The sequence below is a fragment of the Arvicanthis niloticus genome, chromosome 4 (genome assembly GCF_011762505.2).
Source record: "Arvicanthis niloticus isolate mArvNil1 chromosome 4, mArvNil1.pat.X, whole genome shotgun sequence".
NCBI classification, from domain to species: domain Eukaryota; kingdom Metazoa; phylum Chordata; class Mammalia; order Rodentia; family Muridae; genus Arvicanthis; species Arvicanthis niloticus.
Genome location: NC_047661.1, coordinates 101,320,230 through 101,392,318, shown reverse-complemented (window position 1 = coordinate 101,392,318; position 72,089 = coordinate 101,320,230).

The following is a 72,089-nucleotide window of genomic DNA, read 5'->3' as shown; positions in this document are numbered from 1 at the left end:
ACAGACTCACCCTTGATACACACATTTAATCTCAATGAAGTTAAATTTAGTTTGTAAAGGCAATCAGCCATTTTTAAAAGCAGTGTCTAATTGAGTGGCAGACAAAATGATAAATCAGAGAAAGATTGGGCAGAATGAATCAGAGATAGGATACACCCAACTCTCATGAGAGCAGAGAAGAAAGAGAGGCAATTTAAGAGAGCAGCGTAAAGGGTGGAGAAAAGGAGGCAGTTTTACTGGGACAGTTTTCCAGAGAGAGGTTGCAGGTGAAGACAGTAGAGCTAGAGAATGAGAACAAGCCAGAAGTTTGGAACAGATTGCGAGAATTAGTTTGAGGCCAAGCAGAACAATTTAATCAGATGCTGAGAGAGGCTAGTTTGAATCAGTCAGCTTGGAGAGGAGTTTAGGTCAGAACAGGTGAGTTGAACCAAACAGCAGAGTTCAAAAACAAGTAAAAAGGGTGTGCTTATTCAACAATAAGCCTCCAAGATGACAATTACATCAGGCAAATAAAAGTTACATTTACAAGAATGACCTGTAGCCATGTCTGTGGGGCATTTTTTGCTTGCTAACTGATGTGTGGGGGCTCAGCCTACCATAAGAGGGCACCCCTCTTCTGAAGGGCACCCCTCTTCTGAGCAGGTGCATCTAAAGGTGGGATGGAAGTAAGCCAGTAACCATTGTTCCTCCATGTCCTTACTTCAGTTTCTTAATCCAGGCTCTTGCCTGAGCACCTGCTCTGGGTTCCTTTGATGCTAAACTATAACCTATAAGATATAATAAATCCTTTCTTCCATTTTGTTGCTTTTGGTCGGTGTTTTACCACAACAACGAGAGCAAACTAGAATACCATGTATACAAATGTATACAAATTTGTCAAAACCTGATAAACTATATACTTGGAAACATGTTCATTTGAATATATGTATATATATATATATATATATATATATATATATATATTCATTTGAATTTATGTACATATAAATTCATAATTTCATATATATATATGTATATATATTTCATATATATATATGTATATATATATACATAAATTTAGTGAGACTAGTTAGCTTCAGTATTGCCTTTATAGGACCATACCCACAGACTGGAGGTGGCCTGGGGACACTGCAGTGAACAGTCTAACAACTTAGTCCAGGGGCTTTATAAGGAGTCTGGAAATTAACTTGAAAACATAGGGCCCTTTTTGCCTGCTTCAGTCATTACTGTAAATTACAGTCAAAGCTATAAGGATTTGCAGCTGTCACTTTTCTTCTAGTTTCCCAGGCTACATCCCAATTTCTTTACTACAGAACCCTAAAGAGAATCCTGGGGAAATAAATTTGGTATTAACCAAGTTGATAAGGTACAAACCACGTCAGTAACTGAATGACTTTAATTCTTTGTGAGAGAACCCAAGCCCAACAATTCCATGCATCAGAGTTAGAAAAAGATGCCTGTAGTAATTCGTTGCAATCACTTTCGACTAGGTATTTTCTGCTTCCTAGTGTTTACCACCTGGCTATTATTATGAACATCTTGTAAACATATAATTACATGCCATGCCAGGTTTCTATCCAGCTGTGCACTTTCTCCAGCAGGAAGGAGGTCTTTCATAGTATGGCTGCTGTTATTATTGAACTGTTTCTCAGGTTTGCCACCTAGGACCAGAAATATTAAAAAGAAAAGGGCACACTTCTGATCATTATTCTTCTGGTGCTGTGAAATGGATTTGTAGTCATAAATGATTTTTTCTACCAAGTTTAGATACTAGATGTGACTTTTCTTAGGCAGCTGATGAGGAACTCCGGCATATGCATGAGCTGCTGCAAGGAAAACATCCATTCTTACCCTGATAGCCTAATGTGTCCATAGTTTCCAAACTGTTTCCCAAGTTCTATCTGCTTCCTTTGATATTAACAGTAATAATGTCTTGGTTTGTAAATATATGTATGTGTGTGTATATATAACACGTATATATTGTTTTCATTATCCTATTATTGGCTAATCATCAAACTCTTTCACTATTCATCTATTTCATTTGAGACTAAACCTTCACAAGGTATTGGAAGAACGTGAGCTGAGAGGGTGGGAGGGGGATGGTAAACAGAGCCACTGTCATTTTTCTCCCATGAGTTGTACATTTTGCTCTCCATGCAAGACTCCAAGAACCACTCCATGTCCCAGCAAAATTCACCAAGTTTATATTGTCTGCCCTTTTGAAGTCACTTGCCACAGCTTCTAGGAAGCTCAACTTTCCCTTCCCATCACACCAGTCTTCTTCAATGATGCTGAAACAATCTCAGCATGACAATTTATATCTACACTGTAATCCAAGGTGATTTACTCCACTGCACTATCCTGCCTGTACTTTTTAAAAGGCTTTCATATTAGAAGGCACTAGGCAGTCATACTAAGGAGAAAGGCAGCCAACAGTCCTACCCAGCTATGACACCTATGGCATGATAACACTGTGGACTCTGTAGTGGTACACATATTTTGGTGGTAATCAACAACTCTCTAGTTGGACATGAGACCCATTCAACTGGAAGGATAGAAGGCCTGTTACTGGAAACCTAGCTAACTGTTCAGCTTTAGTGAAATCACGGTTATTGGATGAGAATCTACAACTAATTTAGTAAACCAGCATAATCTGAAACAACAATCTGCGAACATTTATTTGTCCTTATACTTAGAGATAAGAATAGTCCTCATCTTTCATCAAGGAAACTACTACTCTTTTTGCAACAGACAAAGACCACCAAAAACCAACCAACCAAACAAACACACACACACACAAAAACCCCACAACTGTTAAAAAATGCAGAGCTTTGGAGCTCAGTCCGAGTAGATAAATCTACAAAACACTCCTGCAGCTAAGGCTCAGGGAACATAGTCAGAGTATCAGGAAGTTCTCTGTGAGAGTGTGTCTTCTAGAAACCTTAGAAGCTACACCTGCAAAGTCATACCAACTTGATTCCCAGAATGTGAGCTGAACAAGGATGACACCACCAAACATGCCAAACTGGATGAGGAAAAACCTCAACCATACACAAAGAACTACAGGCAACAGAGTCAAACTGGGGGCAGAAGGGTGATCCTCCCCAGGGAAGAGCACATCAGTTGGTTGTCCAGTGCGAAAGTTTATCTCTGAAAACATATATAAATAACATTATATGGCCTCAACTGATTATATCTAGGAACATATTAGTAGGTAAAAATATATATATGGGCACAATAATAATTAGTGAAGAGAGGGGACCCAGGATTTGAAGCCAAGTGGGAAATGTTCGTAAGAAGGAAAGGAAAGGGAGAAACGTTATAATATTGCAATCTCAAAAATAAAGAACAACAACAAAAATAAATGATGCTGGCACATCCTCATTCCATATATGACTTTCCAACCAGAAAATGTTGTATCCTAATGTAATTGTATTAATCCATTGTTCTGCCTTTGTTTCATGGGTGCCAGTTCTCCTAAGTAATTTGTTAATGAAGCTTCACTTGTTTTATAATCTGTATAACTTCTGGCAGGTCATCTAATTCATGGTCAGTTGTAATGTTGGGAGGGTGAACCCATATCTAAAATTCTATGCTGGATTTACAGCTTAGCTACTTACTGTATGATCTTGGGCTCACTGTTTAAAATTTCTCTCTGCATCAGTGCCTTCATCTGGAAAACACTGATAACCGCATTAGCTCTTGAAGGGCAGGAGGAAGATTAAACAGCAAAACTACTGGCATGAGTATTAGAATAGTCCCTGAAACACTGCCGGGTGCCAAGGAAATGCTGACTGTTATTATTGGCACTAAGGAAGTACTTGTTCCCTGGGAATGGAGAAACACATACACTAGAATAAACAAAATACTTAACAAAAGTACAGACAATAAGCCACTACTTCTGTCAAAATATATGTTCTCTCAAGTTTCTCCACATATCACGCTTCCCTGTCAAATGTCCTATCCTGAAAACTCTTCAAGCTGTGCTTTCCCCACTGACTGTTTTCATCTGCATAGATGAGCATATGTGAGGAAAACCAATCACACTGACTGAGCTCTGCTTAAATCCAAGGACACCGAGTGTGTCCTCAGAACTGTGTGTCCAAGTCCATGACAGCCATCTTGCTTTCAGAATCCTTGGACAGGTAATTCACACCTTCTTATGTTCTTCTCCTTTCACTCTTTCTTCTCCATAAGTGTCATATAGTCATTGTGCATAGTGATGGGTTTAATAGAGAGATTTTGTTCCTAGAAGATACTTTGGCCCCTCAACCCATAAAACATTCCCTTTTGCCCCTCTCTCCCGTCTTTCCTGGCAATCTCACTGATATACACATATATGTCACAACTCTCTTTCAAATGACATACTTCATTTTTATGAAGAAGTAAAACTCCATTATATATGTACCACATTCAATTTATCAATTTCTCTGGTGATAGACCTATAGGCTGATATATAACCTATCTAATTTGAACAGTAAGCATGAGTTTTCAGGCGTCTCTATAATACCCTGGATTACAATCTCTGGGTATATTTCCAAGATAGTTATAACCTGTTTGTGTGGTGATTCTATTTTTAGCTTTTTAGAGGAACCTCCATATTGGTACCCAGAGTAGCTGGACTTGCTTGCATTCCCACCAGCAGTGTATAAGAGTTCTCTCTGTTATAGCTACCAGCATTTGTTGCTATAAGATAACTTGTGGGTGTCAGTTCTCTACTTCCACCATGTAGGTCCTGAGGACTAAACTCAAGCTATCAGGGTTCTTATCAACCACCTTTTACCTCTGAGCCATCTCACAGGCCTGTAGACCACCACTTTAAATGTCTGCCTTAGTGGTTGTGCATTGCATCAATTTGTGCTTAACTTGGAAGATCTTTCTATCAGCATGGGTCTGAGAATGATGTCTTTTTTAGGTATAAATATCTTGGTTGGCTGTTATTTACTTTCTGGTTTTAAAGTATATTATACACAACATGCACACACACACACACACACACACACACACACACACACCTCTACTCACCCCAGAAAGGGAATCCACAGAAAGTAAAATAATGATTGTATCAAAGTCCAATATGATAAACCTGTGAGTTTGTACTAACAGAAATAGGAGTGATCGGTTGCAGGGGCAGAGACAATTCCAAAAAAGCAGTTGCATTGCCTAAAAAGTAGCTCTCCATAGGTAACAACACACAAAAGCTGTGACCCCCAACAGCGTGCAGGTACCTTTTTCAGCCTGAACCTAGCCTGAACTTCTCTTCTCTGCAGCTCCTTGGTCATCTCATTCCTCGACAGTTGTTGGCTTACTTTGACTTTGAGAATCTGTGAAGTTTCTACTTTTCCTGTGATGGCCTTTTGTCCACATTCTGAGACTAGTGAGCTTCCCCACCCTCTCTAGAGCAAATATTTCAGTTTGGAGACAGCTGCTATATAATACATCTGAAGGTAATTCTTCCTCACTATATCTTCTACATATTCTCTCTTCTACTTTATCTAGAATATTAATAGATCTTTATTCTGTTGTTTTATTTCTTAAGTTATTTAGTCCCAACCTTTCTCTCCCCATCCTCCCAGGCCCCAGATTTCCCAGCAAAAATCTCAGCATCCTGAATTTCTCATCCATGTTTCTGATTTTTTTTAATCCAGGGTTTGAATTGATAATGATGCTTTGTTCATTTACCAGTTTGTATCCTCTATGAAGTCATTGGTTAATCAAGCTCTTTGTTTTTGATCTAGCATTTCAAATACTTTACTACACTTGGATTTGGGCATAATCTTCTGGGGGAGTCATCTTGTGTTTCCTGTGTTTCTGACGTCTGACGTACACATTGCTGGACTGGTCAAGCAGGGACAGCATTTACTTGAGGAGTTTCCTTGCTCTCTCCATATTCCAAGAGCTGCTGCTGACATGATTAAGATTCCACCCCATAGAATGGTAAGACTCTCACTCAGACTGAAGAACAAAAGAACTGGCTAGTGTTCTAAATGAGGGACATCTCCCTAGCATACTGAGGAGCCATGGCAGGGTAGGAGTGGAGGGTAAATTAGTCATTAAGATCTGTACTGGAGGACTAGTCTCAGAGCAGTCATGTCCTGTTCTGCTGAGAATATTCTGCCAGAGAGAGGAGACTGGAAATTCAATGTTCTGCTGAACCCAGCTTAAAGCTTTCTGTAGCATGAGCTGGTAAGATGACTAACTGGCAAAGATGCTTGCCACCAAGCCTGACAATCTGAGTTTAATCCATAGAACACACATGGTAGAAGAGAACTGATTCCTGTGAGCGTGCACGCACACACACACCACAAACATATACACACATACACAATACACACACAAAATATAGATTTTTTAAAAGGAAGAAAGAAAGGGAGAGAGAGATAGAAACAGAGAAAGACAGAAAGACAGAGAGGAGGGAGGGAAGAATGAAGAGGAAGGGCAAAAGGAAGAAACAAAGAAAGAAAAATATAAAGTTCTCATTCCGTTTTTTCACATTTATGGTTGTTAGGGTTTTTTAATTAATTTTTATTGGATATTTTATTTACACTTCAGATATTATTCATTTTCCCTATATCCCCCCACCCAGAAATCCCGTATCCCATCTCCCCTCCTCCTGCTTCTATAACGATGTGCCCCCACCTACTCACTCCCACCTCCCCACCCATGAATTCCCCCACACTAGGGCAGCCAGCCTTCTCGTGACGAAGGACCTCCTCGCCCATCTATGCCTGACAAGGCCATCCTCCCCTACATATACAGCAGGAGCCATGGGTCCCTCCCTATGTGCTCCCAGGCTGGTGGTTTAGACCCTGGGAGCTCTGGTTGGTTGGTATTGTTGCTTTCCCCATGGAGCCGCAAACCCTTTTAGCTCCTTCAGTCTTCTCTTTCACTCCTCCATTGGGAACCCCATGATCAGCTCAATGGTTAGCTGTGAGCATCCACCTCTGTATATGTCAGGCTCTGGCAGACCTCTAAGGAGACAGCTGTATTCCTACTGGCAATAAATCATGTAGCAAAAAGGTAGCGGCAGAGGCCCTGGAGGCTGCTGAATGAAAACTCAGAATGATAAAGAAAAAATGTCAAGCCAATAATTTAGGTCTCGAGGCAATAAGTCCAGAGGCCAAGGAGAGTGCTGGCCCAGGACTTAAAGTTATAAGCCCAATTTTCATCAGGTGAATTTTGTTCCTGGCCACTGTGTTAAGATCTCTGCTCACTGGACCTTCCCAGCCCTGGCATCCTGCCACTTCTATTTCTCAGCGAGCTGACTTTTAGCCCACCTCACAAGACATCACTCATTCAGGGACTGGGGCAGGGTGACCCAATTTCCTTCAAGTGTGATTGTTGCTTATTTTCAAGCCTAAGAATAGGTCATTCTCACAATAGACCCTCAGTCAAGGTTTCGCCTGTCAAAAATCCTCTAAGACAACAGTTCTCAACATGTAGGTTGTGACCTATTTGGGGGTGGGGGATGTTCACATATCAGACATCCTGCATATCACATATTTATACTATGATTCATAACAGTAGCAAAATTATGGTTGTAAAATAGCAATAAAATAGTTTTAGGGTTGGAGGGTCATTACAACATGAGGAACTATATTAAAGGGTCGCAGCATTAGGAAAATAGAGAACAAGGTCTCTAAGACATAGAGATGATATAATAGGATTACCTCCTGTACCAACTTACAACATAAAACAAGTTACTGATACATCTAATCCCCGAATCAGGTCTTGGGCAAACTGTGAGGTTTTCCTGTGACTAATGTTGACTTCCAGTCTCTTCTCACTAGGCATATGTGGCTCCCCACTAGAGTTGAAGTAGGAGCCAGGATCACTTTCTTGCTTGTATTGTGCAGCCCCCCTTATCTTTCTGTTGTCGCTTCATCTCTTTTGTGGTTCCTATGCCTTTCCTCACTTTATTTCATTGGACTAAATGCCATTCTTTTCCTTACAGATTCCTCTCATTCACAGGACCCCAGCACCTCATCATCACCATCATTATTATCATTATCCCTTACAAACCAAAAGTTTTCCCAAATCTCCATCAAGTACGTTTATCACATTCAGTTTTCTAAAGACCACAAGTTCACGATATTGTGTGCATGCTTTGTGTAACATTTTGACAATCCTCACATCATCTCAAGCTTTTTCTTATGATGTTCTGATGGTCTATGATCTGCTGTCTTTAATCCCACTATTACAATTGCTCCAAGGATGACGTGGACCATGCATAGAGAAGATGGCAAACTAAATAAATAATGTCTATGCTCTTACTATTCCACTGCCTGGTATATTTCTATAACCCCTTTTAAGTTTCCCATTTCCTGAGAAAACCAGTGTTGAAATCATGCCAATTAATCTCTTTATAATGGCCTCTAAGTGTCAGAGTGAAGGAAGCACAGAAGCACACCCCTCACTTGAAATCAACAGCCAGAGATGATTTCATTTAGTGAGTAAGCCATGTTGAAAGCTTGGCACCTTGAGCCAATTAGACACATTGTGAATGCAGAGGAAACATTCATGGAAAAAAATCAAAAGTGCTATTTCAATGAATTCATGAATAATAAAAAAGCAAAACAACCTTATTGCTTGTGTAAAAAGACAGTTTTAATGGTGTGTGGAGACCAATCCAGTCACAATAGTTCCTTAAACTAGAATCTAATCCATATGAAGATAAACTCTTTTTGATTTATAAAGACTTGGAAATAGGAAGAAGCTGTACAAGAAAGAGATTTAAGTTTAACAGAGATTGGTTCATGATACTAAAGACAGAAACCATCATAGTTATAGCATCATATTACAAGATAAAGCAATGAGTGGTTCCCAGAGGATGGGCCTATAATTGATGAAGGTCACTAATAAACACCAGAGTGTCTTTTTCTTTTTAATTCTATTTTTATTTTATTTTATTTTATTTTATTTTATTTTATTTTATTTTATTTTATTTTATGTGTGCTTTGCCTGAGGTATGTATGTGTACCAATTGCAGGTCTGGTATCCAGGGAGGCCAGAAGGGGTATCATATTCCCTGGATCTACTGTTGTAGATGCATGTGAACCACTGTGTATGTGCTGAGAATTAGACCTGGATTTTCTAGGTGATGAACAAGGACTCTTCTGAGCCATTTCTGCAGTCCCAAAATTTTAACACAGCTAAAAAAGCCTTCTCTTTTGTTGACATCTAGGATCTTCATAGCCGTAGAGGAGAAATTGCTGTCTGGATTCAAAGCTTCAAAGAATATACTGAGTCTCATTTAAAAGACTAATGAAGATGATGAGTTAAAGTCAAATTCAATGCTTATTTACTACCCCCCTAAAAAAACTGTAGCACACTTAATAATATTCTATCTTTTCTGCATATGCTTTATAAAAAGAGAAACAAAACCTAGTGTGTTGGTTAGCTTTGTCAACTTTATACAAACTAACATCATTAGAGAAGAAGGAATCTCAGCTGATGATTTCTCACAATCAGATTAGACTCTGACCATGTATGTGGGACATTTTGTTTATTAATGATTGATATAGGAGTGTCTTGCCTTCAGGGATTGGTGGAATCTTTGGGCAGGTGGTTCTTTATTGTTTAACACAACATGCTGAGCAAGCAATATAAATCAAGTCAATAAGCAGTATTTCTCCACAGTCTTTGCTTCAGTTCCTGACTCTAGGTTTCTCATTGATTTTGTACTATAACCTATAGCCAACCTTTTCCTCTCCAAGTTATTTTGGCCATGGTGTTTATCACACCAACTGAAAACTAACCAGAATACCTGTATTATGTTACATCCTCTTACAGCATGTTTAACTGAATAGTTTTAACACACTCTTCAGATTGACTACTTTAGAAAAGTATTATTATTTTTAAAGAAAAAGATTCTTTAAAAATAATAATGTCCATTGTCAATTAACCTTGGCCCATGAGAGCTGTGATGGAGGTGTGTAATGAGAGTAATGCTGGACACATGCTTGCTAACACAACATCAATTCTGTAGACAGTAGAGTGAGTTTAACTTCTGGTCAAAGTGGACTGAAACTTTCTGGAAAGGATTCTTCATTCTATGTTCTTCTGAAGGTATACATGTAGCTAGCTCATGAAGTTCATACCTGTAATCCTATTACTTAGGGGGCAGCCTAAGCTTCACCCTTCCTCGAAAACATTCAAAGGAAGTCAGCATTCTATATTAATAGGAGTTTGCAGGAAGTCTATTGTTTGTTGACGGCTTTGAGAAACTTAAGAATTCACAAGAAAGAGTGATCATAGATATTGTGTAAGTAGAAAACTACAATAGAGAAGCAGAGTAAGTGAGTATTTGGTGGGGGTTAAGTGAGATAGAGTGAAACCTTGTGAAGATTCTGTGACTTTTCATGAAGTGGTAACAAAGGATTTGAATATAGCACAAATTTTGTGAATAAAGAAGCAAATGCGGTCCCTTGCTTAACTATTATTCTAAAAGTCCCAAAGACTTGTGGAATGGAAAATTAGTGTTAACTTCGATTGAAAGCTACCATCTGCATGAGCACCAAAAAAGAGACACAGCATTGAAGAGACTTACTTGAGTTCTGAATGGAGTTATCTCCTGTGGGCTATGGTTTCAGATCTTAATGTCCCCCATTTGTCACAAGGCTGTGTTGCTCCTGGGAAGTGACAGAATCTTTAGGATGTGGGTGCTAGATGGAGAAATTTATCATTGTTGGTTTGCCCTTTGGAGGAGTCATTGAGATCTTCAGTTCCCACCCATTCTTTCTTTCTGATTCCCAGCCACCAAATCTGTCTCTGTCTTGATGTTCTGCCTCCCCATGATAACCCTCTTCTGAAAACAAAACGTCTCTGAGAGACCTTGAACTGAAGTCATATGCCACAAGAAATGTTTTCTTCCCGTTTTAAGTCACTTACCTTAGGTATTTTATCAGAATGACTGAATTCTGACTAATACAGTAAACATGAAATCATAGCATACACAAAAGTAATTATTCATCAAAGAAAAGTCAATCACCCTGGCCCGATACCGGTGGCTGGAGCAGTCTCCCAGCCGATCTGCTCCACCCTGGAAACTGAGTCCGGAAGCACCCTAGGGAAGTCACAGACTGCAGAGCTGCAGAGGTACCCAAGAGAGGTCAAGGACCACAGAGCTGCAGGCATCCTAGAGAGGACACGGCCCACAGAACTGCAGAGCAGGGGACACCATATCCTGAAGCATCCTAGAGGAGCAAGTACATTCAGAGCAGCAAACACCTAGCTGGTCTACTACCATGGAGACACCATATCCTGAAATATCCTAGAGGAGTCACTGTACTCAAAGCAGCTGGAGCTCAGGATCATAGAGTCATCCGGACCCCAAGGAGTTCTGACACAACCAAGATAACTGGAAAGGCAGACTCTAGTCAGAACCAGTGAGTGCAAGTAGCACTACAGCCAACCAAATGGTGAAAGGCAAGCATAAGAATGTAAACAACAGAAACCAAAGTTACTTGGCACCAGAACACAGTTCCCCAACCATAGCAAGTCCTGAACACCACATCACACCGGAAAAGCAGGACTCAGAATTAAAATCACTTCTCATGATGATGATAGAGGACTTTAAAAAGGACATAAACAACACTCTCAAAAAATTTGAGGAGAATGCAAGTAAACAGGTAGAAGCCCTTAAAGAAATGCAAGAAAACACAACCAAATAGGTGAAGGAATTACACAAAACCATCCAGGATCTAAAAATGGAAGTAGAAACATTCAAGAAATCACAAAGGGAGACTACCCTGGAGGTAGAAAACCTAGGAAAGTAATCAGGAGTCATAGATGCAAACATCACAAACAGAATACAAGAGATAGAAGAGAGAATTTCATGCGCGGAAGATACCATGGAAAACATAGACACAGTGGTAAAAAAAATGTGAAATGTAAATAGCTCCTAACACAAAACATCCAGGAAATCCAGGACACAATGAGAAGACCAAACCTAAGGATAATAGGTACAGATGAAGGTGAAGACTCCCAACTTAAAGGGCCAGTAAATATCTTCAACAAAATTACAGAGGAAAACTTCCCTAATCTAAAGAAAGAGATGTCCTTAAATATACAAGAAGCCTACAGAACCCCAAATAGACTAGACCAAAAAAGAAACACCTCCCCTCACATAATAATCAAAACATCAAATAAACAAGACAAAGAGAAGATACTAAAAGCAGTAAGGGAAAAAGGCGAAGTAACATATAAAGGCAGACCTATAAGAATTACACCAGATTTCTCACCAGAGACTATAAAAGCCAGAAGATCCTGGACTGATATCATACAGGCCATAAGAGAACACAAATGCCAGCCCAGACTACTATACCCAGCAAAACTCTCAATCAATATTGATGGAGAAACCAAAATATTCCATGACAAATGCAAATTTACACAATATCTTACCACAAATCCAGCACTTCAAAGGATAATTGGTGGAAAACTCCAACACAAGGAGGGAAACTACAACCTAGAAAAAGCAAGAAAATAATCTTTCAACAACCCTAAAAGAAGGTAGCTATACGAACATAAATCCACTGCCATTAACAAAAATAACAGGAAACAACATTCATTTTTCCTTAATATCTCTTAATATCAATGGACTCAATTCTCCAATAAAAAGACATAAACTATCAGATTGGATACATAAATAGGACCCAACATTTTGCTGCATACAGGAAATGCACCTTTGTGAAAAAGACACTACCTCAGAGTAAAAGGTTGGAAAACAATCTTCCAAGCAAATGGCCCCAAGAAACAAGATGGAGTAGTGATTCTAATATCAAATAAAATCATTTTTCAACCAAAAGTAATCAAAAAAGATAAAGAAGGACACTTCATGGTCATCAAAGGAAAAATGTACCAAGAGGAACTTGCAATTCTGAACATCTATGCTCTAAATGCAAGGGCACCCACATTCATAAAAGAAACTTTACTAAAGCTTAAAACATACATTGCACCCTACACAATAATAGTGGGAAATTTCAACACCCCACTCTCAGCTATGAACAGATCATGGAAACAGAAACTAAACCGAGACACAATGAAACTACCAGAAGTTATGAACCAATTGGACTTAACTGACATCTATAGAACATTTCATCCTAAAACAAAAGAATATACCTTCTTCTCAGCACCTCATGGTACCTTCTCCAAAATAGACCATATAATTGGTCACAAAACAGGCCTCAACAGATACAAAAAGACTGAAATAATCCCTTGTACCTTATCAGACCACCATGGATTAAGACTTGTCTTTGACATGGACAAAAACAACAGAAAGCCCACATACACGTGGAAACTGAACAATGCTCTACTCAATGATAACTTGGTCAAGGAAGAAATAAAGAAAGAAATTAAAGACTTTTTAGAATTAAATGAAAATGAGGATACATCATATCAAAATTTGTGGGACTCCATGAAAGCAGTACTAAGAGGAAAAATCATAGCTCTAAGTGCCCACAAAAGAAAATGGAAAGAGCATACATTAATAACTTAACAGCACACCTGAAAGCATTAGAACAAAAAGAAGCTAATATACCCAAGAGGAATAGACAGCAGGAAATAATCCAACTTAGGGCTGAAATCAACCAAGTCTAAACAGAAAGAACTATACAAAATATCAACAAAACCAGGAGCTGGTTCTTTGAGAATATCAACAAGATAGACAAACCCTTAGCCAGACTAACCAAAGGGCACAGAGACAGTACTCAAATTAATAAAATCAGAACTGAAAGGGGAGACATAACAACAGAAACAGAGGAAACTAAAAAAAAAAATCATCAGATCCTACTACAAAGGCCTATACTCAACAAAATTGGAAAATCTGGATAAAATGGACAATTTTCTAGATAGATACCAAGTACCAAAGTTAAATGAGGAGCAGATAAACCATCTAAACAGTCGCATAACCCCTAAAGAAATAGAAGCATTCATTAAAAATCTCCCTACCAAAAAAAGTCTGGGGCCAGATGGTTTTAGTGCAGAATTCTATCAGACCTTCCAGAAAGACCTAATACCAATTTTCTTCAAACTATTCCACAGAATAGAAACAGAAGGAACAATACCCAATTTGTTCTATGAAGCTACAATTACACTCATACCTAAGCCTCACAAAGACCTAGGAAAGAAAGAGAACTACAGACCAATCTCTCTTATGAATATTGATGCAAAAATACTCCATAAAATTCTCGCAAACTGAATCCAAGAATACATCAAAGCAATCATCCATCATGATCAAGTAGGCTTTATCCCAGGAATGCAGGGATGGTTCAATATTCGGAAATCCATCAATGTAATCCACTACATAAATAAACTCAAAGAAAAAAAACACATGATCATCTCACTAGATGCTGAGAAAGCATTTGACAAAAATCAACATCCCTTTATGTTAAAAGTCTTGGAAAGATTAGGAATTCAAGACCCATATCTAAACATAGTAAAAGCAATATACAGCAAGCCAGTAGCCAACGTCAAACTAAATGGAGAGAAACTTGAAGCAATCCCACTAAGATCAGGGACTAGACAAGGCTGCCCACTCTCACCCTACCTATTCAATATAGTACTGGATGTCCTAGCTAGAGCGATTAGACAATAAAAGGAAGTCAAAGGGATACAAATAGGAAAGGAAGAAGTAAAAATTTCACTATTTGCAGATGATATGATAGTATACTTAAGTGACCATAAAACTTCCACCAGAGAACTCCTAAACCTGATAAACAACTTCAGTAAAGTGGCTGGATATAAAATCAACTCAAACAAATCAGTTGCCTTCCTATACTCGAAAGATAAACAGGCTGAGAAAGAAATTAGGGAAATGACACCCTTCACAATAGTTACAAATAATATAAAATATCTTGGAGTGAATCTAACCAAGCAAGTGAAAGATCTCTATGACTAGAACTTCAAGTCTCTGAAGAAAGAAATAGAAGAAAATCTCAGAAGATGGAAAGATCTCCCATGCTCCTAGATTGGCAGGATTAATTTAGTAAAAATGGCCATCTTGTCAAAAGCAATCTGTAGATTCAATGCAATCCCCATCAAAATTCCAAATCAATTCTTCATAGAGATAGAAAGAGCAATTTGCAAATTTATTTGGAACAACAAAAACCCAGGATAGCAAGAACTATTCTCAACAACAAAAGAACTTCTGGGGGAATCACCATCCCTGACCTCAAACTATACTACAGAGCAATAGTAATAAAAACTGCATGGTATTGGTACAGAGACAGGCAGGAAGATCAATGGAATAGAATTGAAGATCCAGAAATGAGACCACATACCTATGGTCACTTGATCCTTTGACAAAGGAGCTAAAACCATCCAGCGGAAAAAGGACAGCATTTTCAGCAAATGATGCTGGTTCAACTGGAGGTCTACATGCTGATGTAGAAGGATACAAATCAATCCATTCATATCTCCTTGTACAAAGCTCAAATCTAAGTGGATAAAAGACCTTCACTTAAAACCAGATACACTGAAACTAATAGAAGAGAAGGTGGGGAAGACCCTTGAATACCTAGGCACAGGGGGAAAGTTCCTGAACAGAACACCAATGGCTTGTGCTCTAAGATCAAGAATTGACAAATGGAACCTCATCAAATTGCAAAGCTTCTGTAAGGCAAAGGACATTGTCAATAAGACAAATCGGCAACCAACAGATTGGGAAAAGATCCTAACCAATCCTACAACTGATAGAAGGCTAATATCCAAGATATACAAAGAACTCAAGAAATTATACTCCAGACAACCATATAACCCTATTTTAAAAATGGGGTACACAGCTAAACAAAGAATTCTCAACAGAGGAAACTCGAATGGCTGAGAAGCACCTTAAGAAATGCTCAACATCCTTAGTCATCAGGGAAATGCAAATCAAAACAACCCTGAGATACCACCTTACACCAGTCAGAAAGGCTAAGATCAAAAACTCAGGTGATAGTAGATGCTGGCAGGGATGCGGAGAAAGAGGAACACTCCTCCATTGTTGGTGGGATTGCAAGCTGGTACAACCACTCTGGAAATCAGTCTGGCAGTTTCTCTGAAAACTGGACATAGCATTACCTGAGAATCCAGCTATACCACTCCTGGGCATATACCCAGAAGATGTTCCAACATATAATAAGGACATATGCTCCACTATGTTCATAGCAGCCTTATTTATAATAGACAGAAGCTGGAAAGAACCAAGATGTCCCTCAACAGAAGAATGGATAGAAAAAATGTGGTACATCTACACAATGGAGTATTACTCAGCTATTAAAAATAATGAATTCGAGAAATTTTTAGGTAAATGGATGGATCTAGAAATTATCATCCTGAGTGAGTTAACCCAATCACAAAAGAACACACATGGTATTTACTCACTGTTAAGCAGATGTTAGCCCAAAAGCTTGGAATAGCGAAGACTCAACCCGCAGACCACATGAAGCTCATGAAGAAGAAAGACCAAGAGGGGATGCCTCAGTTCTACTTAGAACGAGTAACAAAAATACTCAAGGGAGCAAATATAGAAACAAAACATGGGACAGAAACTGAAGGAGGGGCCATCAGGAGACCATTCTACCTGGGTATTCATCCCATATAAGCTAGACACTGATGTGGATAGCTGGAAGTGCATGCTATCAAGAATATGATATAGCTGTCTACTTAGAGGTCTGCCAAAGGCTAACACATTCAGAGGACGATGCTCACAGCTAACCACTGATATGATCAAGGGTCTCCCAATGGAGAACTTAGAGAGAAGACTGAAAGAGCAGAAAGGGTTTGTGACCCCAGGAGGAAAGCAACAATACAAAACAACCAGAGCCCCCCAGGGTCTAAACCACCAGCCTGGGAGCACATAAGGAGGGACCCAGGACTCCAGCAGTATATGTAGGAGCGGATGGCCTTGTCGGGCATAGGTGGGAGAGGAGTTTCTTGGTCCCACAAAAAACGAACACAGAGTGGGGAAGGGGGAATGTGAGGGTGAGGGAGGCAGTAGTGTGGGGGGGTGTAGGTGCAGGCACTGCCTTATAGAAGCATGAGGAGGGGTTATGGGAAAGGAGGTTTCTGGGTGGTGGGAGGAAGTGGGGTAAGGGGATAAAATCTGAAAGGTAAATATAATACCCAATTTAAAAAAGAGAGAGATGAAAAAAGGGGGAAAAGGAGAAAAAAGAGCAAAAAAGGAAAAAAAAGAAAAAAAGAAAATAGGAGATTTAATAACACAAAGGGAAGGATTTAGAAATTTAGGAGGCAGTTTATGTTAATGGAAACAGCATCATAGAAACTGGAAAACCACACCCTCATAGAAGCACAAGGAGGGGGGATGGGATAAGGGGATAAATTTTGAAATGTAAATATTACAACCAATTTTAAAAAGGGGAAAAAAAAGAAAAGTTGTTAGAACCAACATCTTTAAAAAAATGTCAGCCCTCTAGGAAAAAAATTCTCTTTCTTGATACTAAAACTTGTTCTGAGAATTGTATATTGCAGAATACACAGCCTTGGTGTATCTACTCATCAAGCATACTGAGCAGACCTGCCCAAACCTCCAATGTCCTGGAATTTCATCTGGATGCAGCGAAGACACAGCGTCAGAGGCTTATCAACTTACTCTTCCCCCCACCCCTCTTCTAATATCTCAACACCCATAATCAGCTTGAAGAAGTTAAAGAAGAGTCAGCGCCCCTATTCCCTGGGCTTGGGGACTAAGGTGGTTAATATTGGTCTGTCTTTCTAGGGAAAAGTAGTGGTTTTGTTGGAACAGGGAGGATTAGCTAAGATTTATTGCATAGCCATAACCTATTGGTAGAAATCTGTATAATTAGTATCAAGATGAAGTTATAATTTCTTAAATGGTACGAAATTTACTTTGATTTCAAATTAAAAAAAAAGAAAAGTCAATCAATGTAACATATATCTTTGTTGTCTTCTACTGTGAAATATCCAAGCTACTTCAATCATCAGAATGAGGATCTCTAATCTGTCAGTAGCTACCAGCATCAGGCAACACTCTGCCAATAACAGCAAAAAAAAAAAAACAAAAAAACAAAAACAAAAACAAAAAAAAAACATAACTTATTACAGACTTAGAACATCATTAAAATTTTCTGACAAAGAAAATTTCAAAATTAGAATATAAACATTTTAAGAAGGTGTACTTAGTAAGTTGCTGTACATATACTGAGTACTTAATTGTGTAAAAGTACTTTTTATATAATTGTATATTATTTTCTACATTTATTTACTCTCACATATTACATTCTGACTGCAGTTTTCCCTCTATTCTCTCTTCTCATCCCTTCACCCACTCAGCCCATCCCCAGACCCACCTCTCCTCTATGTCCCTTCAGAAAAGAACAGGCTTCCCAAGGATATCAACCAAACATAATAACAAGTTACAATAAACCTATGAACCTCCCCTCATATTGAGACTGGAAGAGACAACTCAGTAGGAGGACAACGGTCTGAAAAAGCACGCAAATTGATCAGAGACACCCCCCAACACACTCCCACTGTTAAAGTCCCACAAGAATATGAAGTTACACAGATGAAATACATGTGCAGAGGGCCTAGGTCAGACCCATGTAGGCTCCCTGATTGTCGATTCAGTCTATATGACCCCCATGAGACCAGGTTAGTTGATTTGGTTGCTCTTCTTGTGGTGTCCTTGACCATTCTAGCTCCTAAAATCCGTTCTCCCCTCTTCAGTGAGCCCTGCCTAATGTTTGGCTGGGGGGGGGGGGGTCTTTTGCATCTGTTTCCATCAGCTGCTGGATGAACCCTCTCTGATAACAACTGAGCTAGGCACCAATCTATGAATGTAGCAGAATATCATATTATTACATATCATTTCGTTGATTTATTGACTTATTTTTCATTTGCGTTTGGTTCTGGACTATCCAGCCTGCCGGCCCTAGCCCTTCAGGCATTGTCAGGAGTGGGCTCCCTCTAGTGGCATGGATCTCAAGCTAGACCAGTCAATCATCGGTTGGCCTCTGTCACAATTTCTGTGCCACCTTTACTCCTGCACATTTTGCAAGCAAGATAAATTGAAGGTAGAAGGTTTTATGACTGGGTTGGTATCCTAATCCCTCCACTGGAAGTCTTTCTCGGATACTGAAGATGGTCGACTTTGTCTCTGCATTCCCTCATTACTAAACACCTTAGCCAGGGTCACCTTCCTAGATTCCTAGGAGTTTCCATTGCACTAGTTTTCTACCTCACCTCCCAATATCCCCAGTTCCAGCTCCCAGAACTCTTTCCTTCATTCTCCTCCCACCTTATCCCTCCTTGTCTCATTCCCACCAGCCCCCAGCCCACCTTCCATATCTATTCCATTTCCCCTTCCCAGAGACAGTCATGCATTCCTCCTTGAATTATTTTTAGAAGCAACAGGAAAGTGAAAATTCTACAGATAGCTTTGTTGCGATGGCAGCTTTATTATGGCGGCCTCTAAGCAAACCCACAGAACCTAGGATATATTTCTGCACTTACATGTAGGAATCAGTGCCTCCGGCCACACAAGTGGAAAGGGAAGATGTACAAAACTTTATGTAATTTGAAGACTTGGTGCTCCTAAAAGAAAGTGCTATTGATAGGCAGACATGGTCAGAAGGACAGGGGGTGGAAAAAAGGGAAGGAGGGAGGAAGGAAAAGAGTGAGAGACAAAGATAGAGAGTCTTGAGGGCATTGCCCACTGAAGAACACTTAGGAGGCCTGCTGTGCAAATAAGAAAACACAGAGCAGGAGTTGGACCTACTAAGAGAGAGATGTGTGGATAAAGTACTAAAAAGACACAAAAAATCAACTGCCAACCTAACCTTTAGAATTGTTATTAAAACTCAGACATCATCAACTCTTCCCCACATTTTCGTTCATGTTCATTCTGTAAGCTTACAGTGAGAACAAGAGGGGAGGAACATGAATAAAAGTAAATACATGAATAGAAACAGGATAACTAGAACTCAGTGATAGTTCTAATGTTCACTGAAGCACAGATATAGTATGAAATTGAATTGCTAATATAAAAGGTATGCTATAAAACCCCAAAGATACAGGGGACAAGATAAAAACAGCATAAGAAAAAGGGGGTTTGATGTTGCTATTTCAATTTGTTTCCTTTCATTGAAAATTTCTTTGTTTCCAGTGAAACTCCCTTAGAGAGCTAATTTTTCATTTCCAAGTGATTATCAAATGGAAGTGGCTACTGGGTAAAGGATGGGGTGTGTGTCTCCCATTCAACCTTACGAATCCACTGGTGCAGACACACCTTAAGGTCCTGCAATGTTACCAATATATGCACCTTCTCTGTTAAGTCTGGTGCCCTCCATCTCTGGATCGTACACTCTTACTATCTTCTGCAGAGTTTCCTGAGCTCTGGATGGAGACATCCCACTTAGGTCAGAATGTTCCAAGATCTATCTTTTTGGGGCATATTGTCTGACTATGGATCTCTGTACTTGTCCCCAGCTCCTGAAAGAGGAAGCTTCTCTTATGATGGCTGAGGAGGGCATAGATCTATGTGTGGCAAAATGTTATAAGTCATTTTATTGCTACTTATCTTCAGCAGAAGAGTAGTGTTCAGATTTTTCCCGTGTATCGGAGTATCTAGTCTCAGGTTCTTGGCCACCCAACAAGCGTTAGATACGGATTCCATCTCATGGAGTGGTCCTTAAACCAGATATTGGTTGGTTGCTCCCACAAGCTTTGTGCCACTATTGCATAGTGTATCTTGTAAACTGGTCACTTGTATATTGAAGCATTTGTAGCTGGGCTTATATTTACTTTTCTCTTTGGTACATGCAGAGTACCTACCAATACCATGAAGCCTATAGAAGTGAAGAATCTGGGTGAGCATCAGTTCAAATTTTCTGCATTCAATGAATTACACACTATAGTGAGTTTTGCTTTTCTTTAAAATCCTGTTATGTTATATGATTATGTTTTTATTTTAACCCCAGCTATGGAATATGGGGCTGCTTCAATTTATCTACAGCCATTAACTATGATTTTCTAGTCCTCTCATGAGGCATGCTTTTTGCTAGGTGCAGATAGTTTAATTCTGGGGACTCTAGAGAGGGTATGAATTTGAAAGCCCCAAGAGGGCCTGTAGCAGCTACTGATCCCCAGATGTTGCTGCCCACACTGCTGCTGGATCATTGGGTTTACTATTGCTAGTTTAATGGACTACTAGACTGCTGGATATTCTGACAATGAAGGTGGGACTTGCCTCAAGAAACCTGGAAAACCTAATCAGCAGGAAGCAATCTAAAGAGGTCTATGCCCCCTTTCCCTTCTAAAGTTCTTTCTTTCCTACTTACTGTTGGGGGGATGGAAGGGATCAAGATGGAATAAAGGTTGGAAGGGAAGTAGAACTATAAGAACACGATAAAATAGTAAAAACCAGAAAACAAACAAAGCCCTGCCAACAGTGTAGGTGTTGTCTTCAGCAACGGGGCTTTATCATCAGTTTGTAGAGTCACCAATATCTTTGGCAGTAGCCTGGGCTGTTTGGGGTTCCCGTGGGACCCCTTTGCCCAACAAGTCAATTAGATGTAACCCATTCCCAATACTGTAAGCTAAACTTGATAACAAGAGATTTTTCCACCATTATTTGACAATTTCATTTAGATTACCGCTATGTATCTATATGTGACAGGAAGCTTCTACTGTATCTGGTTTCCATACAATCCCTCAATTTTCCCTTAGTCTTAGCTGTGCCTTACTGTATTTTCTCCTCCCTCCCCTTCCCCATTTGATATTCCCATTCCGGTCCTCCCTCCTCATCCATCCACATCTTTTTATTCTATTTCTAGGGAAGTCTACCTCTGCCTCCTAGTCCTTTACTCTCAAACTTACCTCAATTTATATGGTTTGTAGATTGTGTATCAGTGACTTAATGGCTAACAGTCACTTAACAGTCCTGAGTCAGAGATATCTCACTCAGGATAATTTTTTCTAATTCTATCCATTTACCTGCAAATTTCATTATTTTATTTTTTAATGGTTGAGTAATATTTTATTGTTAAATGTACCATATTTTGTTGTCCCTTCATGCATTGACAGACAACTGGGCTGTTTCCAATTTCTGGCTATTATGAATAGGGAAGTAATGGACATGCTTGAGCAAATGTCTCTGTAGTAGAATAATACATCCCTTGGTATGTCCACAAGCAGTGTAGCTAGATCTTGTACATAGATTCCCAACTTCCTGAGGAAATGTCACAGTTTTTTTCATAGTGGCTGTACAAGTTTACACTCCCACCAGAAATGGATTAGTGTCCCTCTTACTCCGAATCTTACCAACATATTTTATTTTATTGATCTTGGGCACTCTGATGGGGATAAGATGAAATCTCAAAGTAATTTTGACTTACACTTCCCTGGTGACTAAGGATGTTGAGTGTTTCTTTCAGTGACTCACATTCATTTGAGTTCCCTCTTTTGAAAATTCTGTTTAGAGCTGTAGCCCATTTTTAAATTGAGTCATTCATTTTCTTGATTTCCAAGGGACATTGTATACTAGCTCTCTGAAAGAGACATGCAATTGGGAAAAAAAATCTTTTCCAGTTCTACAGCCTAGTACATTTTCTGAGTGATGGTGTTCTTTTTCATACACAAACTTTTCTGGTTCATGAGGTTCCATTATTTAACCGTTATTCTTAATGTCTGTGCTACTGTTGTTCTGTTCAGAAAGTCTCTTCTTGTTGCAATGAGTTCAAAGACTATTCCCTACTTTTCCTTCTATCAGATTCAGTGCATCTGACCTTAGGTCGTTGATCTGTTTGGAGTTGAGGGTGATAAGCATGGATTTATTCTCATTCTTTTACATACAACCATCCAATCTGACCATCACCATTGATGATACTGTGCTGTTTTCATTACTATAGCTCTGTAAGACAATTTGGTACTGTGGATGGTGATAACTCCAGCAGTTCTTTTACCCCTCAGGATTATTTTAGCTATCCTGAATTTTCTGTGTTTCCATATAAAGCTAAAAGTTGTCCTTTCAAGACTTATGAAGAATTGTGCTACAATTTTGATGGGGATTGTATTGAATCGAGAGACTATTTTCTGTAGGATGGCAATTAATTTTGAGATTAATTTTTTATTGGCTATTTTATTTACATTTCAGATGTTGTCCCCTTTCCCCAGTTTCCCCCCAAAATAAAACCCCTATCTCATCTCCTTCCTCCTGCTTCTATGAGGGTGTGCCCTCACCCACCCACTCCCAGCTCCCCACCCATGAATTCCCCCATACTGGGGCAGTCAGCCTTCATGGGACCCCAAGGACCTCTTCTCCCACCTATGCCCAACAAGGCCATTCTTCCCTAAATATACAGCTGGAGCCATGGGTCCCTCCCTATGTACTCCCAGGCTGGTGGTTTAGACCCTGGGCACTCTGGTTGGTTGGTATCGTTGCTCTCCCCATGGGGCTGCAAACCTCTTCAGCTCCTTCAGTCTTCTCTCTTACTCCTCCATTAGGAACCCCATGATCTGCTCAATGGTTAGCTGTGAGCATCCGCCTCTGTATATGTCAGGCTCTGGCAGACCTCTAAGGAGACAGCTCTATCAGACTCCTGTCAGCATGCACTTCTTGGCATCCATATCAACTCTGCCCTTGGTGACTGCACATGGGATGGATACCTAGGTAGAGCAGTCTCCAGATAGCCCTTCCTTCAGTTTCTGTCCCATACTTCGTCTCCATATTTGCTCCTATGAGTATTTTGTTACTCCTTCGAAGAAGGACCAAAGCAATTTTTACTATGTTAATTCTACTGATTCATGAGCGTGGAAGCTCTTTCCATCTTCTGAGATCTTCATCAATTTCTGTCTTCAATGTCTTAATGTTCTTTTAATCATACAAGTCTGGTTAGAGTTACCCCAAGAGTAACTATTTCTTGAGGCTATTTTGAAAGGTATTGTTTTTCTGATTTATTAGACAATTTGTCATTTGTATGTAGGAAAGCTACGAATATTTTTGTGTTAATTTTGTATCCTGTTACTTTGCTGAAAGTGTTTATCAGCTGTAGGAATATTCTGGTGAATTTTTAGGGTCTTTTATGTATAGTATCACATCATCTGCAGAAAACATACTTTGTAGGCTTCTTCCTTCTCTATTTATAGGCTCTTGATCTCCTCAGGTGTCTTTTTGCTCTAGCTAAGACTTAATTACTCTTCTGAATACGTATAAAAAGAGTGGGAAACCTTGTCTTGCTCTTAATTTTAGTAGAATTTTTTTTTTTTTAGTTTCTCTACATTTAAATTGTTTTTGGCTATAAACTTTCTGCAAACTGCCTTTATTATATTTATGTATGTCCCTTAGGTCCCTAATCACTCCAGTACTTTTATCATGAAGGGCTGTTGAATTTTGTCAAAGCTATTTTTTTTTTAATCTGTTGACATGACTATATGCCTTTTGTCTTTCAGTCTGTTTATATGGTAGATGACATTTCTTGATTTATGTATGTTGGGTCATCCCTGAATCTCTGGGATGAAGTCTACTTGATCATTGTGGATGAACTTCTTGATGTGTTCTTGGATTAGGTTTCTAAGTATTTTATTGAGAATTTTTACATCTGTATTCATTAGGGAAATTGGTCTGTAATTCTCTTTTCTTTCTTTCTTTTTTTTTTTTTTTTTTTTTTTTTGGTTAGGCCTTATGTGGTTTAGGTATTAGAGTAACCAAGGCCCCATGAAATGAATTGGACAATGTTTCTTCTGTTTCTATTTTCTGAAATAATTTGAAGAATATTGACATTAATATTTGTTTTAAATCTAATAGAATTCTGTGCTGAAGCTTTCTGACCCTGGTCTGTTTTTGTTGGTAGACTTTAATTACTGCTTCTTTTACACTTCTGAATTGCTTAACTGTTCTGGATTTAACTGTAGTAGGTGGTATACATAAACAAAATTATCTATTTCTTTTATATTTTTTTAATTTGGTGGTAGAGTTCTCTAAAGCATATCCTTGCAATTCTCTGGATTTTCTGAGTGTCCCTTGTTATGTCCCACATTTCATCTCTAAATTTATTAATTTGAATCTTCTTTGTCTTTTAGTAAATTTGCCTAAGCATTTATAGAACTTACAGATTTTCTCAAAAGAACCAATTCATTTTTTCAATGACTCGTTTTATAATTTTTTGTTTCTATTTCATTGATTTCACCCTGATTATTTTGATTATTAATTGTCTGCTCCATTTGGCTTCTATTTTTCTTTATGTTCTAGATCTTTCAGTTGTGCTTTTAAGTTAATAATATGAGTTGTTTTATTTTATTTTATTTTATTTTATTCTATTTTATTTTATTTAGACACTTACTTGGGGCTATTAAATTAACTCAGAACACACTTTCATTGTATCCACTATGTTTGGATATGTTATGTTTTCAGGATTTTTTTTTAATTCTAAAAAGGTTTTGATTCATATATTAATTTTCATTCGGTATTGAGTTGCTCAGTTTCCATGAGTTTGTAAGCTTTCTGTTGTTTGTTTTGGTATTGATATCTAACTTTAATCTGTAGTTTAAAAGATAGAATGCATGGGGTTATTTCAGCTTTGTTATATCTATTGAGATTTATTTTGTGTCAGTTTTGTATATGGTCAGTTTTGTGTATATATATATATATATATATATTCATCCAATTTCCCCTCCTCCTTGCCTCTGAGAAGGTGCTCTCCCAGCCTCCCAACCCCACCCCCAGAACCCCCCTTCCCTGGGGCATCAACTTTCAACAGGATTAGGCATATCCTCTCCTATTGGAGGCAGACAAAGCAGTCCTCTCGTACATATGTTCCAGGGGCCACAGACCATTCCATGTATGCTCTTTGGTTGGTAGCTTAGTCTGTGGGAGCTTCCAGGGGTCCAGGTTAGTTGACACTGTTGGTCTTCCTATGGGGTTGCCATCTGCTTCAGCTCCTTCAATCCTTCCCTTAACTCTTCCATAGGGGTCCTCAACCTCAATCCAGCAGTTGTCTGTAAGTATCTGCATCTGTCTCAGTCAGATGTTAATAGATTCTCTCAGAGGACAGCCATGTTAGGCTCCTGTCTGCAAGCATAACATAACATTAGTAATAGTGTCAGAGCTCCACTGAGAATACAGTGTAGCAGAGTAAGTATCCTGCTGCAGAGTTTGGCGCCCATTCCTGTGATGAATCCCAGGTTTGGCTGGTCACTGGATGACCTTTTTTTCGGTGTCTGCTCCATTTTTGTCCCTGCATTTCATTTAGACAGGAACAATTCTGGGTCAAAAATGTTGAAGGTGAGTTAGTGATGCCATCCCTCTACTGGGGGCCCAGTCTATCTACTGGAGGTGGTCTCTTCAGGTTCATCCTTTTACTCTGATGTAATATCTATTCTTTATGTTTCTTGCATAAAGCAGAATGATGAAGCCTTTTTAAATTCATTTTGTTATTCTGTGTCTTTTTATTGAGGAATTGAGACCATTAATATTGAGTTATTAATGTGCAGTAGTTATTGATTTTGTTGTTTTGTTATTGTGATATGCCCCCTATTTAATTTGTTGGTCTGATATTATTTTTCTTTGTGTTTCTTAGATATAGTTAACCTCTTCAGGTTGAATTTTTTCTGGTGACTTCTGTAAGGTTGGATTTGTAGATAACTGTTGCTCAAACTTGATAGTTTCTTTATCTATTGTGATTGAAATTTTTGCTGGGTATAGTAGTATAGGCTGGCATCTGTGGTCTCAGAGTTTGTAGAACATCTGTCTAGGCCATTCTCATTTTTAGAGTCTTCATTGGGGAAAAAAGGAGGGATTATCCTAATAGGTCTTCTTTTATATGAAATTTTATCTTTTTCCATTGCAGCTTTTAATATTCTTTGTTCTGTAGATTTAGTATTTTGATTAATATGTGTCATACATAATTACTTTTCTGCTCCAGAATATTTGTTGTTCTATATTCTTCTTGTACCTTAATAGACACCTTCTTGTTTAGGTTATGGAAATTTTCTTCTATGATGTTGTTGAAAATAGTTTTTGTACCTTTGGCCTGAGTTTCATCTTATTCCTCTATTTCTATTTTCATAGATAAAGTCTTTTACTAGCATCTCAGATTTTCTGGCTGTTTTGTGCCTGGATTATTTTATATTTAGTCTTTTCTTTGATCAAGGTATCTAATTTTTCCATCTCATCTTCAATGCCCAAGAGTTTCTCTTCCATCTCTTGTAATCTGTTGGTAAGTCTTACCTCTGAGGTTCCTGATCAGTTTCCTAATTTTTTAATATTAAGTTTTTTCCTCATAGGTTATTGATTATATTTCCACTTGCATGACTTGAACTGTTTCATTCAACTGTTTCTTTGCATTTTCATAGATTTCTTTAGTGGGTTTGCTCATCTCATTTTTAAGGACATCTAACTTACTCATAAAGGCTATTTTGAGGTTCTTGTCACAGGATTCTGCTACAGTTCACTTCCCAGGATCTACTGGGAAGTAGGGTGGCTGGGCTCTATTGGGGACACATTGTCCTGGCTGTTATTGATTGTGTTTTTATACTGGAGTCCAGGCATCTGGGTTTTGGATGGTTGTAATTCTAGATGCTGATATCTGCTCTTGTCTTTGTTGGGAGTATTCTGTTCCTTCTGTCTCTGGTTCTTAGATACTACATTTGCTAAACATTTCATTTCATTTAATACTAATGATAAATAAAGTGAAATGCATGTAATCATGTGTGTATGTACTAAACATGTATAGACTGGTTTTTTTCCTCGTTCCTGAAACAGCACAGGTAGCAAGTGCTTAAGAGACACTTTTTTTTTGGTCATATGAGATATTATAAGTAATAGAGATAGTTAAAGGTATGCTGAATGTACACCTGAGGATTTTGGTATAAAAATTATAAGAAATACAAAAGCTAATATTCATGACTATGTAACTATAGATTATGCTATAGAATACTAATGCTAGAACGGAATAAACATGTCAGCATCCCTACCAGAATATCTCTAATACTTTATGTAATTTAGTTTATTCATTTTATTTTATTTTTATGTGAATGTGTATTTTGCCTTCATGTATGTATATGCACATAACTGAATAAAATATAAATAATAAACTTCAAATTAATCTAGGTATACCTATACAGATAGATTCAAATAACTATACACAGGACAGCCTGACTCAAGGAAATAAGAAGCTTGTCCTGCTTTTGTCTGATTCCTCAAACTTACCATTACATTACCCTTTTGCTATATTTTAAGTTCAACTACTATTTCCATCATGATTTCAAATCCATTTTTTAAATTAATACAAAAGTACAACACCATGTTTTCTGGAATGAATCTGTAACTGGCAACATTTTAAACAGTTTATTTGCACAGAATGAAATTCAAAACTTCCAAGCTAGCCATATATTTGAAGATATAGCATTATTTCTGGACAAAATTACTATGTGTGTACAAACACATAGCTACATAAATACACAGTATTTTAAGGTCATAAATGCTAGTGAGTTATCTTGGAAGATAAAGCAGTGTTCAGTCCACTATCCTTTGCTGGACCAGCATCTCATCTCTAGCCAGTGTGAGTGCCTGCTTCTAATGGCCTGTAATTCCTAACTATATTTTGGAATTGTCCTCAGCTCAAAAGATAAAGGGGGAAGGCTTTGGTTCCCAGATCCCATACGTGTACGCATAGCCAAGAATCACCTACTTGTCAGTCAACTTACCTGGAGGAATAAGGGGATTGTTAGCCATCAATAGACATTGTGTTAGTGCACACACTCCTCAACCTCCCCTGTTTCAAGGCTTTTAAAGCTCAGCTTTAGGTAAACCAAGTCATCTTCTGCCTCAGCTCTCTGTCTCCATCCTACTGCATTCACTCTTTCTAAGCAATGGCATACCCTTGATGAAATGTGCACTGAAAACCCACATCTGCTTCCAGGAAAACCAGTGAAAACAGTATGCGGGCTTCTTTTCTCTGGAATTCCTTGACATCTGATTTCATTATTTTTTAACCAACTGACAAACACAACAACCATTTGCTAATAAAAATATGGCAAGTAAAATAGGGGAGATGAAAGGTGCATCTGTTTCTGAGTATTTATGTTTTCTTTTTTCTATATAAATAAACATATGCATTCCTGAGTTATATGGATCATGCTTTAAGCCAGAAATAGCTCCTCCCCAGCTCAATATTATTCATAATCTCCATGACTTCTTTCACAAATCATTTTTACCCAAAAGCATGCTTGGATCATCAAACTCAATGCTTATTACCTGTGCATATGAATAAATCTATGCTTCTGCTAGGGGACTTCCTGAAGTCACTTTGTCAAAATCCTATTTTATATATTTAGACAGACTTCACGAATCCATTGCATAACAAGCAGCAAGACACTTACTGAAATAAAACATTTGCTTAGAAATAAAACAGTAGAAACAGAGCAACTGTGTTTATAATCCATTCGTGGGGGAAAACACAAGAATTTCTACTTTCCAGAAATCCATGTGCAAGCTTCAATGTTTCAGAAATATTTTCTCCTGTTTTCAGCTCCTTCGTTAATGAGCAAATAAAACATTCTGTCACCTGGAATATAAAGGTAAGGGATGGGAAAAGAAAGCACGCAACTCAAGCAATTTTCATTGCAATGCTGTAGTCTAAACTACAGAGAAGAAAGGGAGCTTGTAATAAGACATAAGTAGTTGTGAGAAAAGACATCACAGGCAGTTTCCTGACAGAAAGACTGAGATTTAATCACCCCAAGCTGTGGCTCAGGCATGTTAGCTTCAGCATCAGGAAGCAGGCTGCCCATCAATATCATTGTAAAGCAAAGGGACTGCAGGCAACACGCTGCCTGCAGACAACAGATGACACTCAGCTGCCATTCATTTCACGCCAGCACGTTTTGAACTTGTGCTATGTTGTCTGTAGAAAGCAAACAGCTCGTATATCACTACAAAGGGGCAACAAGGACAAAAGACAGGTATTAACCCTATGAAGTGGGGGATGGGGTGTGTCTTTGGAGGTTATTTAAGATCCTCAGCAGAATCCTGCTGCTCAGCATCATACAGATTCATTTTATCATGACTTCAAAAGCTATTACATCCTAGAGGCACATAATTAAAATCTCTGGCATAGAAAGAGGGATGGGGTAATGAGTTTTATATATTCTGTGTACTGTAGTGATGGCTGTATGTAGGGTTGTCCTTCAAGTCAGCCAAGTCAATGACACTGCTAATGTGACCTTGAGTAAATGACTTCACAGTTGTGTCATTCTCAGGGACACCTCCTCATTTAATGAAAGAGCAAATGTGTTAATGTATGTAACAACCCTAAATGCATTCATTTCTTTCTGTCCCAGAATGAATTTCCACATTATCAAACTTTATGCTCCATGTCATCTCCAAACCACTATTACTTATAATGGTTCAAGAAATCTTTGGCATGAAAACAAAACAAAAGAAATAATTGTATTTCCTGGTGTTTGCTTCACATAGGCACACATGAGGATACAAAGATGATTGAAAGAGGGAAGAAGTGGGCTAGTGTCACAATGGAAGACAGACTAGTGCAGAATACCCATTAACCTCTGAATATTTCAATTGACTACATTGTAGGGTCAGTGGGAGAATTACAGGAAATTTAATTCATACAATGCATTCAAACAACTTTAACAGAAGAGTTTTTAGTATCTATGTAATTATAAAATAAAATTATAGTAAAAATAATAGCTACTGCTTGTGGAGCAGTTACCATCCACCCTACAGAAGGACCTGCAGCAAGTTGGGTGAAATCTAACACTAAAGCCACATCTTCCCAGAAACTATGAATATAAAGATATTTGGAAAAGGATGATGATATTGTTAAGACTCTTAATAATAAGAGATCACTCTAGATTGAGGAGGGTGAGTATATCCAATGTTATGCAACTTTATGAGAGAAATAGCAGAAGCAAAGGCACAAATGAGGAATTTAGAAGTGTATCAGAGTCTACAGTGATGTAACATAGGGTGTTGAGTCACTATGGTTCTTGACTGGAGCTCACAGTGGAATGGGGTTCTACACACATCTTGGCATAAGGTATCAGGATAACAGCATTTAAGAGAGTATTTTCCTGTCCTTAGCCTCCAAGTGTGGCATAAAAAAGTGATAACAGGGTTTTGTTTTTTATCTTGTTTCCATGATAACTATAAGAAATAGAGGCCACTCTCCTATTTTCCAGTTGAAAATGGAAGATAACTATCTCAAACAAAAAGATTATGAGGAAGAATAGCATCATAGGCTCATGTATTTGAACACTCAGATCCCAGTTGGCAGAACTGTTTGAGAAGGATCAGGAGGCATGTCTTTGTTGAAGGAACTGTGTCCCTAGGGGTGGGCCTTAAGGTATCAAAATATTCACTACATTTCAGGTCTCTCCGCCTCTCTGCCTCTTACTCGGAGATCAAGATGTGAACTCTCAGTTGTCCTGTCATCAGGCCTTTGCTTTGCAATCAGGAAACTGTAACTACAAAGTGAATGCTTTCTTTGATAGATTTTCTTGGTCATGGTGTCTTATCACAACAATAAAAAAGGAACTAAGATGCCCAGTCCTTGAGCTGGAGACTAGGCCTGGGTGTATGGAGCAACCCAGATTTCCCAACAGAGGGACTTCTTCAAAGTCAATTCTAGACCTCTTCCTGAAATAATATTTTAATCTATAGATTTTTTTTCTTACCATTTGTTATGTTTTCCAGAAAAGAGCAGTTTATTTTTAACATGCATTAAGGTCACTTAATTGACACTTTTTAGGGGACACTGAAGTTCTGCATAACCCTGGCATTTCCAGTGTGAGGCACTGTTGTCTGAAGTGTTACTGTGAGTACTCAGCCTTGGTGGCTGCTAGAAGCTTCCTGACTCCTGTCCACACCTGATTTCTAAAAGGGCCCAAGGGCTCTCAAACATGAGTTGCCAACGATCTGGGAGTTTCACGATCATTCCTGAGACAACTATGATAGGCACCAAGAGAAGCAAGAAGCTGTGTAAAAATAGTGACTGCCAGGAGGTATCTCAAAACAAAGCCAAATCTGCCAATCAAATGAAGCCTTAGGCGTCCAATGGCAACTTCCACAAGGTCATTTGTCATAGACTATTTACACAAAAATGCCTGAAATCACTTTTCATTCCATTCTCTATATTACTTATTCTTCCTATATATTTATATCTATTTTTAACAGTTTTTATAAACCATTATTTAGTTGCAAAAAAATTTAATCATTTAAGTGTGCACTTCAGGCAATTGTGCTTTAACTACAGTCATTGTACTGATGTATAGAATATTGTTTTTAAACCTACATAGTGTAATCATTTTCATTACTACAAACCTTTATGGTTGTTTTAAAGACTAGCCGATGTTGGGCCTTGGATAAGGTAATTCCATTTAACCTGCCACCTTCAGTCACATAACACACAGGTAGAGGGCGTGATTAACAAGTCTCCACCTCCAGAGATTTAAATATTAATGAATTATCAAAAGGCCAGGGGCGTAGATAATTAAGTTATTCCCTCTCCTTTTCCCCTCCCTATAAAAAAGTCCTGCTCCCTTGGCTTTGGGGGGAGGGGGGGAGCGCATACCACCTACATCCATTTACCATGTCATGAACAATAAAAGCTTTGGAAAACCGGACTCCACGTGTAGCCTGATCTGCCACCTCCAGGTTCCCAGCCTTTGGAAACTTGAGCCACCCACTGCCAGCCCGAGGCGGCTATACCAATATGGGACCCTCCACTGGCGGCATGGGAAGCCCGCCCAGGACCCTGATGCCAGACCACCGTGGGACCCGGCCGCCGGACTCCCTCTTCCCCCAACCCGCGAGATTTCTTCCCCACAAACCGCCATCCTCAAATCCAGTCTTGGACATTGCTCATCTGTTTTCTGTTACTTTGGCTCTTAGAGCATCATATGAATGCAGTCATGAAGTAGAAATGTTTTGTCTAATTTATTTCACTGAGAATGGTGGTTTGCTCATTTAAAATGTCTTTTATAATGTTCAGTAATGTGTTTCTATTTATTGCTGAATTTCTATTACATGGTCACTCTACCACAACTTGCTTATCATTGATGAATTGATAGACATAGGGATTATCATCAATTCGAGTATGATTATGAATAATTCTAATATCTAATTCTATTTGCCTCAAATATTCCTTTCTATTATACTGTTAAAAAATTCTTCTTTTTTGTCTCAAACTGAAAAGAAAATGGAATTCTATATTTCTAGGACTTTGCCTCATCATTAGGGACAATTGTGGGTACCAGGAGATCTGCAATGATACCTGAAATTGTTTTGATAATTATACATTAAGGTGTGTGTCATTCTTATCCTACTCTCTAGGATAAAGAACCCATTGATGCTCACAAATGCCCCATAGTATACAGAAAAATAAAAGGAAGCATGCAATCCAAAACACCATCAATGACATAATTGAGAAAGAAAAGCCCATAGAATAATTTTGGAAAGAAGGAATATTCGTGGAAACTATTGCAATAATCTGCATGTCATTGTCTAATCAGAATTTATCTGCTTGACTTCAATAGTCATTGTGATCATATCAGAAGGTAGAATCTTTTGTAATGTATAAGAAATGATGCCTTTTTAGTCATCAAACCCAGAAGAAGGCATTGGATCCCCTGGAACTGGAGATACAGGTAATTGTAAGCCACCATGAGGATGTTGGAAATCAAACCCAGATGTTCTGGAACAGCAGCCAGTTCTTTCAATTGTTCAACCATCTCTCATTTTAATTAATAATACTAGTTGAGAGACATATAACATCTCTTTTTCCTTGTGCATGATTCCCTAGTATACACATGGTTTTAACACCTCCTTTTTGAGTTGCAAAACTATTTGAGATGCATTGTACTTAAAAGGTATTGTAGAAAACAAAATTACAATGCATTATCATGTTTTAAATTGTACTGTGAATATGTTCACACTTCAAATGAAAATTTAAGTAGAAATCCTTTGTCTCTTTAATAACTAGGTAAAATAAACAGTGAAGGAAAGAGGGAAGGAAGAAAGAAGAAAAAACCACAAAGATAGAAAGCTGCCTGCTTCCTTTGAACAGCAGCCTAGCACCCTTCTGTCTACAAAGCCCTTTGCATCCTCTTATCTGGAGACCTTATTTCTTAGTCTCCAGGTCTGTCCCTCATGGAACGTGCTAAGCTCATGATAGTAATGTATTCAATGATGTATAGAAAGCCTGTTCTTCCTCAAAGGGATAAAGGAAACAGATGTCTTTCTTTATGCAGGGCTCCCTCAGGGAATTACATCACTTGAAGAAAGGGGCTGAAAGAAGTGGTGAGAAGGGCTATACACCCAGAAGCAAAAAATGCAGAGTGAAATTTTATGTGGTGTGCTCTCCTAGAGATTATGTGCACTGTTGGAGAAGAGGAGGCAAGCATTCTGCCTTTCAGAATGACTTTTCCAAATAAGATTTTCAAGTAGATAATTCCAGATGTATTTTTAGTACATTTAGTTAAAACTGAAGTGCTGCTTTTTGCTTGGAAAGACACATGTGGGCATCTCAACATTCTTCCCTAGGAGCAGGTTTTTAAAAAAAAAAAAAAATTTATCTTACCTCTAAATTGTAAGAGGTAGAGAGTTTCAGGTGAAATAAAGTATTACAAAAACATGTATGATGTGAAGGGAGAAAGATTGAAAAAAATCAAAGAACTATGTTAAAATATACAATTACTTGCTTTTACATTGAAAATAACTTCAAGGTCATTAACACAAGTCTAATCCTGCTAACATTATGTCCCAGGTTGTATTTTCTATGGCTGGATCCTCATTTTACCTAGCTGGTTTTTCTATTTCTCTGTATGACTGACTGATTTTTTTTTTACTCTGTACCTTCGTGCTGTATGAACTTCTAAATATAATTATCACTGCAACTGTTAGCTACAAAATTGTATTGTGGGCATAGAAATGTTTTCCATAATTATGAACTTCCTTTTTATTGGATATTTTATGTATTTACATTTCAAATGTTATCCCCTTTCCCAGTTTCTCCTCTGAACAACCCCTATCCAATCCCCCTCCCCCTTCTTCTATGAGGGTGCTCCCCCACCCACCCACCGACTCCCACCTCACCACCCTGGGATTTCCCTACACTGTGGCATTGAGCCTTCACAGAACCAAGAGCTTCTCCTCCTACTGATACCAGACAAGGCCATCCTCTGCTACATATGTGGCTGAAGTCATGGGTCCCTCCACGTGTACTCTTTTGTTGGTCGTTTAGTCCCTGGGAGCTCTTCTAATAAGGGTTAGAAAATGTGAGTGAATAAATATTCAGATGGATGAAACTATAAACTGACTATCCTTAAAAACCAAAATGTGCATATACACCCTGAATAGCACCTCGAGTTGGAAGAGAGTCAATATTGGTTTATAAAGAATTTAAGAAATATAACCTGAACACTCTTAGGACTCTATCCTGTCACCTGAGCATCACCCAAACACACCTACATTTAATCCTGTTCTTGTTCCCACTTACCACAACATCTTATTCTCTCAAAATTCTGCTCCATAGCTCTCAAAGCTTCTATGGGATTGCAAATCTCCCTTTGCCACATGTCTCTTACGATCCAGTTTCTTTCCAGCAAGAACATTTGCCCCCACGAACATGCCTCTTCATTGTGATTCCCAGGGGAACTTCCCTCAAACCCTCAACAAGATACTGTCTCCAAGGATCCCAAATCGTCCAATGACTGGCAAGATCACCTGCCCCTGTGTCTGTCATTGCTCATCTACAATCTCAGACTGAACCTGCATCCAAGTTCTCAGAGTGAACCTTCTTCCTATGCCTGTCTTCACAGCTTCTCAAGCAAATACATAAGGAGCTAAGCCTCTCCATGGTTTTCTGCATGCTTGCAAAGATCTCTGTGCCAACCTCTTCTTTAATTTTGCAACAAAAATTACCAAGATTTCTTATAAATAGATGACTGATTGGTTCTGACAAAACAGAGCCAAGGTAATTTGAATTCTCCCTAGGATCATCAAGTATTTGTTCTAGCTACAACATTTTTACCTTGATGTAATAATTTCAGAGTCTTACCCTCCTACCCATTTCATACATTTTTCTTCTGAAAAAAAAAAAACAAAAATCAAACAAACAGACAAACAAACAAACCCTGAGCAACAGTAATATCTAGGACAAATCTTTGCTATTCGCCTACTAGAAATTCAGAAGACATGCTTACATGGAAGTAGAGGACATAGAGTAGATAAGATAGTCAGAGACAGAGAGTCAAAACATATATAATAAAGAAGAAAAATACAGGTTGCCATATTTCTTTTTTTAAAAATTGCTATCTTTTTTGTCATCAGCAACAAGTAGCTAACTAATGAGTGTCCCATTGGTTGAATCACCAGTGACAGATTTCTCCAGTGAACACATTACTATAACCCAACTGCTCAGTGACAGTATTTCCCTTTAGAGCATTAACCACTTACAAATAGGCTCACTCCAAAAAACAAGTCTCTAAGAGCCAGTCTATCAAGCACACTTACCTAAGTAGCTGTGTTCTTATATACGTGATATCAGCCCATCTCTCAAGCACCAGTTCCAAGATTCAGTGTTTCCTAATGACTATTTATAAATCAACTGCTCGTTCTGCTCACAAAGGTAGTAATTATTCAATATAATATTCTGTCATTCAATTAAGCAAAAGTCCTGCCCAGGGGTATTTCAAGGTACCAAATGGTGCTATTATTCTTCACTATCACCAAACCTGAAAAGATGTCATTGGCTGGAATCACTGTCCCCCAAAATTTTAATATTGGTGGTAATTACTAACAGACAACTCTAGCTTAATGTCAACCCAATATGAGAAAAGCAGTTATTCCTATTTCCAATCAACAATTTTCAAATTTATATTTATTATTGTTGTTATAACTATTTATTGTGTGAGTATACACAATGTGTGCCTAGGGGAGGATGTATATGTCATGGCATGCATACACAGGTCTGAGAACAACCCTGTGGATCCATTCTCACCTTCTATCACGTGAATTTCAGGACCAAGTAGGTCACCAAGCTTGAGCAGCAAATGTTTTAACCTGCTGAGCTGACACCATGGCCTTCATCAGTGATGTTGGAATCGCTTTGTGGTTTTATTTTCACAAGCTTTATGGGCCTAAACATTCATATATATATATATATATATATGTATGTATATAATATATGTATATATATTACATATTACAACGCTCTAATATTGGTAAAATGTGCATTAACAATTTACATAGCTCCATCCATTCTGGAAATCCAAAAAGGTACAGAGAAAAGAAAAGAAGAGGGAAGCACACACATGCAGAGAGAGAGAGAGAGAGAGAGAGAGAGAGAGAGAGAGAGAAATAGAGAGACACACACTTCCTCCTCCTAGGCCCTGCACTGGCCTTTGTTCTTCTAATTCATACCCCAAATATAACAAATGTCAGGAGTTTCTGGTAATTTCTCCCAGATTCATTCTTATTCTAATATAAGTATTTGAGTATGTTTTCACAAATGTACAAGTTTTTTCTATTTTATTCCTCTTCTGTGTCTTAACATTTTTTATTAGCAATTGATCTAAAGGTTTCTTCTATAACAACATAAATAGAATCCCTGTGTTGTTGATGTTTCTGTGTTTCGGATATGTGTAATATTCTGTTCTACCTCTGTGGTTTTGATCACATAGATAAAATTAGCTTAGAGACAGGATACTCATTCAATGCCCTTGTCTATTATTCCTTACAGTAACTATGCAATATTTTTTGTTGAATCCTTATAATTTGTTATTTTTCTAAGTTGGATGTGGTGGTACACACTCAGGACCCAAGCACTAGGAAAACTGAGACTGAGGATCTGGAATGCCAATTCAGTTGAAGATATATAGCAAAACACTTCTCCCTAAATCACTACTTTTTAAAAGATATTTTTAGATAAGAACTGAAAGTAAAGTTTTATCTTGTCTGTTGAGCACAATAATAGTGTTATGCGCTGCCCAAGACACTGCCAGTCATGAGTTCCAGCCCAGTCAATGATAGAGTCGTGCATTCCATCTTAAAAAGTAGCTTTAGGTTCATCCAGAAATTGGTTGGTTACTCCGATAACATTAATGCCACTATTGTACCAGTAAGCCTATTTTGCCAGGTCAGTTATTATTGTAGCTCACCAAGATTCATAGCTAATTATGACAGTTGGTGAGTTTTCAGCCCTGGTATAATACATAGAAACTTCTAGGCCTATAAAAGTAGAAATGAAATTTTGAAACCAGCTTGATTTTCACCATGTCTCATGACTCAGGTGTGTGGTGTCTTTAGCAATAGGGTCTTACCACCAAGTTCTGAAGGGTAACACAAAGGAACAGCAATCGCCTGTAGTGGCTGTACAAGTATCTCTGGAACCCAGTTATCACAACTCAAAAATAGGTGACTAATATCTAACACTGGGCTTCTTATTCATAGGCTTTGAGGAGACATTGCCTACACTATAGGATAACTTGACTTAAGCCTCTCTTATTCATAAATATGTACATATTTTAGAAAGTTTCTATAGTAGATTTTCTATGGTATTTTCAAAGGTCTTTAAAGTTACTCTTCCCCAGACTCTTGAGAGAATCGATAAAGACAGGGAAGGAAAGTAATAGGGAAATTTTAGGAAGACATGGAAAGGAGGAAATAGAACCTGAATCTTATCAAAACATTATGTGTATATGTGTATATTAAATAAATCGGTTTTTTAATTTCACTTTAGACAAAAAATATTTCTGTATATTAATTTAAGTTCACTAACAGAGCTCATATACAACGGAGGTACTGTATAATGAATGAGATTTATGTTTACAGAATGTCCCAACCCCTCGTCATAATTTTATCAAGCAGCAAGTATTGTAGAACTTGACTTTATAATGTCTGAAAGTACATTATATGTGTAATTTATGATAGTATTGAACCAAACACTACGGGTCATAAATAAAACAGACAAACATTGTAAAATTGGAAATGTATAGAAAAAAATCATTATTCAAATTCAGCATGCTTTTGAAATAACCTCTTTCACTCCTCTTTCGGTATTACTTGAAGACAGTTGCTTTTACTCCAGTATCTCCATGCATGTAACCACAAGGCAAAACTCAAAAGGATATGTTTTTTTTTTCTGGTTGTTCTGTGTCCTGTAAAAATACACTGCTTCCATTCAAATATAAGCCTTAGAACCCTGATAAAACCTAGCATCAGAATAAGTAGAAATTCCTAAGAAGTATTTTTTTAACTTTCTCAAGAAGATGTGAAACTGTTTGTAATACAGGAAGTAAACATTTTTTCCTCCGTAGGTGGCTGATTTAAGTTGGGGTTTTAGATGGCCTTGGGTTAATATAAAATAGAGGGAAAAGAATATGCTATAGATTTTAATTACTCCTTTGCCAGCCACACCATGAGCAGGAACTATAAAAGTTTATCATCTGATAAATGTTCCCTTTTACTGAAGTGTAAACCCAGCTCAAACAGTCATTGTGTTCTAAGCTATTGACTTTAAACTGCTCAAAAGGGAAGAAAGTGCAGACAGAGATGCCAGGCTCTGCAGATGCTGCACCTTCTAAATCTCAGCAGCTTCCCTTTGGGGATCAGGCAGCCTCAAGTGACTGCCAGTGTCCCATAGAACACAGAATGAAAACATCTGCAATACCCCTGCTCAATGCTTGGTGAAACAGTGCTGATGTCCTCTCTTCAAGAACAAGTCTAAACATCTGAAAACTGGAGTGAGACTGGAGACATAAGCAAATGTGAATTTTTGTATTACATAAATTAGAATAAATAGCTCTGTTCTCTTCTCTCTCTGTGATATATATATATATATATATATATATATATATATATATATATATATATATATAGAGAGAGAGAGAGAGAGAGAGAGAGAGACTCATCCACATTCATTCCAAATAAGAATACATACTTAGAAAATCACGTGTCAACATTCAAAACTTATTCACTCACTCACAAAGTTTTTGAAAGCCCTGTGAGTCTTTTAGGTTTCCGTAACAGAGAGGAGAGGAGAGGAGGTTTGAGAGAGGGTTCTTGAATGAAACAGACACGACAGATAGGATAGCGTAGCTCTGAAATAAATCTACAGCCTCTTTCCTCATCGTAAACAAAGCAACGTGTCTTTTAATTTCTCTGATAGAGAGCAGGGAGGCTTTGTAGTTCAAGGATGTAGGGAAAGGTCTCTCCCTATTACTGAATTAAGTTGAAAGAACCTATTTGCCTTGTGATCTGAGCTGGAAGAGCAGGTACCTGGGAAAGCTCGGGCACTATTTAGGGTAAATATTCAGATGGAGACTTTTGAAGAATAATGGTCCTGCTTACTGTGTATCATGTAGGATGCACAGGGGTGGTTAATAGGTGAAACATGACTGTAGTTGGGCTGTCTCTAACCCCAGAGGGCAGGGAAGGTGGTGTGGCTTTGTCCCTGTCTACCTGGGGCCTACTTACCTGGAAGGCCTGGCTCCCTCACTTGTAGCATGATCCATGTAAGGCAGAGCAACACAAACTATGAGAATTGTGCATGCTGGCTCTGTGTCAAAGCAAAACAAAGCAGTACATACACAAAGATTTGACTCCATATTGCTAGATGATATTCAACCAGTTCAGACACAGGTAAATGTATGCTAAACAAACATTAATAATAACACCAGCCATAACTGCCAATATTTATTGAGTGCAATCATGTTAAATAAGATGTATATGTATATTTTAATATAATTCTTATTTCTTTCCACAGAAAAGTATATAATTCTTCAATATCATTCATCAAGTCCTTCTTTTGCAAAGTTTAACATATCCCCAATACAACCGCCTCCTATGATGGGTCTTCTAATACTTCTGGACATTCAAGCAGTCATGGAGACAATTCTCCTTTCCTTTCTCAGATGAGATATTTTCAGCAGAGAATCAGGGGTTTCCCTACAGTTGCTCCGAGTAACTTGTTATTACAATCCACCACCCACAAAGACAGAGCAGGACCACTGGTACTGTAGCAGTTCCTGAAAGATGGGAATACTTGAGAATCTCCACACTGTACTTTGCTGGTTGCTGGACCTCCTGTTATCATCATTACCACCACCACCACCACCACCATCATCATCATCATCTGACAATAGTCCAATGACTGACTACTGAAATCAGCTGACAAAGATGGAACATCACTAAGTCACCCCCTCTCTCATTGTCTCCGGTGTTACAGCTCTTGTATCTGACATTTACAGAAGCCAAGGGTACCAATTTCCTGCTCAGAGGCATACATCCCAGCTCCAATGGATGTTAGCATAAATATACATCATAAAAATTACTGTGCCCCTTTAAGAAAAAAAAAATGTCAGGCCAGTCAGAACCATCCACAAAGCTGAAACAACCATATGAGACAGAAAATTTGCCCACATCCTTTCTGAATGCATTAGCATATGACTCAGAGCTTCTGGAAGCTGCAGAGATATTTCATCCTGGATTCTCTAAATGATTCACTTTTATCAGTTGGCCTTGGTTCCTGTATCTCAAAGTTTAAGGAAATTGCTTGTTTGTTTGTTTGTTGTTTTTAATTAACTTTATTTATTTATTTACTTATTCACTTTAAATCCTGCTCGCTGCCCCCTCAGTCACTCCCTCTCATAATTTTCCCCATCTCTCTATCCCCTTCTCCTTTGAGCAAGAAAAATGAGTTTTTAAAGTGTACTCCAAAGATCAGAAATTCCAAGAAGGTATCTCAACAACCAAATGGGAGAGATTTCAAAGCATAGGTATTGAAGGAGGAAGTGTTTGCACATTTTATTGGTGTTCAAACAACGCAACTTTAAGCTGGGCAGTGGTGGCGCACGCCTTTAATTCCAAAACTTGGGAAGCAGAGGCAGACGGATTTCTGAGTTTGAGGCCAGCCTGGTCTACAGAGTGAGTTCCAAGACAGCCAGGGCTACACAGAGAAACCCTATCTCAAAAAACAAAAAAACAAAAACAAAAACAAAACAAACAAAAAAAAAAAACAGCAACTCCATTCACTTTGGAGTTAATGACTGAGGGGGGAAAAAAGGTGGTTCAACTATTAAAGAATTTTGGAAAGCCATTGATTTAGTGAGAGTGTGTCATCTGAAAGATTTGTGAAATGAATATGTAAACCCCTTGATGAAGATTGTTACCATGCATATTCTTTAAAACAGTGAGTCATCCAGCACTACCCAAGGTCTAACTTATAATTCTCATAACAGCTGTAGATTTGGAGTTATATAAACGTATCTGTTAGGGAGAGAGACAGACATACAGAGCTGAAAGAGCGGTGTGAGGAAACCAGTCCCCTTGGGAGATTATGAAGTGTGGAGAACATTTTCTATTTTGGGTAGCATGCCTTACAACAGAAATGTTAAGGGTAGGGGTTGAAAAGGTGGGAGGGTGGTTTAAATATTTAACAGCTCTCAGTGAGATTTTGCTTTAACACATAAACATAAATTGTGAAGCAGTGTGGAGATGTAGTGCTATAAATGTTTGCCATGCCTGTGCTGTGGGTAAAATGAGTTCTGTCAGACAGCTCTATGGAGAACTGTCACAAGGGAGAGCTACATTATGGGGACCTATAGGGGGGAAAGAAGAACTGAGAACCAGGGAAAGTTGCTCCATATCACAGGAGAGAATCTCAGAGGACAGAGGGATATTCAAATCAATATGTGCATGCATAATTACACAAAATAATGTCAGGTTTATAATACAGGTAAATGTCATTCTGAGGAAGAAAAAGAAAAAACCAATTAAACAGATAAATGTCCTTCTGAGGAAGAAAACACACACACACACACACACACACACACACACACAAACCAATCAAACAAGCAAAGAAATGTTTGGAAAATCCTGGAACATTAAACTTCAGAACGGCTAAAACACTGGAAAATAGATGTTTAGACAGAATGCTGAAAAATCAACAGGTTTTCAGTTCACCTACTCACAGACAGAAGTTCACTGCACCATTGCATTTTAATCTCCTTCCTGCCTCTGCTAGGTTCTCCTTTTATATACTGTCAATAGTAAGACCAATCAATTCCAGTTTGTAAGGCTGTCTTGTTTCTTTGCTATTGTAATCATTGCATCTTTCCTCCCTTCCCTTTCTACCCTCCAAACCCTTCCCTATATACCCTTTTGCTATCATTTAATATTCATGACCTCTTTTTTCTTTAATTGTTATGATGCAAGTGTGAAAGTAAGTCTCTCTCTCTCTCTCTCTCTCTCTCTCTCTCTCTCTCTCTCTTTGTGTGTGTGTGTGTGTGTGTGTGTGTGTGTGTGTGTGTGTGTGTGCGCGCACGTGCACGTACACCTAAACACACAAATAAAACCTCCTTGGTCTGTATAATATTACCTGTATGTATGTTTTCAGTTAACCTTGTGGTACTGAATAACCAATTAGAGCTCTTCCCAAGGAAAGACTATTTCTCCTACTGTCAGCATTCCTTAGTTACCTGTAGTTTTCTGTGTCTAGAGTGCAGTTCTCTTGAGCTTTTCCTCTTCCATGTTAGCATGTGTATAGGTGGCTTTTCTGTTCAGCTCATGTTTAGACAGTCATGCCGGTGGAGCTTCATGGGTGTAGCTTCTTTGACATCTTTATGAGACACAATTCCACGGCAAACTTCCATCATTTCTTTGAATGTCTCTGTCAACTTTTGATTCTATTACCTAATCCCCAACCCATATTTCTAGTTCAAATTCATAGTCTGATTTCCCCAGCTAATCTTTGTTTAAGCCAGTGGTTCTCAACCTTCCTAATGCTGTGACCATTTGATACAGTTCCTCATGTTGTGGTGATCCCCAAACACAAAATTATTTAATGGCTATTTCATAACAGTGATTTTGCTACTATTATGAATCATAATTCAAACATTCAATATGCAGAATATCTGATAGACAACCCCTGTAAAAGGGTCATTCGACCCAAAAGGGGTCTCAATCCACAGATTGAGACTTGCTGATTTAAACAGTACTCACACACCAGATCTCTGTCTGTCTGAACCATGAGTTTCCTAACTATCTCTCTCAAGGCAGGCAGCTCTCTTTGAGACATGAGAAAGTCATGTAGCACAGATCATGGTCACTGTTTTTTCTGCCATGACTAAGACCTTTTTGGCACCATAGACAAAGCAATTCCCCTGAAATGAACAGAAGAAAAGGCACATACACACTGGGGAAAATCAGGTACAGATACCATGTACCAAATCACAGCAAGAGTTGGGAAGGAGTCTTATTTATTCTGAGGAACACTTTCTGAAATAAAGTTGCTGAGATGCTGAAGAACCTGTTTAAGATGATGTCGTACCTCTTGGACTGATAATGTTCTTCATAAATACAGTAGACTATCTAATGAAAATTTCAATACTAAGCATGAAAAACCATCTTTGAGTTGTTGCTTAAGGGAGGTCAAGGGACTCTCAAAACAATGTAGACTATTGCTGTTGCCATTTGTTGTCTCTGAAAAGTTGAAGATAAATCTCTATTGCTGAAGATACCATGGACTTCAGACCCAGGACTGGGAGAATTTGAGCAGGATTTAACTCTAAAGCCTTTGTCCCGAGGATCAGCTTTCATATTACCAGGAGGTAACATCAAATTAGCAAGCTGCCAATGGAAGGAAGCAGTCAGTAGACTTATCCAGTTGTAAAATCTATGAACCAGGACAGTGACCAGTATGGCAAGAAGGCCTCAAAGTGCAATAGTGGTACACATACGTTGGCAATAACCAACAACTCCCTAATGGGACCTATCTCCTACTCAACAGGAAGAAGACCATGCCAGGTGCCATAAATCCAGCCAACTACCTGTGGTCAATGAATCATGACACTTAGAAAAGAGCATACTATAGCCACTTTCATAAATGAGTATAATTCCTGATAGAATTGCATATACTTATCTTTACAGCCATCCTCATCAAAGAAGCTTCCTTTTTCAGTATACATAAACCATTTCAGAAATTCATGATGGGCCAAAATGCAGAAAACTTAATTGTGGTTTTGCATCCCCAACTGATACATCTATAACACAATTCCTACATCTAAGGCTCATAGAAAAATCAAAGAAGAGGGGTATGTAAAAATTATCAAACCAAAGGACAAGGCATTATACTTCAAGTATCTTCAATATATGGCAGGGAAGCTACACCCACGAAATTTCAATAATGTGTCTACTTAGACAAGACCTGAACAAAAGCAACACTGGCTAACATGACAAAGTATATGAGGAAAGTCTCTTAAGGTCCTAACCTAGATAGGAGCTCCAGGCTATTAAGAACTCCCAGCTGGGCAGTGGTGGCATATGCCTTTAATCCCAGCACTTGGGAGGCAAAGGCAGGTGGATTGCTGAGTTCGAGACCAGCCTGGTCTACACAGAGTGAGTTCCAGGACAGCCAAGGCTATATAGAGAAACCCTGTCTCAAAAAAAAAAAAAACAAAAAACAAAAAAAAAACGAAGAACTGCCAAGGGATAAGCCCCTTAACTGGTTATTCAAATGATCATCCCTAAACACAAATGCATATAAGCAACACTATCTGGACTGAGCAAGTTGTATTTATATATGTAGTTGTGTGTGTGTGTGAGAGAGAGAGAGACAGTAGTAATTAAAGAAAACAAAGCTATTAGTTTGAAAGATTCAGTCATGGAAGGTATTAAGAGAAGGAGAGGTGATAAGTTATATAAATTTTTTAATTAAAAATAAAAAATGTTTTTAAGGAAAGAAATAGTGCTGAGTTGAAGACTGTTGTCATAAAGTGAATGTCATTTACAAAGTCTCAGAAAAAAAAACAAATGACAGAAAAGGGGAGACTATCACTATATGATTTGAGTGCTAAGAAGCAACTACTTTCCTGCCAATACTTTATCTTCCTCATGTGCATGTCGCTCTATTAGCAGTGCCTCATTAAGTTAGCAGTGCCTCAGTCAGAATCCCATCAGGTCCATGTTAAATAAGAAAACAATGAAACCCATTTCACACACGAACGTCATATCTGCAATAAAGCAAGATGCTAATAACAGTGAACAAAATAATTTACGAAATTTCAAAATTGAAGTCATGTGATACCGAAAAGGTAAACACTTAAAAAATAAGTAAATATCCAAACAGATAGGTTATATTTTAACTCAAATCAAGTTTGTTGCTACTTATAGAAGAAAATTGCCTTTGATTTTTAAAATCAATTTCCCTTTTTCTTCTGTAAAAATACAGTATTTGGAAGAGCATGATGCTAATGAGCTGACAGTACAGCCTGTGTGGTTCTGTACCAACGCTATCAGTCAATGACTTATAAAAAGAAATACTGTGTCCAGATTGCAGTCATGGTCCTTATCAGAAAATGGATGCCCTTTAGCCTGATCTCCATCTTTGCTGTCTGCAAATGTAACAGTCGTGGTCTGACATCAGGTACATGACTAGAGATCCTAACACCATTCTTGGATTTGAAGTACTCTCATGAACCCCCAAAAAGCTATAATACTCAGCATGGATTATTATAGGTCAAAGGAAATAGACTTAATTAACAAAGAAACAAGACAGACATGATGGAATCCAATTGCTATGGTGGCTCAAACATAGGGCTTCTCATTTGTGATCCAATCACTCCCCTAAGATGCCATATCCTAATACCAATGTGTTGGCAAAGCCAAGGCAGGCAATCATGAAGAAGGACTGGGAAACAGGCAGAGGGAAATGTAAAAGAGGTCTTTGAAAAGCTGAACAAACAGCTTCGTATTTGCACACAGAAAAATGTCAAGAAAAAAAAGTTGAATTCTTTTCTAATGAGTGGAAGAGCAAGGATTAGTAGTGACCATGAGATGGCCTCTGGCTAACCCTGTCCAAGTCAACATGGTAGAGGTGAGGCCATTCTTGTTTTCATTGTGGAGCCCAGAAGCCTATTATATTAGCAGATTGACATAACTCAGAGTACCTGTGTGCCCCATTCACCTTGGATTCAGCAAGTTTGTCTACAATTTCTCCCATTTAATGCATTACTGTATAAAACAGCCTTTAATTTTTGAAGAGTCATTAATTGTTTATTTATTGACAAGAAGTATCTGCTCTGGGTACCTGATATTACTATCTTTATAATCAATATCAATTCTTTATGAATAGGGTTATCTTGATTCCTTTTTCATATAGTTGGGTATTAACATACATAAGTAATATTGATTTTTATACATCAATTTCACACCACAAATTTACCTATTAGTTTTAAGAAAACTTTGGTGGCATTTTTAAAAGATATGTATACAAATAAGCCATACCATCTCTAAGCAGAGGCAATTTTGTTCCTTTCACTCTAGTTTGAATATTTTTAAATTTTCTTTTAGTTGTTCACTTGCTCTGGTTAGACCCTCTAGTAACATGTTGAAATGAAATGAGAAGGAATATCTATAGTAGTCATCTTTTTACTCTGGTACAACTAAGTTTACAAAGAAAAAAAGTTTGCTAAGTCTCTAATATTTTAATTTTACACACATGACAACTTCTTGGATTCAGTGCTATCAAGAAGCCCTCTGACTGCATTCCATCCAGACGGGAGTATTTGAAGAAGGAAGTGGCCATTCAGGAATCAGAAGCACTTTATTGCATGGCTCCCAATTGTGATAATTCATCAGAGGAGCCCAGCATTCTCTTCTAAATGCAAATCCTCAAGGCCTTCCAATAAATCTCTATTTCTTAAAGGTACCACAGCACCATGCAGTACCAGCACTCTGGTGATTGGGTATTAAATACATGAATCATCAGAAAACGAAACTATATCCAACCTACAGGGGCTAAAGAGATGTTTTGGCCATTAAGAAGACATAATGCTTTTGCAGATAGTCTAACATTAGTTACCAGTAACTATATGGTGCAGGTCACAGCTGCCTGTAACTCCAGGTCCAGAGGATATAACAACTCATTCTAGCCTCCATAGGTGCCTGCACTCATGTGCACAAACCCACATACAGACATAAAGGCAAACACATAATTAAAAACACAACTATATAAAAGCACCAATATATCAATACATTGCTTCTCATCATAGAAAGAAAGTCTTTGAACTTTCATTACTGAGAATGATGTGAAACAGGCTTATCATGAATTATCTTTATTTTGTAGTGGTATGTACCTTCTAGATCTAATTTGTTGACAGTTTTATCTATCAGAATGTCATTTTGTCAAATACTTATTCTACAGGGATTGATATTATAATATGATATTTATTCATTATTCTACTATTAAGATAAGCATTTCCTGGTGTATAGATCAAATCATTCTTATATTCTGGGGCTTGTCTCCTGTAGTCATAAAGAATGAAACTTTTAATATTTCTGGAACTTTATTTGCTAATAATTTTTTAAGAAATGTTTTTATCTATTTCTGAGGAACAAAGGGAACAGGAGCACTGCTTGTAGCCCAGGAAAGCAATTACAAGCCATGTGTCTGTCCATATGAGAAAGCATCACAGACTGCACTTACAACTCAATCGAAAAGAAATCGGTGACTAATTAAAAATGTGTAAATTACCTAAATAAATGATTTTCCAAAGATGAAATTTGAACAACCAATAGGCATATGGAAAAGTGTTCCCCACATATCATCAGGGACTGATGGAATTTTATCTTTTATTCTTGATATACTCAATACAACAGCAATGGAAACAACAGCAACACACACACACCTCACAAGCACACACACATACTATAAGAAAGTACATAAGGCCTGTCTGAGACTGATAGAAGCTAGATAAGGACAGGTACAATCTCCATCCAAACCAAAAACATGACAGGTACCTGAAGTCTTGGGTTAAATGAGAGAAAATGGAGAAAGAATGCCCATTGCTCAAAGTAGAGCATCAACCATAAACCAGAAGAAACCCACCCAGCACTAAGAACAAATAATCTCCAGTCTGTCTGGAGGAATGTAAAAGCTTTGCATCACTGCATTTAAACATAGCATAAAAAAAAAAAAAAAAAAAACAAAAGCAAATCTTAGAAGAACTACTGATGAGAATATTTCAATCCTCAAAGCTAATAACTAGAGAGAACAGCACTTCAACAGTTTAAATTGAAATACGATGTATGCATGTAAAAACCATGAAAAATTAAGATATAATATTGAATTGAATGAGATCCACAGATATTCAAAATGTTAGATCTATTAAATTGAATCCTTGAGATAACAATACTTATTACACTCAAGTTGCTGACAATAAAGACATATAAGATCCACTGGGAAATTAAACTAAAGGTAGATGTGATGAGTCAAATAGAAATGTAAGGAATGAACATAGGAAGGTGAAGAATTGCCTGGGCATGCCAATCAGACTAGGAAAGGCTGAAAACAGTAACACTGAAGCTAGGTCACCAGAACTTATGAAAACATAAGGAACAATGAAATGAAAAACAAAGCAGAGTTCCAGAGTTGCAAGACAATAACAAATGGTTCAATAAGGTCTAAAAGCAGACAACAGAGCAGAAGAAATATGTAAAGAACTAACAGCTGAGCATTTTCAAAATAACTTCATGATGGCAAGCCACTGTTCTAAGAAGCTTGTCATATGGACAAGTGTGTCAAATGGACTTGTGAAGAGACACGTCACCACTAATGTGTTGAAGACACATTAGCAAGACAAAAGGAAAATGTTGACGATGGCCAAATGACAAGGACAAGTAGCCTACAATTAAACCGAAGTATTTAACAGATTGCTTGACGGAGATTCATAATGCAAAACTCGTCACAATGGAGCATTGAAACAAATGCTGTCAAAGCAGAAACCATTGCTCCATAAAATACTTTGCAAGATTAAAAGCAAAACAAAAGGTCGTATAGACACTAGAGAGTAAGATGTATGAATAGAAGACCTTCACTATAAGGAACTGTTAAAGAAACAGGGGATGGCGACCCAGCTGTGTGAGCTCAGTACTTGGAAGTTGGAACTGAGAGGATCAAGAACTCAATACCATCTTCAGGTAGATAGTGAGTTCAAGGCCAGCATAAAGTACATAAGACCTTGTCTAAGAAAATACAATTAAATTCAACAGGCTACAGCCATTTTACCAAATAGAAGTTTTCATTTATTTGAGGAATTACAGATCTAGAGAAATGAAACAAATTTATAAGCTATGGTTTTGTTTCTGCTGTGGTTTTGGTTTTGGTTTTGATATTCAAACCTCTTCAAAAGTAATTGTCAGAAGAAAGTGTTCAAACAATCAGCTGTTCTCTGCATCTTGACCAGTAGATTTCTATAATAACCTCCATTTACTGCTAAAAAGAAATTCTTTGATGAAGGATAAGGATTGCCCGTTGGGTAGATTTGAGAGGTGGTATAGCAAGATAATGATAGATCTGTTTTTAGTCTCTTTTGAAAATTTTCTACACCGATTTCCATAATGATTACACCAGTTTGAAATCCCAAAGGCAGTGAGTAAGGATGTGTTGTGAGATTCGTACATATTATGGAAATAAATCTAATGACAACATTATAACAAATGGAGAATGTAAAAAGGGAAGCAAAAAGTTATACAAATGAATCTCTGACAAACTATGATAAATGTTGTGAGGGATACACTAGGCTTTTAGGGACTAGATTATTTATCATTTGACAGCATGAGGTAAGAATGCAGGACTGCATCAAGAGGATGGAACAGTTGTGAAGGAATGCTACATTTGGGGAGCCTGGAGAATCTTCTCATTTTCCAGTAATGGGGTCAATACAGATTGAAGGAGAGCAACCAGGAGGCTACTGCACAGCACAGGGACAAAACTGTGGAGCTGGCAACTGGAGTGGATGCAAAAGGAGGAGGAGGTAGGCTGCCTGCAAACACATTTAAAATGTTTTTGTTTTTGTTTTTTAAAAAAATGATGGATAAAGAGTTACAAGGGAAGTCCTGGTGTTTCTTTTCCCCTCTAGGTGTCATGCAGAACTCCTGTGGTGACACTTAACTTTCCCATCACAAACAAAAAGAAATAATATTCAGAAAATATTATGTAAACTTATGTAAAGTTTTCTGGACCCAAATATGGTCATGACTTAAGATATAGAACATATTATAATAATCTCTTCTAATTCAGGTATCAAATTAATAGCCAGTAGATATTACAGACATTTAAGTTCTTTCCCCTTCATTTGATCCCTGGGCTTTTTGTGTTCCTGCAGGCTACCATTTATGACAACAGTGAGCTGCAGGATTTTAAATATAGATGGTCATTAGTACACAACCATGACATTTTCTCACAGTTTGCTACCATTGATTTTTAATAACACATTAAGCCCCCTGTTGCATTCATTTGCACAAACACAACATTTGCAACTTCTAAGAAATGTAACTTGCTATATAGTCATTGTTCCAGCCCCTGCCATCTAAAATACCTTAAAGTTTCACAAAGCAGAATGGGGCTAGTAATCATGCTTTACTTGGAATTTACTTTTTAGGGCTTAAAAATAAAACTACTGGCAAGCTCTTAATTAGTACAACCAGCCTGCTGGCTGTTCTAAACATTAATTTGACTATAATCTACAATTTTTCTGATGCTTCTCTCTCTGTGTTATTTCCATTCATTTAAAATCAAGAGCATAGTCACAATTGATCAGTCTCAAGACTGTACAAAACATGCACACACACACACACACACATACACACACACACACATACACACACACACACACGCACATACACACACACACAAACCAAAAAAAATTTTTTTAATGTCTTATGGTTTCTGTAGGGCTTTCATGAGCATTTATGTAGAGTGTCATAGTTTAGCAGTATGTTTGCAGGTAATAAACTTACCACATTATCCTAAGTATGTAGTTTTCTGGGTGTTCAATAACCATACTTGGAAGCCTAGACTGATGTTATCAGAAGGATTAAAGGGGATTAAAATATTTTCCCCCTTGTCCTCCAAAGTCAAGTAGGTCTCAGAAAAATATAGGATATTTCTCAAACTATTCTGAGGTCGCCTTTTCTTTTGTTCAGGGAGGTCATGGACATTCCAGTGGATAGACTATGAGCAATGTCTGATCAAAAAAAAAAAAAAAAAGGACAAACACACACAAAGAATGTTCTCAATGCTTCAAAAACAAAGTCACACCAAACAAATCCTTTGAATTAGCCTCACAGATATGAAACCACTGGTGAGAGAGAGAAAGAGAGAGAGAGAGAGAGAGAGAGAGAGAGAGAGAGAGAGAGAACAGGAGGAAGGAAGAAAGGGGGGGAGGGAGGGAGGGAGGGAGGGAGGGAGGGAGGGAGGGAGGGAGGGAGGAAAAGAAAATCTCTTCTAAAGCCCAAGTGAGGACCAGAGCCTCTACTAACATTAACAACAGAAGAAAATGGTCCATCTTGTCTACCTGCATGGTCTTAAACACTTAACAGAAACACATAACCAAAGACTAAAATGATTGGCATATTTCAAGTAGTTCAATAGTTCAAAGAGTTCAATAGTCCAAATAGTTTAAGGGAACATATTTCCCAGACATGCTTAAGTCCAAATGAGAAGATGATTAGACAATTATTTTTGACTAATGAATGATTTTCATCTTGATGAGTGTAATGGTTTGAATGAGAATACTCCCCATTGGCTCATATATTTGAAAGGTTGGTTCCCTGTTGGTAGAGTGTTTAGAAAGCATTAGGAGTTGTGTTCTGTACCTACGTCCTGCTGCTGTCCTTCACAGCAGCCACTAGTCCATGTGTCTGAAGCCATGGGAGAAAACAGTCATTTTAACTTCTCTTAAAAAAATTATTTTTATGTAGATTTTCCAACTCACTAATGTTGTACCTACCATTCACTGGTGAACTATTTAGAGACTGGCTACACATAATTAGATGTAATTTCTTTTATATTCCTGATATTCTTAATTTATATCTCCTACTGTCTGACTTTTTAAGTCCAGAATGGCCTTTTTACCAAACCTCTTCAAATTCATAGATTCATGCTTTTCATATAACACTGGGTGTTATTAAACACCTCCACTTTCCTCCAGATGCATCCTTATCACATTTATTACCCATATTCTTTGCAAGACAGCTTTGTAAACCTTTTAGTGGAGTAATCAACATCCCTCATTGCAGTCAGAGATACTAACTGTATTCAATGCTCAACCCTACTGAAGCATTTCAATGACTCCTAGCTGTGTACTCCTTGGGGAAAGGGGGTATATTCTTAGATCTCTAAAGGTCCTGTACCCAAGTAGCCGCCCTTTGTCCTCCCCATTTCATCCACACTAGACTCCTATAAGTGGATTGCTTCCTCAGTCTACTGCCTATTCCTCTGCTGGGAGCATTCACCTTTGCTATCTTTGGTTGCAAATGGTCCAATCTCCTTCATGTCACAGGTGAAACATTACTTCTCAGACTTAAAATCCTCCTGATCTCTTTGAAGGGAATGATCAAGGACCCTAAGACACTCTAGCACTTGGTACGCATTCCCCTGAATCCTCCCAATCACAGTTTGTACTGTTGAATAAGATTGCTCATTCCTATCTCTCTAGCTCACTGGAAGCCAAGGCAGACATGCATTAATTGGGCTTCTATTCTATTAGAAGGCCTGTGCTTTCTATACATTTTCCTGTTTTAACTAATGATACTGATAAATCTATGTAACTTTGAGATAAGATAATACAGGGTTGATAGGAAAATACTTTGAATTAAAAGACAAACACTTCTATTGAACTACTTCATGGATTCTGTCTCCTCTATAATTTAATGGTTTTCATATCAAGTATCTTGGTGTCTATTCTCCAAGTTTCTTTTCCCTAAATATATAATATACTTCTGGTTTTAGTTGATTTTTTAGACTTCTTTAGGTCTACTATTTTAATATATGTTATCAGTTATACATTTTTAATATTTAAACGTACTCTAGATACTTGCCACCTGCCCTCAAAGAATTATCTTTTTAAATTTTTTCTTCCAACCTGTGTTGTTTCTATTTTCCTTTAATTCCACTTCCTATTTATTTATGTATTCTAACTTTATAGTGCATTGTGTAACTGCCCTTCTAATGTCTAACAATCATTTTCAGTTTATTATTATTTGAAAGTAGTGGACTATTAAGAAATTCCACATGAAGGAGTACATTTTCTTTTAGTGGAATCCAGAGAATTTGTTGAGATTTCCCCAAGTGTAGGTAGCTTGCTACAGAAGCTATGCAAACTCTTAAGAAAAATGTATAAGTAAACTTTAACTTCTCAACAGTGTTGTGCCTAGAAGCACAAATACAAAAGTAAAACAGGTAGATGGACTTGCCATCCATAATGCAGGTTTTCATGGGATAATCTCTTTGTAATAAGATAAAGCTTGCTTATATTCTGCTATTTGCTTATATTCTTACCTGAAGCCTTTTGGTTCAAATTTCCCAAAATGAAACCTCCAGATCCTAAGTTAGAGGGAGGTGGTTCTTAACTGTGTAGGATGAAAGAAAGAATCAGAAGGTCTAACTGACTTTTGGTAGGTTTTATAGAAACATCACAATATTTGAAAAGAAAATAAATGTATGTGTGATGTAGATGTTTGTGTGGGGGGGTGGGGGTGTGTTTATGTGTTTGTGTATGTACAATGTGTGTATTTGTGTGTGAGAGATATGTCTGTATGTGTGTGTTTATATGTGTGTCTCTGTGTGTGTTTTTAATGTATGTTTGTGTGGGGGAGGGGTGATTCTCTAGGCCAGATGAGGAGCAAGAAAAGGCATTGTCTGTGCAAGCATGTCAACCTGAGTTCAATCCCTAGAGGCCATCCAAAAATTTTGGAAGGAGAAAACTGACTCCACAAAGTTGTCCTCTGATCCCCACACTGGAATCATGGGCACATAAATATATCTCTCCCACACACATACATATATTGTAATGAAACCAATATTAAAATGGCTATGTGATTATACTGAAGATACTATTCTAGAACAAAGTGCTTCAAAATTAGTAACTGTTCATTGGAACTTCCTTCCTGTGCTGGAGTCAGTTGCCACATCTAGTACATCCAGAAGATAGCTTATTCTACATTTTTCTTTGGGTGTTTCTTCTCTGACAGTCGAATAGAGTTTGCACTTGGGCTTGAGTGACTAAACAATCACAGCTGCTATAGTTAGGAACTAGATTTTCTTGAGAATAACATAGATAAATGAGGAAAATATATCAGTTTGGGAACACAAAGACATAAACAGGAATTCTCACTTTGTCAAGTTGTTCAACTCTACCTTCTGACAACCCACTTAGCTTAGTTGGATATATGACAGGGGTTTCATCTGGGAAAAAAATAGATTGGATTAGTGAGCCCTAAGATTTCTGTCTTTTGTGCCCTAGGACAGGCAAGCATGATGAGACTGAGCATCAAGCACATTATAACAGTAGAATGTTACCTACTGGATTTGTAGTAATGATTCTTCACTAAGTGTAGTCACCCAAACATGGAAATCGCATAGCATGTGTATCTTAGATTCTTTTCTATCACTGTGATAAGACATCATGACCAAGGCAACTTACAAAAGAAAACATTGGACTTAGGTATCACAGTTCCAAAGATTTAGAGTTCATGACCATCAGGATGAGAAGCACAGGAGCAGGCAGGTATGGTGTGGGATCAGTAGCTGAGAGCTTAAATCTCATCCACAAGCACAAAGCAGAGAGAGACAACTAGAAAATAGCATGAGCTTATCACACTTCAAAGCCTACTCCAGTGATAGACCTCCTGCAACAAAGCCACACCTTCTAATTCTTCTCCTGCAAACAAGTCCACCAACAGTGAACCGAGTATTCAAACATATATCTATATTATACTATCTGACTTAAAAAATCTTAAGCCTAATACTAATTAAATTATTTTTGTGTCTGTGGGTGTCAGTGTGTATATATATGCAAGTGTGCATATGCATGCATCTGTGAAGGTTAGAAGATGGTGTCTGATTCCCTAGAACTAGAGTTATAGGTACTTGTAAGCCACTCACTATTGATTCTGGAAACCAAACTTGTATTATTTCTGAAAGTGATAGCTTCTTATACTCTTTGAGACATCTTCCAGCCCCAGACCTAAGGTTTTCTATGTCACATAGTGTAATGTGAACATTATGTTGGTTTGAATGAAAATGGCCCCCTTAGGCTAATATGTTTGAATACTTGGTTCCCACCAGTTGGTGAACTTGTTTGGGAAGGATTAGAAGGTGTGTGTGGCCTTGTTGGAGGTATATGACTGGGGTGGGCTTTGATGTTTGAGAACTTCATGCCAATTCCCAGTTTTCTCTCTCTGCTTTGTGCTTGTGGATGAGATGTAAGCTCTCAGGTATTGCTCCCACACCATGCCTGCCTGCCTGCTTGCTGCTGAACTTCTCATCCTAATACTAGTCTCATCATTCTTCTCAATGATGTGTCTAATACTCAGTTCTTTAGCAACTTCTTTCTTAATATTGCATGTGTTGGCTTTCTTTATATAAATGTATATATGAATTTTATATATGTATATACTACTTTATATTTGTCAATATATTTACTTGATCTTTTTCAGTCTAACTGAAATAACTTCAAGGAATTCTGTAAAGCAGGTCTTGACTTTATGCTCATTTTCAGGTGACAATTATGAGAGTCAATCTTTATTGTCAACTTGACTGAATTAAGAATCACCCAGGAGACATGTTTCTGGTCATGTCTGTGAAAGTATTTCCATAAAAATTTAATTGAGGAGAAAAGATCTATCCTGAATATGAATTATATCATCCCACAACTCTGCTTCTTGGGTTACTGAAAAGGAAAACAGAAGAAAGCAGGTTGAAAACCTGCCAACTGCCTCTCTGCTTCTTGACTACTGACAAAATGTGACCACTTGGTGCTCCCACTACCTTGGTTCCTGCCCAGATGGTGTTCCTACTACTACACTTCCCATCCAGATGACACTCCCACTACCATATTTCCTACCATGATGGACTATTTCCCGTTTAAAACCAGAAGCCAAAATAAGCTCTCCTTCCTGAAGGTGATTTTCTAAAGTAAGTGTGACACAACAATGAGAAAAGTAACTATGATAGCCATATAAAGACCCTCCAAATGTCTCAAAGAGAGAAATTAGCAATTTCTAATTAGAAATTAGAAAGTCTGGTCCTGTAGATCAGAGTGAATTACAGGACAGCCAGTGCTACACAGAGGTACTCTGTCTTGAAAAACAAAACAATGACAAAAATCATCTTTTCCTGGGGAATCTGTTTCCATTCACTCAAATAGGGAAGGCAACAATTGAAAAAGAATTGAATCCATTTAAATGTAGCTTGATTAGCCTACCATATGCAATGCCCCAGCATGGTAAAAATATAAGCAAAAACAAATTTAGTTGAGTGAATCAATGAGTTCATTGGGGCTTCAAAAGGAGTATGAGTAAGAAGGTTATTTACAGGAATAACAACATACAACACTACATCACTGAGCAACGACACCACTGAGAAACCTACTACCAACAGACAAGCAATTGTAACTGGGCATGCTCCACTCTCACCTGCCACACAGGAATATCAATGAGCCTAATCTCTTGAGAGTCTCACACTTGTAATCACAGCTGGTGTGACTTCAAGGTGCCTGTGGCTATGTCATGCCTGAAGGACAGCCTTCATCCCCAGTTCTCCCACAGTCATTTTTATAACTTCTGTATTCTTATGGTCCACGAAACTTAGGAGACAAAGGATATTTTGATTTAGTTATTTTACCTGGCCATGGTAAAGGGAAAAGTATCTGCTCAGGACCCCCAAGACCAAGCTCTCAGCACAAAGGAGATTTGTTTTCTCAAGAGGGACAGAAATCATGGAAGAAGAGACAAAAACAGGAGATAGAGGAGAAGGAGAAGAGACAAAAACAAGGGAGAGAGAGAAGAGGTATTTGTCTCGGTGGAGACAGAGGTGGCACATAGGAAAATGGCAGTATATAAAGGTTCATGGGAAAACCCTGTGTTAGGATGAGATGTTTAATTTTAATTGGATATGTTAATTATGTGAGCCAAAGGGGGCTTTTTATTGCTGGACTTCAATTCTTTAATAACTGGACCATGGTAGTAAGCCTAAGAAGGAAGTGGCCACAAAATGATGGACTGGGTATTAGGACTATCTTGTACCTCACTGGTACAATTAGGAATAAGTATGCTCTAATTGTATTTTGAAAGAAAAGTTTTTCTTTAACAGGAAGAGTGATATGTAGGAGGAGCTAAGTGGGAAGGAGTATTGAGAGGAAGAGATGGAGTAAGGAGAGAAGATGAAGGAGAGGAGAAGCTAGGTGATGAGAGAGAGAAAGAGAGAGGGGGCATGGAGGCAGATGTTCACAGGTCTCCACCAGTCAAAGATAGTTTTTATATCTAGGTTGGGTATTGGGTTACACTTCTGATTGAGCATTACCAAACTTATAAATCCTTTGATTAACATTTTAAAAAAAATTATATAAAAGCAAAAAGGAAAGGGGGGCATGGGACAGGGGTTTTCTAGGGAGGGGAAATGGGGAAAGTGGATGGCATCTTAAATGTAAATAAAATATTAAATTAAAAAAAGAAAAAAAAAAAGAAGGAAGTGGCCAAATAAGCGAATAGATAGACCTTGGTGGCTAGCTGTGGGAATGTAATCGAGGCAGAAGGAATGGGGAGAAGGGCAAGGCCAGCCAGAGACAGGCTCACTGCACAAAAGCTAAAGAGTCCCTTCACATGCAAAGCAAGGAATCTCTTGTCTAACTTCTTAGTGCCCTCAACATTAAAAGGGGCAGTGGGCAGTTTTAATTAGGGCCCTCTACAATGGTCAACACACTACTCATATGTTGTATCATAGCCTTGATGTACATCCCTCCACATTACGAGCTATTTTCTTCCCTGGCACTGAAGGATCATATCTTTGTTTCCTTGGTTACTACTTCTCCTAGGCTTCAAGCAAGTCTCCCTGAAGTGTCCATCTTAGAAATCTAGTACACTGTCACCTTCATTCTAAGTAGGCATGACCCCCTCCTGAAAGCAAAGCTCTTGCTTCTCAGGAGTGAGTCACTGCAAATGCATCCTCCACAGAAGCTGCCAGAGTTGCGGGGATGTAATTTCATCAGAATTCACTGAAGCAAGCAATGAGCTGAAATGTATCATTTATCCCACTTCCTGTGAATAATTCCCAACCCTAACTTAGATCCTCGAAAATCATATCCTTTCTATAATAAAATGAAAAGTAGAGGATAAAATTATAAAGTAAAATTCAATGTTTTTGTTCTGAGATCACCTAACAATGAAGGGAACTACTGACTTACGTAACTGACCTGTATAGATATCTGGAGGATAAAATGACTTAACATGGTTATTCCGATAACATCACCAAGACTCTGTGTGTTCTATCTAAGCACCGCTGTGCTTTGCTAAACAAATTCTCATGTTCAACTACCCACTGTGTTCAACTACCATGGTTCCCTATACCTTACCAGTAAAAGTGTGTGGTTTATAAAACTCCTATCCTTATGTCACACCGCAAGTTTTCCTCATCTCTCTGGCTTTTACTGGGTCACTTTCACCTCCTCGGAGCTCTCTATGGAGAATAATTTCCAACTTCAGTTCAACTACATTCAAAATATATTAAATGAGGTGAATGAATAAAATACAGATCTAATCACTCCTAGGAATGATTTGGGGAAAAAAGTTTATTGTAGATAGGAAGGAGAGAACAGCCAGGGCATCTAGAAGAATCTAGGCTGAACACAGCTAGCAGAATAGTCCAGAACATAAAAGAAAGTGGTGGAGGCAGGGGATGAAGAGAAAACAGAGGAGCAAGAGAGGGTACCTGGAGAGGAAGAAGAACAAAGGAGACAAGAGCACCAAGAGAACCAAGAACTAAGACAGTGCATAGGCAAAATAGCTGAGGTCAATAGGGATCAGAAACTGGGGAAAGGAAGCAGAGCTCAGGGGCAGAGAGATTTAGGGTAGGGTGTGGCAGGGATAAGGGGGACTGGTGACCAGAGTCCACTGTGACATGTCAATAGGCATCTCAGTCATTTGTTTTTGGATCTAATAATGACCATTTCCCAAACAGTGTATTATTTCACTTGTGAGCTGTGAATTCAGTACCATGGAAGAACAGTGATGATTTTTAAGAGGTACTATAAATAGAAGTATGAGAAAACACTAACAGTCAAAAGATTATTTTTCCTTGAAACCTGCTTAGTTTTATATAAACTTACATATATTTGGTGGAAAGTGATGTACTCTTTTTTTCCTATAGTCTACAGTAGAATGTTTAAAAGGGCACACTTAGAATAGGAGAGGCAAGTCATCCCAAGAAAAGCCATGGTACTGATTAGGATAAGGAGTGAATGCTGGGAGCTCCACAAATAAATATACTCCACACAGTATGAATATGCCACCCACTGATTTATAATCTTTCTAATATGCAAATGATTTGTTCTCTCTTGACTAACTATATTTTGAATATGAGTAATAGCAGTTTGACAAATGTCTTCTGTGCCTTTAGGAAAGCAATATTTTAAAGGCCATTTAAATCCATCTTCTCTGTCACCATAAGTAGAAAGTATTTTTTCCACCTAATGAGCTTATTCCACCCATGACATGGAGTGAGATCGTCATATCGAAAGTCTTCCTGTACACTCAGATATCAAGTTACTTCCTAACAACAATGTATTTAAACGATAATTTGGCTCAACAGATTTCTCCATCTCTGCATAGTGCTTAAGTAGATAAAGAAGGAAGGATAAAGATAAAGAAGTCAAACATGTAAGGACTGCCATACATGAGGCCGTACCCCACTGTCAATCAACCCCAGAATCTGGGTAACAAGAAGTTGAGCAGAGTTGTTCAGGTGAATAATAATAATAATACAATCTTCTGATTTATCATTTTATATCACAGCAGAAAAAAAGAACGTGGTTGACTTCAGTGAATAAAACAAAGCACATCCACATAGGAAATGAATAGTAGGCCAAGTAAAATTGCCCAGAAGTGGAAACACATAGTAGGCCAGGTAAAACTACCCAGAAGTGGAAATGCATAGGAGGCCAGGTAAAATATCCCAGAAGTTTTCTCTTACTGTAGCTCTCACAGTGGCTTCTGCTTCCTTCTCTGTACCCTGTCTGTGCATTTTGCACAACCCTCATCTTTTGTTTGATAATTATCATGTGTGGTCTCCATGCCTATTCCTATTTTTCTCTTCTGAAGTGATAATTATATGGCCAGGAGCCTAGAATTCTAAGAGTTGGAAAACAGACAGAACTTCTGTCATATTAACTCTGAAATCTCCTAAGGTTACTTATATCCTTGTTTTCAACAAAATAAAGGGTAAGACAAAAGTCTCCCAGAATCATCTTCATTAATCAAATTAACATTCACAGAGAATCTAGCACACTGAGTGTTGGTAAGTGCTCAGTAAGAAAAGAAAATGTCAATAAATGTGTTGTAAATAAAGTTTAATTTCATCAGCAACTAAAGAAATACAAATAGCACAATAATATACTACATCTCTCCCGTAGTGTCAGCAAAGATGAACGCTGGTCATTGCCTCCAAAATTCTAAGTATGAAATATGACCATGCAGACACGCATATAAGAGGTATCAGGAAGAGTAGAGTTGTTAAGTAAATGTAATAATTGTGTGTTGAGATAAAAGCAATTAACAGGAACATACAGAAAATGTGTTTACATCCTCCAAGATCACATCCTTGACAAACTACCCACAGGGCTCAATTCTGTATAACTACTATAGTTCCAGATCCACTGACAAAAACCTGTAAGGAGAATTGAATCCAATCTCACACGCGGTGATTGGAGCTATAGATTTTGGAGGATAAAACCAAGAACTCATTTTATAAAACAGGATAGCTTATTAGGAAGACAGACTCCATGTTAGAGAAGACAGCCTCCTCACCACAAAAAGTACAAGCCTAGAAATAAGGAGCTGGTAAAAGGAATGGGGCCACCCATGAGGAAGAGCACACAGACTACTACTGAGTAAAAAGTATTCTCTAGGCAAGACAGAATCTATTGTAGTGTTTGCAATGGTCCCTAAATAAACCAAGAAACACATTTAACACATATGTCTGAAGGCTCTAAAGGGTAAAGACACCAAAGAAAGGATGAAATAGTATTTGGAAAAGCATCTCCAAGTTCTTGCCTGTGGACCTATTCTAGGCATGTTCTCCATAACTCCCAAGCCTCGAGACAGTTTTGTGGTGGAGATAGTCATGTAGGTCACTCTATAGCTATGGATGGTGCCCACCCTTGTCTACAACTCTTTCAAGTTCATCACATGTCAGTCTCTGCAGGAACGAAATGATGAGAGACAGTGTGGTGTGTGAGATGCGATTAGTAGCAAGTGCTATTAGGCTCAAAACCTACGGAAAAGCAGGTTTGACGAAGAAAATTATGTAAACATAAGCACTGGGGCAATTCCAGTGGACTCTCCACTGTGAGATTCTGTAAAGCCAGGGTTTTTTTTTTTTTTTTTTTTTTTTTAGCTGCCCTCAGTTACAGAAATAATCTCAAGGAGACACTCCATCGAAGACAGATTGTTCTGACACTGCCATGTGAGCTTGGGAAAGGGGGCTTCTCAGCACGCTGTGGGGTGTCAACTGCTGAAGTCTGCATTGCTGTAGCACAGTCAAAATCTTCAGTTCTGACGTAGAAACTTGGGTGGTAGATAGGTGCCCATTGTGTGGCCAAGTTGTTAATGAGTCATTCAGGACTCCGCCCAGCTTCTCCACACACAGTGTCCCTCTCTTCGATGCTATTTCCTAAAGGCTTCAACCTACACCTCCGAATGGAAAGGTGGGTGGGGTTATAAGGACTGTTTTGTTATGGATTATACTTTTTTTTCTGTCCTAGTTATACGACATAGACATCCCTTACCAGCTGCTTGTTTCTAGGCTTCTACTCCTTGTCTTCTCTAACATGGAGTCTTGCCAATAAGTTAATCTAGTTTATAAAATGAGTTTTTGGTTTATGTTCACCAAAACTCAAACTCAGCATGTGAGAGACACAGCTCAGATGCAATGCTCTTCAGTAAGGGCTCAGTATGGATAAAGAATGTATATTGTGCCCTGGAGGGGAGTTCCAACAGTCTGGGAATGTGACCACAGGTTGCTATAATGAAGAAGATATTTCACCAGACCCCATATATGAAGACTTTTATGTGAAATGTACCAATTTTTCAAATTTTGCCACTAACTCAAGGTTTTATTTATTCCATTCAATTTCTGCAAGCTCTAAATTTTATGTGTGAATAAAAGTAAGGACAAGATAATACACCATAGACTATTGATAGCATACAGCTATTCTGGCTTCTCTTTGTTGATTCTTCCCAGTATTTGATGCACAGAAACTACTTTCTCACCAGATGAAACTGTGATGTCATAAACAAGTGCTGGGGTGAGCCCTAACATTTACAAGGATTCCAGTGTGTATATACACTATACCACATGTTTACTTATGAAAGTAATCATTTGAAATGAAGTGCTCCATACTAATGATCCCCGTGTGGTGAATGCACAAGGAAATCTTTTATTTCTCCACTGCCAAAGTCTCTCAATAACTCCATCCAATAACTCCATCCATCCTCCCGTCATCGCCTCCCATAGACAACATCCTCATATCACGCATTCCATTTCTCTGTGATTTAATCCAGAACAATACCATTGATTATGAAGAGTTTGTTCAATCCTTTCACCTAGCTAGCTACTATGATTTAATCATTCACAGCAGATGGTAGAAACATGAACCTGGGGACCAAACCTCCCTTGAGGAAATAGCAGTAGGCCCTAGCTTGTCAGAATCAAGCCCAGTGAGCAATGGCCACTAAAGCAAGAAGTGATGCTTAGGTAGCTGTCCAACAGGATAATCAAATTAGGAATAAGTATGCTAAGCAGTTTCCACACGCTCTGGCTTGTGACTGCCGGATTACTTCTGGGTTAGAGTAACTCAGTGGTGTACACTTCCATATTTCCATACCCCACGCTTTTCTTGGTGTGGCTTCAAAAGTCTAAAGATTATGGCCCATGCTTAATGTCTGAATATGAGAGAGAAAGGATTGTACAACGAGGATATTTACAGCAGACTCTGACTGTCACGCCTGAGGAGCAATTTCATAAACAATAATGAATACTTGTTTAAGGCAAGTGTTGGGATCTGAACAAATTGGTCTAGAGTCCCAACTGTTCTGTTGTGTGGTGGCACAGAAACCACAGTCTCTAAGCAAGTGAAGGATCTTTCAAGTGAAGCTTGAATGCCCACATTAGTGGGGTCACTGCTACAACATGGGACCCTGCCAAACAGCCAGAGAACGTAAGGATGTAGGAAGCTAGGTCTTGCTGCTACCTCTTTGCCTTTAAATCATTTTTTTCTTGTCCTCTGTGAAAGTTTAGCTGAGTTTCTGAATAACAGAGGGCCACAAAATAAAATCCACCTAACCTAGTCATTATAAGGAAATGTGCAGTTCAGAGAAGAAACAGGCCGATCAAGGAAAGGTCATACGCTGAGCTCAGGAAGGTGGAAAGTCGGGAAGCCCCAGGCAGAGACATAAGAGAGCTCAGTAACCAGCTGACAGCACCCTAGGAGAACTTATGGGTTAAATATACTGCAATGAAAGTCACTTGGAAAGGGTAGTTGGATAAAAGAAATGAGCTATTGACGGGGAAGAATACTACATGTTGTTTCTCAGATTTATCAAGGAAACATAGAGCTTATAGGAGAAACTGCAGATCAAGAAACTCATTAAAATATGGTAAGATGTTTAAGATAGAAAACTCTTACAGAAGCCAGAACAAAGACATAGACAGTTGCATGAAAAAAATCAGACGTTCAAGACTCGAGTATTAGCCAGACAGGTTCCTCAGTGTCCCATAGTAAATCCATGATTTATTTATTTTAGAATATATAAAAGGCTGTGTCACCAATCTAGTTTAGGGAACATGGCCTATCAATGTTTTGATCTGTTGACTGATGAAGGAAAAAAAAAAAAAACGCAGTGCAAACTGCAGCATACTTCATCTGAACATACAACTTGAAATGGAAACACTGTTCATTCTGAAGATGGAAATCAGAGGATTCCATTGAGTGAACTATCAACAAAAAAGAGGTCCCAAGATGACATCAGCATATTGCAGGGCTAGATTCTCTGTTCCAATGTAAAGCATAAATGATTTCTTACTTGGGATTAGCAGGGGGAAAAGGCACCTCATTTTCTGGCAAATAATGTACAATCTCTCTGGAGATGAAATTTAAAATATTTCTTTTCTTTATAGATTAAGTACATTTTTAAAATCTCATTTGGATGAGTGTAGTTAAGTAAAAGCCATGAACTGTTTAATGTGAGGACAAGCATCTTTTTGCTTTTCAGTTTTACAAGAGGTATCTGTATCAAGTCAAATACAACTCTAGATCTGAAATCTGACAGTCTGAACATAGAATGTGGCTTAAGGATTTCCTGGGAGTCATTCTGATCTCTTCTGTGTATAAAACACTCTGGAACTGAAAGAAATTTTCACTGATTTTTGGCTTTTTCACTTTGTGTTGAATCTGCCACTCTTTCTAGCCAAACGAGTAAGTGAGCATGCACCCCACTCTGTACATGGGGAACTAAGTGAGTTTTCTTCTAAAATAGCTGAAGTAGTCTGAGATTACATTATTTCTGGTTTCAGTGTGATATAAATGATAGGTACCAAGCATGTAGGAATCTAAGTAGAGCTGAGATTTCTCACAAGAATGCCGACTGGGTCCCAGAGGACTTGTTTGTGTATCAAATTAGAATTAATTTCCCACTTCGTCTGAGCTCACTGCCATAAGCTTCTGATGAAGGCTAAATGGTGAGACTGGGACCTGCCAAGGCTGGCTCTCTATGCTACCCAACGCCAGAAGAAGTAGCTCTCTGCACCGAAAGGTCTAGGAAGACAGAGCCTGGGTTCGCTTGCTGATTTCTTGGAATGGGTTCATCTCGATCATAAAGAATGTGTACTAGCTGCATACGGTTTTATAAAAACACTAATACTTTTGTTTCTAGCAAGATAAAACAAACATACCAAAGTGATTTTTAAATGTTTTTAAAGACATCAAGGAAGAAATAGAAGCAGTAACAATAGTAAAATAAAAACAATAAATTGAGTTATATTCTTCATCTGCTAAACCTACGTTACTAAGCAAGGTGACAATTACCAAGAGCTAACACATGTTGAGGCCCACACTGCCCAGCTTGAAGGCCACTGTGTCCCGGCCGAAGCTGCTGCTCCAGTCCGCAAGACCGGAGTGGTCTAGCAAGAGAAAGAGTGGGGATGGAGGGGAAGAGACGCAAAATATGGAGACAAGACAGAGGATCTGATCAAGTCTCTTATATTGAAAGGAAATCTGGGGCATTTATACGATTTGCCACGTGCCTTTTAGGCATGGATACCACATGCGCCTTGCAGCTAAACAGCAAAACAAGATATGTGGGATAAACAGGATGTTTGTCAGAGTGTGCTCAGCTGTTGTAGGCTGTTGAAAAACAAGACTCTTATCAGGGTATATGGCTCTAGATGGCTGCAAAGATGATAGCCGTTTTCTGCTAGGAGTCAGCTCCCAACAAACACATGTAGCCCCTTCCTTCTCCCAAAGATGTTTAAAAGGCGGTGGTGAACAAAGGAAGGCATGAATTATTGGTTTAACAAGGTCAGGATATAGCTGCTTTGAAGGGCAATGTTAGCCGTTTTCTGCTAGGAGTCGGCTCCCAACAAACACATGTAGCCCCTTCCTTCTCCCAAAGATGTTTAAAAGGCGGTGGTGAACAAAGGAAGGCATGAATTATTGGTTTAACAAGGTCAGGATATAGCTGCTTTGAAGGGCAATGTGCTTAGGTTAAACCCATTTTTTGTTTCATTGTGTTTTGTTTGTTTGTTTTTCCTGGAGCTATGAAACCTGGTTTTTAAAGGATGGGTAGTTATGTGTATTTGGTGGTTGTGACAACATGTTTCCCATAACTGGGAGTCCAAAGAAATTAATTTAATTCTGTGAGATGTACCCAAGACTAATGTATTTTGAGGCAAATGGTTGCCATCTCTGCACAAACTTGCAAGGCATATCTTGATTCATATTAGAGCCACACAGAGTTATCTTCTGTGTGATAAAATCAGATGTCATTTTTTTCACATTTTTTTCAGCCATGTGATCACGAATGTTTATTTACTAATCTTCTTCTGGCCTTAATCTTGGTATTATAGACAGTTGAATAAAATTCCATAAAATTTATGCCCACCCAGAACATCCAAATGTCACTTTATTTGAAAACAGCTTCCAAAGGGTAATTTATTGTATGTCTTAAAGTGTAATCATGTCGCGTATGCAGTGGACCTTAAATCCAAGAGTACAGCTAGTATTAAGAGACATAGAAATGCCCAAATAAGTATACCACATGAACACAAGGGGCAAAGAGCAAACACTGAAGTGACATGTCTTTAATCTAAAGAATGCCTGTTCTGTGGCTGGGACCATGTAGTTCTTCTAAAAGTCCTGGTAGTAAAGTTACAGACCGCAACTTGGCATCCTTGGAATGATGGAAGCTGTCAAAGGCAGGGCCAAGTAGAGTTTTACAATCACAGAGAAAAGAGAACAGTAGGATACTTCGCCCTTCACTTCTGTCCTAGCCACACGGTAGACAGCTTTCATTATCCTTCTCTACCCTGGTGACTGCCATGGGCCAAATAGAAGCCTCAAAAGTTGGGAGCCACAATTAACCTTTTCATATTCTAAAATAATTATTTCCAGTGTGTGTGTGTGACAACAACAGGAAGCTGAGAATCTGGACAGAGGTGGAAGAAATATACAGAAAAATACAAAATTATATTTCTAAAAGCATACAGCCACACACAGAAGTATGCAGTCAAATGTGTGAATCAGAATGCCAAGAGACACCTGCCTGGGTCTATCAGTTATTGCACAGATGTAGGTCTGTTTGAAAATATGAGTGGATGAGATGGAGAGGGTATATTCAATTAGATAAGAAAGCTCAAGTGAGTCTCAGTGATACATATTTTCACAGAAGGTCCTGAAACCATATCCAGAGACGTATGTCTCAGCTAACACTGGGATCCATATGTTAAGTAAGAAATGGATGAGACCCACGCTGGAGATTAGAGGATGGGACTTTTGTCATGAATGTTTCCATAAATCAATAGATTCACATAATATATACATTTAAAGATGCTTACTCTTTTTAAAGCTCAAGTTACATGTCTAAAACTAATAATTGCTATCATCCTTTTGCTTTTCTTCTGGGACACGCCTTAGATATTTTTCCTTGAGATAACAGTACACACAATGTTCTGTTTTTCATTCTTTGCTATTTAATCTGCTATTATAGTTCAGCTTGAATCACTGCCGTATATTTTGTGTCGTAACACAATAATAGCACATAAAATGGTCACATCTTGACTCAGTAAATTATTCCCATAAATTAAATTTATTCTTATTTTTTCATCATAAATATCTCTGTAATGAGCTCTTTGTGTATACACTTATTAAGTGTTTCTCTTTGGAGTAAGTTCCTAAAGAATGAAAGCACAATGTCAAATAATCTCTCTAAGGTTTAGGGCAGGTAATAGTTAACTGTTTTTCTAAGAACTAGATGGGTTCACCTTTCATGTATCAGCCTTATAGAGGACTCATCAACATTCAGTTGATGTATTTGCAATATTGGTGCTAATTTATAAGTTGTTAACAAGCTGCATGGTTGTGAAAATTCACCTTCCCTTAGACATTATGAAGGTCAAAGTTTATTAATAATAGCTATACTTGATTATACATTTAAACAATAATTTTCTTTTCCTAGTGAAATGTAGAAATAAGCTAGTTTCCTATGTATTCTAACAGCAACAACCCTGAAGAAAGAGAAAGAAGAGGAGGAAGAAGAAGAAGAAGAGGAGGAGGAGGAGGAGGAGGTGGTGGTGGTAGAAATACCTCAGGTCCTGCCAGTATTCAACGCAGCCTACAGGGCAATAATCACTGATACTTGGAACTATATTTTGATGACAGTTCCTGTAATAGGGTGTCTGAGACTCTAAATATATAGAGAGGAGTTATATAATTATTTTTGTACAGTATTTTTATTTAATTATGAAATAGTTCTGTGTGCTTGATTCAGAAAATAAGACAAAGGCAATATTTATTCATAGATTAGTCTTATTATTGATACTGATTTTGTCTGGATTCACTAGGAGTAAACACAACACAGGGTATTTTAATGCCACTATAGAATTGGACCTAAACACAAACTATCCTTAAAGGAGTCCATTAGATACAAAGCATTGTCACATGTTCCTTGCAAAACCCATACTTCCTGATTTTTCCTTCATGTGGTTTTGGAGTGAGACATCTCTTTATCAGGTTCGTTGCAGCTATAATATTTCTCTCTGACGTAAGCAAAACTTATTTCTCTAATTTTTGTTTGCAGTAACTCAAAATAGACATATATACCCACCAAAGGCATGTCACGGTAAGGACTATTTCTAGATGTCCCAGGTTATTTGTTCTTGTTGATTGCATTAAACAGAATAAAAAATATTACATAGTTAAAATAGATGTCACAAAACTGAGTTTCAGAGCTGAAAAATAATAACTATACTAAGTGTTAATATTAGTTATTTAAATGTTATTTTCATACTTTTTCTTTTAAGTTTTAGAGTAGACTGATAATGAATGGTCTTTATGACATTAGAAAGAAGGCAAGTTCTATATCAAGTATGTAATTTGCAAAAGTTATCTCTTACTTTTGTTTGAATAGACTGTATGTGCTTTGTTTTGTATTTCAAATAAAGCTGAAATGCTGTTAGGTGGAACTGTCAGGTAGGAAAGAATCTATAATGATTTTGTTCTGCAGAGTGCAGTCTCCAGAAAGGTTACCTCCAGTACGTCATATGTTTGCTTTTCCAAAAATATATCTTTTATGTCAACTTCTCATTTTATCAGTTGTTATTTATAGCTAGAACTTGGAAATATTACAATAAATAATAAATCATGAAGTACCTAAATTCATGTTTACTACAAAATAAAAGAAGCAATGCACATAGGGGAAAGTGGGGAGGCGGGGAGGGGAAAATAGGAAGGAAGATTAAAGACATAATGTGGAATAGCAAAATTCCAGAAGATGAGGTAAATATTTATCTCATCTCTGGTTGTAGGGAAAAAAAACATAGAGTCAATATAGCACACCAAAATGAGATTTGTATCTCATCACTAAAAAATGAAAAAAGGTTCTATAGACCAAAAAAGAAAAATAAAAGAAAAAAAAACAAAAAATGGAATCCTATATAATCCTAGTTAACAATTATCATATGCAAAACTCTTGTGTGGACTGTTAAGAAACTCTCACGGGCCCAGAGTGCAGACATCAGAAAGGAAGGCCTTTGTTCGATTATAAATTCTAATTTTAGCTTTAACCAAAGAAATGAAAGTTAAAACAGTGAAGTTCCACATCTTACCCATCAAATTTCTGAAGATTTGGCAGCTGCATAGTAGAATGTAAGAAAAACCACAGTGCTATAGCAAGTATCAGCTGGTATGCCCTGCTGGGAAAGCGAATTTTAAATATGCACCAGATATCTTGGAGATATTCATACCATTTGATGAAGCTTCTTTCTCAGCAATGAATCCAGAAGGAAAAATTCAATCTGTGAACAAACGTGTATGTGAAGACGCAATTCCATGCATTACATCATTTTATGACAGCAAGCCTGATCACCCCACTTAGATTTTTGTGACTGTGCATTTATGTAAGATTGATCATCTTTGTAAATATGTCATTCGTAAGTGTATATGTAAGTGTATTCATTTCATATCTTTGTTTCACATATATGTGTAATTATGTGCAAAGAAGTACTAAAGGCTAATCAAATTTATTTTTATAACTTTTATAACAAATTGCCTAAGTAATCAGAAATTTTAAAATATTTAAAATGAAATCTTGAGTTTTATATTGCTCGTTTATTTTAGAACATACTTCTAATTACATAAAGAAAGCAAATGCTTACCTTTCCTGAAGACTTACAGATTTATAATTCTTTAGAATATATGAGAGCAGGTTTTTCTAAGCCACTAGAGAAAGACTATGTATGATTCTGCATGAGGCGATCTCTTATAATTTCTGCTCATTTTTGTCCCATTTGTGCTTTCCCTTCGGATCAGGATACTTGAGTGATTATATTGTGTACTTTAGTAAAACTCTTTGCTTTCTTCATCACTAATATGAGGTTGAGTTTATCAAACAAGCTTACAGTCAAGCAAATCACCTCTCTCTGCACGCCAGGGATCTAGAACTGCTGGAAAAAGAAATTCTCAATCTCTGACCTGCAAGATGGAGACATATCTCTTCCTCTCTTGCTTACCCTTCGACCTTTTAATTATGGAATCAAATTAAAAGTATTTTTAAAGGCACTCTGTAATTAAATATTTGTATCTTAAGCTGGTTGCAATTTTATCTGGCTTCCTGTTATACAAATGTGAACAATTAAGAGTTTTTCTAGCAGCCGTGTCTATACTACTTCAGTTTTGGAACAAACAAGCCTTTCAGCTTCCAAATCACTTAGCCATCCTTCCATTTGACCTCTCAGAACATCTCAAAATCAGAAGGAAAAAAAATCAAAGGACCTTCACAACCCTAAACTTAAAAAAAGCATCAGAGAGCAGATTTTATGCAAAATATTTCCCGGAGGCTAAAGGGTAAGATCACACATGCTCTCTCTAGTTCCTTAGAAACTTAATTCTTTGTCTTGCATTTTCTGATAGAACAGAACTCAGGGATGAATGATGATGCTCTCAGGGGTGGGGGTGGGGGTGAGATTGAAGCTAGAGTGTCCATTAAACCCTGAGACAGTGGACATTTCTGAAGTTCGTGATAAATGGTGCCTTTCTATATTAATGTGTTACTTTATTCACCATAATTATTGATCCCTAAAAGCCATTCTTTTTGCTAAAGTGCCTTAACCACTGAAGATGAAAATTCCTGGAAAGAAGACGTGCTTACCTGACAACATCTGATCAGGACTCCAGGGATTATGGGGATGTTGAGATTTGCAGGTCCAGAGCTGATTACAAAGTAGCCTGACTTTTTGTGGCCCTAAATAGCCATTCCTTACCATCCCTTATGTGGTTTAGCAAGCAGA